This window comes from Polypterus senegalus, chromosome 6 (genome assembly GCF_016835505.1).
Source record: "Polypterus senegalus isolate Bchr_013 chromosome 6, ASM1683550v1, whole genome shotgun sequence".
NCBI classification, from domain to species: Eukaryota; Metazoa; Chordata; class Cladistia; order Polypteriformes; family Polypteridae; genus Polypterus; species Polypterus senegalus.
Window position 1 is genome coordinate 114,458,683 of NC_053159.1, and position 72,089 is coordinate 114,530,771.

Genomic DNA, 72,089 nt, shown 5'->3' on the forward strand with positions numbered 1-72,089 from the left:
TTCTTGCTCTTGTAATGACAAACGGAGATGGTGAACTGGATGTGGTGTACGTAATGCCTTTTGTTGCTTTCCCTGTTTGCTGTTTCAAAGTGTCAATACCAGAGTGTTGTGGACAATGACGGGGAGAACATGACCTGAAACATCTTTCTGAAAAATGCAAGCAGCATCAAAGTAGATGCAGTCATCTGGACCAAGTTTTTATCAACCAGTGTGCCTCAGCAAAGTGGCGTGCCATGAGAGATATGTAGGTGTGCCATGGAAATAATAGTGTAGTGGACTTGGGTTTGAACCTGAGAGGGACAAGCTCCGCAAGTGGTCGAGATCTGTCTTAAGAGGACAGGACTACCTGGAGAAGCTGGCACAAAAGCAGCTCCACGATCACTGTGCTAGAGCACTTTGGACATGTCTCCAGGCTGCAAGAGTGCAAGAGTGGTTGCCAGCAAGCATCACAGGACCAGTAGAGAGTGGGCATTTGAGTTGCCTCTGAAGCAGAGTGGGGCTGCCAAAGGGGCAAAGCAGCTTGGAGATGCTAACAAAGTGTTCACTAAGTCTGCAATCGCTAATCTCGGAGCTGTTTTTTTTACCAGCTACTGCAGTAGTTCCATCCCTTTGGGCAGTTGAGCATGTGTATGAGATATACTGTATATGTGGTGTGCCTTGGGATGATTTGGGTTAGAAGCAGTGTGCCACTATAGAAAAAAATGGTTGGGAAACACTGCTCTACATAATAGCATGAGGCTAAATTTTTTTGGCAGGCTTAGTGAAATGATTCAATTTAGGCAGAAAGAAAAGGAAAGTAGGGCAAAACGTATGTTCAAGGAAATCAACTGTAGCTATCCTGACCAAAAAGAAAGAATAAGATTAATGATGCAGTTGTCCTGTGGGTGTCGTACAAGACAGGTTGGGAGGCAAGTTATGTTTTAAGATGGGGGTTGTGTGGGGGTCTGTGGATCTTACCATATGAATTACTGCACAGGTGAGGTAAGCCTGGCAAACTTACACAGGACTGAGAAGCCTGGCAGCAAGTGTACAATTAAATTAGGGTGGGAATGAATTTGTGTGTTTGCTAAATGATAAACTGGGATGCAAGACTTCAGAAAAATCAGAGGACTAGTGATTGTATGATGTGGAGTTATGGAATAAAGTGGAAACGGCCAAGGACTGGGAACTCTATTAGCAGAGGCAGAATAAGATTTGGATTGGATTTATGCTATGGATGTGTTATAGGACAGATGGAAGTCCATTTTACTGGAAGTTAATGAAGGTGTGGGTACAGACATTATGGTGTGGATTTTAGCATTATTGGGAACTGTGCAAGTCGGCAGAGGATTGGGCAGTTTAGAGACAGGTATAGTATAAAATTTGAGTGGCAGGTGCACCTGTTCCTTTCTGCATCTATAAGGCCACTTATGTGAAGAATAAGGGGACTGTGGATGTCATGGACTGAAGTTTTCGAGCATAGTAGAAATGGGAAAGTAGGCATCTGAATGGGCAGTGTGGTGGAAAAGGTACAATACATTTTAGCCTGGGTTTGTCCCAAGTGTCCGATACTGGACAGGTCAAGATATGCAATGACACTATGATCAGGACTACAAAAGCATGTGGAATGACCAGATAGATAGTGTGGAAGATCAGCCTTGACACAGACACGTTTATTATTTTCTTCAGAGCACACGAAGTGCACAGACCCACAATGCTCAGTTCTTTCCCTTTTCTTTCTTCTCTCTTGCTACCGCCTCCACTCCTCTCTCGCAAGCTCTGTAGTCTGCCTCCCGACTCCGGCTCCCCGAATGGAGTGAGGTGGCCCCTTTTATAATGCACCTGGATATGCCCCAGGTGCTCCCTGACGCTCTTCCTGCAGCACATCCTGGTATGGCGGAAGTGCTGCAGACCAAGGCTCCAGGATTGTTCAAGCACCCCCTGGCGGTGGCCACAGTTGCCAACAGGACCTGATGCAAACCAGGAGGGCTGCCTTCTCATGTCCCGGGGAAGGTATCGTCTCTCTCCCAGTCCTTCCACTCTCCAGGTGTCCCAGTGGCGCAAGGTCCCTGGTCGTCTGCCACAATAGATATGAAAGGCACTATATTATAGACTTGAAAGTTCTATATAATAGATATACCATGTAATAGATAAGTGCCGCTTCATTTTGCCCCACCAGAAACTGTGACCCCATCCAAATGTTTTTCACCAGCCACCACAGCCTCCAAGTCAACCAAAGCTTGGCTGAGAAATATGTCCTGGAGTGGCCTTCAGTCCCCAAATTTAAATCCCATTGAAAATCTTTGGTGGTATTTGAAGACAGTAGTTGCAGGAAGCCATTAAACTTCAATGAGCCAGAGACTTTTGCACATGAAAAACAGGCAAAGATTTCAACAAGTAGCAAGGCGTGCAAGAAGCTTGTCAGCACATATCAAAATGGTTATTAGAAGTTGGATGCTCCACATAGTACTGACGTTGGGGGATGAATAATAGTGCACATGTACATTTATGAAAGGACTTCAACTCTCAAGTCAATTTATGTTCTCAAAATAACACTAAAATGTCTCAATAATTTGTTAAATGAAGCCTTTTCTCATATTTTCATTAACCTCGATTCATATCACTATAAAGTATTTGAAATGAAAGGGTTTAATATTTCTAACATATATATATATATATATATTAGTCACACATGTGTGCATAGGAGACGGTTTACAGCAAACAGTGCTATTTCTCAGTCGGACCAGTGGTTGGCGCAGTCCCTGATCCTTTCTCCTTTTGTCCCTTGGCAGATCAGCAAAGAACCTGCCTCCCAATGACATCATCATCATTTCAACCTCTGTTGAAGCCACTTTGAGCACCCTTTGCTGACATATTCGGAACCCAGAACCGCTCTTCCTGCCACATCAGTTCCTGTTCTGGCTTTCCCGACTTCACCTCTTCCTCCATTCAACCATATTTATAGAACGGCTTATAAATGTTTCTGTTTTGGACACCAAACTGTAAAGATGTGCATATTTCTTTTGCCAAATTTTCCAAGTATATGCCAAATTTTCAAGTATACGGGGTGACCATCCCCAAACCCTTTTTTGACTCCAGTCGTCCTTATTACTAGTATTACATACATTGTATATATAAAATATACATGCATATACAGACCATCCACATTTATTAGCACCCTGGGGAAAGATCAAAATTGATTACAAAGTTTCTTTTTGGAGAATCTCCACCTGATCAAAAATTTAAAATCCAACCTTCAAGTGAAACCAGTTTATTCTGAGGAATAAAATTCCTCATCAAGAAATTATTCTCAGCAATGTTACAATTATTGGTGTGCATTTGCATTTAATACTTTCTACAACCTCCCTTTGTCAATAAAACAGTACAGAAGGTTGGGGAAAATAGAGCAGGGAATCCAAGATTGTTCTTTGCAGAATCTCTTAAGATCATCCAAGGTCTTATCTTGTGAGGTCTCATCTTCAGCTTAACCCACAGGTTTTCAATGGGGTTTAGGTCTGGGGAGCCAGCTGACAAAGACAGAAGGTTGATTCTGTATTCCTTTTTACAATTTTGGTGTACACTTGATCATATGTTTTGAATCATCCTGCTGGAAGATCCAACGATGACAGTTTTAATTTCTTGGAAGAGGCAGCCAAGATTTAAACTTGAAATCTCCTGTTATTTCATGATGCCATATACCCAAACAAAGTTACCAGGGACTTTGGAGGATTAACAGCCACACAGTATCACAGAACGGTCACCGTAATTGACAGTGGGATCAGATGCCCATCATTGAAGCCATCCTACGCTTTACACCAAGCCCACTGTTGAATATTTGTTGTCATAAAAATCAACTTTAATATTGTCTGACCATAAAACGATCAAGAGCTTCAGTAGCATTTAGCTAACTCCAGGTGCTGATATATTTGTGGAAAAAATAAAAGGAAAGGCTTTTTCTATTGTGCATTCCAAATAATCTGTTGGCATGGAGGGGACACTTAATGAGAGTTTTGGAGACCCTTCTGACCCAACAGTTCCAGTTGGAACTTTTTAAATATTGTGCTAACTGTAGAAATGGCCATTTTCAGACAAGTAGCAATTTTTTTTTACAGCCATTCAATTAGGAAAGTCAACAAACTTTTCTCATTTCCATGTTGACGAATGAGTAAGGGAATTTGGCCTTTGTGCCACCCTATATTTATATCCCATGGAAACGGCTAGTTACAATTACTGCTCAAATCTTCCTACACACCAACTTAAAAATTAAGTAAAATGTAACTGGAAAAAATGCTTAGGTTACACTTTGTTAATAAGAACTTCCAGGGGTGTGGTTTTGTTAAAAAAGATTTTTTGATGAGGGATTATTTTGTTCTCTGATCAAATGTGCTTCAATTAAAGGTTGGATTTCTCATTCTTGTCGGTGTGATGTTAATTCACTAAAGGGTTAATTTTGCAATAACCCTTTCAACGGTGCCAATAATTATAGAAATATTTTAGAATACCAGGTTCAAATTTTTGGGCTCCCAAAGCACTCTTGTCTTCTCCACACGGTCCTAGAGAGCAACTAGGCAAAATCTGGTCCAGATCTGGTTAAGGATCTAGGATTGTATAGGGAACATACAGGAACCACTTTCCTGGTAAAATTGGGAGCAAGGCAGACCAGGAGAGGATATCAGCACATAACAGGGCCTGCCCACCCGCCCGTCCACAGAAACACAAACACAAGACCAATTTAGAGTCAGCAGAAACACAAACACAAGACCAATTTAGAGTTATCAGTTAAGCTAACCCCGTCCATCTTTAGAGATGTAGAAAAACCTCTGCAGATTTCACATGAGTAGACAATGACTGGATGTGGGATTTGAACCCAGTAGCACTCATGCTGCAGCACTGTTATGTCTGCTTTACAAAGTTATTCACATCGATTACAAATGCATTCTGATATAGCAGTTTCATAACCTTTGATTTTCAAGCATCACTTTATTTGTCAGGTTGAATAGTAAATGTTACTGCCAAGATATCTGGTCTTAGAAACATCTAAAGAAGATACTTCAACTGTCACCCATATTATGGCTCCAAGCTCAACATATGACCATGGAAATTAAATTAATTGTAAATACAAGCTCAGCTGTACAAATGTAAGAAAATAAATGAGAACTATAGTAAGTAGAATTGTAAACTTTTATTATATTCAATTCAAACATACAGCAAGTAGAACTGTACATTAATCAAATATCCATTACAATATATGCATGTCATTTGATACACTGTTGAGGGTTTTGCATTTTATTTGAAAGTTGCAGTAGTCTAACATGCAATCAATTAGTTAAAAAAAACAAGAGTTTCATCAGTAGAATGATATAGAACAAAACTCTGTCACATCAATACTTTAAAAATTTTTTAAAGCAGATAGCATTTAGCAGTACATGTTCAACTTTAAAGGAATTACCTCAAGATAGGTTTCTCTCTAATGTGGGAATAGAGAATGCTCCCTACAAAACATCAGAAGTGTGGATGTAATGATAATTTCACAGCGTAAAATTTAAAATTTCAATAACAACCTTAGGAACAATTGTATTGTCACTCTCTCAACACACCACTTTAATTTTAATTTGAGAACAGTAAAGAAACAGGTAATAAGTTTAATATTAGCAATAAGTTACACATCACTTAGACTCCTTCCTTATTCCAAACAAGTCAAACGCTCAATGACTGTTCGGGCAGCACCCGTTCTTTATGAATTATCAATAGCTCGTTACTAACTGGCATGTTCCTAATGCACTGAAAAAGTCAAACACACCTATAATAAAAAATATTAAATATATATCAGCTAGCCACACACATGCTTAATAAAAAAAAAAATCAGCTACCATACACATGCTTAACAAAAAATTAATCTCAAATTTACCTTATCTTTCTAAAATACTTCAAAACAGATCTGGCCACACACACTCTTGATAATTAGAGACCTATTTCAAATAATCTTTTCTATCCAAAATGCTTTAAAAATGGTTGCAATACAGCTTCATCCTCACCTTACACATCAGTTTATTTCAGAAATTCCAATGCAGAAATGGTGCTACCTGCACAATTCACAGTAAAGAAATGGTGCTAACCTCAAACCCATAAATGAAATTCTAAACTATCAAGTCTACAGTAATTACATTGTGATTTGAAGTGCAGTCTTTGACACCTTGACCCTCCTTTTTGTGACATAGGCTGAAACATTACAGGACTACTATCCATGTGTGTTTTACTTTATATTTATCAAATCAGTTTCAGCATGTACAGAAATGTGCCGACAGTACTCCATCATTGTGTTCAGAATTACATTTCTCCAATGGTGTCCTTAAATTGTTTCCAACAAGTTGAAGGAATAGATGAATGACAACTATGTCTTTAAATTTACTGGGTGGAGGGATGCAGACTGCAAAAATATTAGTCACTTTTCAACTCAGTTGGCCTAATCGTTAGTTTTGCAGAATCAGCATGGGACTTGGGCATTATCTTTCACCACCAGTCTGCTCTGAGAAAGTAAGAACTGATTACTGCAATGCAGGCTGTTTAAACTGCTCTGCATGCAGCTTTCAGTTAATTCAAAATGCTGCTGCAGAAATCTTTACAAAAACTAGAAAGCGCAAACACATAACTCTGGTTCTTAAGTCTTTATATTGGCTTCCTTTTTAAACAGCGCCGATTTTAAAATCCCCCTCCATGAGCAAGGACCTGCTTACTTATGTGAACTTATCAATACAGGGTGGTCCAGATCTAATTATGCAGATCCAGATCGTCTGGATGACTTTGATTTATGCGGAGACGATTCCAGTTCGGCGCAAAGATGATTCTTCATGTCGTCAGTTCACACACTTCTCGATGGTCTGGTATTTTTCGGGTGATTTTCTATGTAATAAACTTAATAAGTTATAGCGTAATGAAAATTGCATAATTAGATCTGGACCACCCTATACTAACAAACCAGAGTGAACATCAAAATCAAAATATCGGCTTTGCTATATGACTGGAGATTTATTTTCTCCAGAGATGGAACTGACTGGGGTTCAATGATGAAATTCATGGGCTCAAAGTGTTAGGAAATGAACCCATGTCTATTGTGTTTAAACTAATCTATGTATAACAAGTATTTTTTACAGTAAAGTGTGTAATTTCCAAGTGTGTTTCCAAGTTCCAAACACACAAAGGCTCGTCTTAGGTTTAGCGACTGGCGGCTGCACAGAACTTTTTCCTGTTTTGTGCTTGATGCTGCCAGGATTAGACTCTGGAACTCTAACCTTAAAGTTAAAGGGATAGAAGATTATATGTTGAATATAATATATGTTTTATTACACCGTGTGGCAAATTTAAAATACAAATCCATGACCTTTTAAATGCAGATTATATATCCTGCTTAAATATGTAAAGTCAAGGCAGGTTAATTGATTTATTCTTGATCATAAGGGTAAGCTTTGATACTGCACACCCTTTTCAACAATGTACTAAGTGGCATGGTTTATAATTGAATTACTTCTGTTTTTAATCTAATTAAAGGGCACAGTGGGAGAGAAACTATTCCAGCAGCACAGTGCAAGGCAATAACCAACCCCAGAATGGGTGCCCACACATATTAGTGCCCACTCATAGCCAAACCTACACTAACACAGGACCAGTTTAATATCAGCAGTTCATATGGCAGAACATTAGAGTACCAGAAGACAATACACACAGATGCAGGGAGAATACGACTCAGCAATTCTAACTATTTTGCCACCCTGTGCCACCAATAATATAATAACTAGTGGTATACCGAGGCCACAGTATCAAACAGTAAACCAGTGATGCCTGCGCATGAGCACAAGTCACCAATATGGTGCTGCCATGAGATCACAATTAGTATCAATATTTTAACATGGAAAACATCATGCAAAACCAGTTTTCATTTAAGTGAACCATACTGTAATGTAAAAATATGCTGTGCAATTTGTAGACCAAGTCCAGAACTTTTAAGGTGACGCTGATACTGCAATACACCTGCAGTGAACAAACATGCTGCTGAAGCAGATATATCTGAACGGGCATCAGCTGCCTCATAACTGGCTATATTTTTATATGTACTGGATGAGTGGCTCTTCAAAGTCCAGAGAGGGATGTTACTAACTGGAGCAGGCTGTACTTGAACAATCTGTCAAGGCAGTCCAAAGCTGCCACATTGGAAATGCCGAGTACCTTCTTGAGCGATTAACTGGCAAAAGTCAACAGTTCACACAAGGCTTTGATTTGAGTGGCATTACATGTGTCAACATTATGAAAATAAACCCGTCGTTAAGAGCCTCATCTCCTGACACAACACACACAACTTTCCATGCATTGCCAAGAAACAGAAGTGAAAATCCTCCTCAAAAATATATTGTACACCTTATGTTTTGCAACTATAAATTCCTCCTCTGGCACTTTTGAATTGTTATGTTGGCTGCTGGCATTATTGTCTTTATGTTGTAATGTATTTGGAAGGAGCTTTTTATATAATGACAGAAGGCCCCAAAATCACACAGTAAGACTATCTCTGCATATTGATATGAAAACTTACAAAAATCAGCCAATTTACAAACATGACCATATTGGTGGGGCATACTGAAGCAAAAATAATCTGATCAAGGCAGAAGTTTTAAACAGAGCAGATGCAGACTGGGGTTCAACCCTGATGTCAGTGTGCAATGTGCGCTATTTTTTCATTTACTATATGTATTCCAAACTAAACCTGAACTTAAAATGTGTAATGTGTTTAGATGTTACTCTGTAACAGCACGTTAAGGTGAGATAAAGCTTTACAACTTGGAAGACAATAAAGCATAACATAAAGATAAAAAATACACACACCAAACAACTTATATGGACACAATCTATGCAAACAACTTCAAACAACAGATACAAATATGGACACAATCAATGCATAAATGTGTTCATTTTTTCATTTGCTATTATGCAATTTAAACCTGAACTTCCGCATATCTTTTAAAATAGAGGTTTACTCTGTAACAGCAGAAAAAGTGTGATAAAGAAAGCATTGAAACAAAAGGAGAAAAGGTAAAAACAAAAAGTAACAAATATAATCCATTCAACCAAATTCAAGCAACTGATAAGACATTTCAGTTATTTATCTTTGGTATTTTGGTATTTTACAAACAGAACCAATGCAATCATAGAATAATGAGTATATATAGGTGTCTTTATGACACCAGTCGAGACATTTCAGTCATTTACCTTTGGTATTTTATAAGCAAAACCAATACAATCATAGAATAATTAGTATATATAGGTTTCTTTATTACACTAGCCGAGAACATCACACCACACACACAACTCCTTTCTTGAATCATATTAAAAAAATCAAATCTCAAGCAACGCCTAACTTGTACTTGTGGCCTAAAAAGATCATCCCAACAGATGCGGAGACAATTCTGATTGGGTAGGTGTTCTGTCAATCAAGTAAATTAGGCCACTTATATTTGGATAAAATATGCAGGTTTATACTGGAGTGTCTATCTACATATCCATATTACTACTCAGTGGAGATTCAGAAGGGACTACTACTGGCATTAAAGTCATGGTTTGCAACTTGGAGAGGGTCCTTGCTGCAGGACACAAGATGGGGCAGGGGCAAATGTAGGCAAGGATAGCGTGACCATACAATCGGTGATGGAAATGAGATGGGACGGAGTCAAATACAGGCGGAGATAGCGTGAGCATACAAGACTAGGAGTTCGCTGAAGGGCAAGAGATGGGGTAGGGAGAGATGGCGGACCGTTAACAAGACCTACTCTTTGCCTGCATTCTGGTATAAACTCGTATTTAAAAAATAAGCAATATCACTAGCAAATTGAATTATGAAAACTGGTGAAATGAATAAATAACTAACATCTCACATTCTTTCCATACAGGACTGTGCAAACCTGACAATGCATGGAAAAACTCATGGCTCTTTATCATTTAACATCCCTGAAAACAAGACTAAGTATTTATTTCCCTGTGGAGGTCTTCAGCCAAGAGTTGCATTTCCACTGTAGCAAGGATATAAAAATGTTTTGAAAAAAACTATAGCAAAATATATACTTAGTATTTAAAAATTATCTTTTTTGAAAACTCACACAAAAGTTGTTATTATTAAAAAAAAAATTGACTGGGAAAAACATGCTCATTAAGAAGTCATCCATCTGGTCAGTCATAAAAACAAAAAAACTTTCAGCAAACAGATACTTATCAAATTTAAATATTTGTAAAATATATTTGCCAAAGGGAATCCTTAGTGAAATCTAATAGTCAGTCCCAGTGTGGAGATGCTAGAAAGCAGCAGGAGTGCAATTCCAGGTGATAAAGAGCTGCAGCCGGACCAGTAAACCTTTCTGTCATTTAGAGCCTGAAGGGGTCGAAAGTTCTTCACTAGAGCAGCACCAGATTTAGTTTTAAGGGTACCTGGAAACTTTCCAATCTGAAAGATTTCAAAAGGAAAAAGACTTGTTAACTTCACATTTTGTATGATAACTAATGAGTTAAGTTATTAAGCTTGCTGGTAAAGGTGACTATGAAAGGCACTGTATATATTAAAGGCTGACTCACTAATGTCTTTTTTAAAGGTTTTTAAATTAGTGCCCCGTACCTTCAGTTCTCAGGAGTCACCATGGATTTTTACTGCCATTTATTGTATCATCTCACTATACTGAGCATGTTCATTTGTTCAGAAGAATAGGTTTAGTATTTTCACTTTTAATGATTTTAAATGTTTTTTATCAAGTATTTGTTGACACCAGTCATTTATAATCTGAAAACAAAGGGCTGAGCTATTTAATAAATTAAGCAATTACAGTACATCGACAGCCTGTGTTCAGATATGGCCCTCACTGCAGCCTGACCGTCAGGGTGCATCACATCCATAGGCTGCAGTGAGGTGTACTTGTATGTGTAAGTGCTGTGGTTCACTCAGCCTGTCATGTGTGTTGTTCACACATTTCTTACAATATCCTGGGCATCATGGCTCCCAAACATATTTGTCGAAAGAGTCAAAGAAAAGCCAAAAGGTTATTTGAATGTGAAACTAGAAGTGATATAAAGTCTAAGTGCTTTATTTGATATAAAATCTGGAATAGCCTGCCAATAGGAATTCGCCAGGCTAGTACAGTAGAGCACTTTAAAACACTGCTGAAAACACATTACTTTAACATGGCCTTTTTATACTGTAACTTCAAGCCAGAAAAGCCAGAAGTCTGTGTGACCATCATCATCAAGTCCTTCCATGAGAACCCTAAATAAAAAGAGTGTTTCATTTATGTTAGGTAGATTGCCCAGAGGGGACTGGACGGTCTCTTGGTCTGGAATCCCTGCAGATTTTATTTTTTTTCTCCAGCCTCTGGAGTTTTTTTTTTTTTCTGTCCACCCTGGCCATTGGACCTTACTCTTATTCTATGTTAATTAATGTTGACTTATTTTTATTTTTTATTGTGTCTTCTATTTTTCTATTCTTCATTTTGTAAAGCAATTGGAGCTATTTTTTTTTTGTATGAAAATGTGCTATATAAATAAATGTTGTTGTTGTTGTTGTATTAGGGTTTGTTTTAATGACTGATATTAATAAACTCAATTTTTCATGTAGTACAGTGTAATTTGAACAAAAAAAGAGGTACTTTTGGGGCCAGGAAACACTTAAAAATGTTTTCAATTTAAATATATTGTAATTAGGTGTTCAAGGTATGAAAATTCACTTTATGAAGGGATTTTCCGAAATGAATTAGCTTCTTAAATGCAGGGAAGTCTATACACCTCTCCCATTACAGCCCAACCCAATGAATCAAGATACAATTATCAAGATGTCCGCTCGTGTCGAATGTCACTGCTTTAAGTTTCAGTTATTACACTCATAATTCAATGATTGTGATACAAATGACATGCAAGAAGAGAGCCTAACTAATCTATTTCAAGTTTGTGAGAACTTGTTTTGTTGACTACATATAAAACAAGGACTTTATATCACTTCTAGTTTCACATTCAAACAAGGGGCGGGCACAGTGGTAGCATGGCTGTCTTATTCAAGCCATGGGTGTTCCCTGCATGGAAACTACATGTTCTCTCTGTCTTGTGTGTTTCCTCATGGCGCATTAGAATGGTGTTCCTACATTGGCCCTAGTGTTGTTTGTTTGTGTGTTCACTCTGCAATGGGCTAGCGCCCTGTCCAGGAGTTGTTCCTGCATTGTGTCTAATGCTTGCTGGGAAAAGCTCCAACTTTCCCATGACCCTGTTCCAGATAAGTGAGTTTTTGAAATTGGATGGATACATTGAAACCTATTTAATGGAGTAATTTGCTCATGGGCAAATTTTACCTGAGTAATTTTTCAGAGAAGGAACCTCTGCTTTTGCTCATGTATGACTATTGAGGACTTTGTGGACAAGACCATGCAAACCTTTGAAAGTATTAAGCAGATATTTTCTATTGTATGTGCCACAAATTGGTAACCAATGTAACCGATTAAGAACAGGAGTGATTGGTGTAATTAAGAACTCTTGCAAAAAGAGTTGGCATCTACCTGGAGTCAGAACAGAGTGAGGTGGAGTGTGCGAGTGAACAAAGGAACGAAGCAGCGAGGAGACAGTGTTGCCACAAAACACCAGAGTGGCATGGTGGAAGAGGCCACTGAAGAGAGCACTTTGAACACATCTCCCATCTGCTAAAGTCCAACAGCCCCCTTAAGTGTGGCCAACGTAAAAAATTTTGGAATTGGACTCTGGCATGAAGAGCTAACAGTCCTTTTTAGGACCACTCACTAGCATAGTGGCTCAAGTACATTCCTTCAACTCTTGCAAACCCAGCTTGTTACATTATTTTTTGAAAAGCTGGAAGAAGATGATGATTGTTTCTATTTAAGCAAAAAATTGGGGGTGGGTAACGTTAGTGAACAAGAGGGAATCGGTGACAGAAGATTGATGCATGAAGTAGTAGAATCTGGAGGAGATATTAATGTATCACAGAAGTCAAAGAATTTCATGAACCTTGCAAAGATAGAAAATCTTTTCAATGGTCAAAGTTCACATTTCAAGTTTGATTTTGAATGGTCATACTTAAATTCTACATCAGAGTTGTAGCCTATATTACACCCTTGAATTCTCCAGTAGACAATGACAAGTGCAACCCACAGCCAGCACCACAGAAGCCTAAACAAGCAAGCCCTACACTGTCAGACACAACTAACATATCGAGAGGAAAGAAAGGCAGGGGGATCTCACCCTCAAGGCAGGTGTAGGCAGATAGACTGGAGTAGTGCAGCAGTAGGACCCTCCAGCACCAAATGCAAACTTCAGTGCCCAATATGAAGTAAAACAATATCCATCCATCCATTATCCAACCCGCTATATCCTAACTACAGGGTCAGAGGGGTCTGCTGGAGCCAATCCCAGAAAACACAGGGCGCAAGGCAGGAAACAAACCCCGGGCAGGGTGCCAACCCACCACAGGTAAAAAAATATATGAACAGCAAGTCCAACAAAAGCAGGACCGTCCAGCAGATGAATGGATAAACATACTTATGTATCACAGTGCTGCTGCATGGTGGCTACCACTGATGGCTCTCAGTTCAAGAGTTCAGTGACTCAATTTCAGCTCTTGGGCACTGTCTTTACAGAGTTCTTGAGGACTCTTAAATTGGCCCTGGATGATTTGAGTGTATATGTATGCATATGAGAGAATGTTCTCAGTGGCGGGCTGAGGATTATTTCTACATTTTTTCATCAATATTGCTGGGATAAGCTGTAGCCGAAGCAACTCCTTACCTGATTATATATGTTTGTTTTTAATAGTGATTGAAGGACTCTAGCTTGTGTGCCCAGTACTAAAGTGACATATCATCCTTTCCGATCCTTCTAAATAATCTGAATTCCAGTCTTGTAAGTTAATTCTGTTCTAAAGAGGACTACACAAGATGATAAATGGCCAAATTAACATGAGCATCTGAGCTAGCTTTTCTCCACATAATATAAAGAAAAGTCACTCGGTGTATATCTTTGACCTTGCGTTGCTCTCTTCATTTTCCACTTAAGACAGTCTTTGACAGCATACCTGGGTTGCCGACAGTTTAATTTTGGTTTCAAACAGAGTCCACACAACAGCTTCATCACAGTTAGGAGTGGTGAGAGATCCATCATAACGGTAATATTTGGTTAAATCTCCAGTGCTTGGAATAAAATCTGACAACTTTATCTTTATTTGTACATTTCCAGTAGCTGAAAAAGAAATGATACATTATTAAAAAGTTCTACAGTTGTATATTAGATGGGATTGTTAAGTTGCTGACCAGCTGCAATTGTTGTAAAAGGAAATTATTTGGATATACAGTGTTTCACAATGCTGGGAAGCCAGTAGATGCTGGGGAGCAACAGATCTCTGTCTTGTTACACTGGTGTTAAATTGCTGAAGGCTGTGGTTGCTGCCACTGCAGGAATACTGCATGGATGATAGGGAGGCTAACATGACTACAATCCAAGAAATTCTACCTTGTTTTTAAAGAACTTAAAATTCTAATTGCTACTGTGAAGATGTGGCCTTTGAGTGACACTGACACATTACAGAGGTTTCTGCTCCCAGTCAGGTTATACCCACAACCTATGACAGACTTAAAAGTACAGTTGTGCTTGAAAGTTTGTGAACCCTTTAGAATTTTCTATATTTCTGCATAAATATGACCTAAAACATCATCAGATTTTCACTCAAGTCCTAAAAGTAGATAAAGAGAAACCAGTTAAACAAATGGGACAAAAATATTATACTTGGTCATTTATTTATTGAGGAAAATGATCGAATATTACATATTTGGGGCGGCACGATGGCGCAGTGGTAGCACTGCTGCCTCACAGTTAGGAGACCCGGGTTTGCTTCCCGGGTCCTCCCTGCGTGGAGTTTGCATGTTCTCCCCGTGTCTGCGTGGGTTTCCTCCGGGCGCTCCGGTTTCCTCCCACAATCCAAAGACATGCAGGTTAGGTGGATTGGCGATTCTAAATTGGCCGTAGTGTGTGCTTGGTGTGTGGGTGTGTTTGTGTGTGTCCTGTGGTGGGTTGACACCCTGACCAGGATTGGTTCCTGCCTTGTGCCCTGAGTTGGCTGGGATTGGCTCCAGCAGACCCCCCGTGACCCTGTGTTCGGATTCAGTTGGTTGGAAGATGGATGGATGGATGGATTACATATTTCTGAGTGGCAAAAGTATGTGAACCTCTAGGATTAGCAGTTAGTTTGAAGGTGAAATTAGAGTCAGGTGTTTCCAATCAATGGGATGACAATCAGGTGTGAGTGGGCACCCTGTGTTATTTAAAGAACAGAGATCTATCAAAGTGTGCTCTTCACAACACGTTTGTGGAAGTGTATCATGGCCACCATCAAGAGAACACTGAACAACAATGGTGTGCATGGCAGGGTTGCAAGGAGAAAGCCACTGCTCTCCAAAAAAAACATTGCTGTTCATCTGCAGTTTGGAAAAGATCACGTGGACAAACCAGAAGGCTGTTGGAAGAATGTTTTGTGGACGGATGAGACCAAAATAGAACTTTTTGGTTTAAATGAAAAGCGTTATGTTTGGAGAAAGGAAAACCCTGCATTCCAGCATAAGAACCTTATCCCATCTGTGAAACATGGTGGTGGTAGTATTATGTTTTGGGCCTGTTTTGCTGCATCTGGGCCAGGACGGCTTGCCTTAACTGATGGAACAATGAATTCTGAATTCTATCAGAGAATTCTAAAGGAAAATGTCAGGACATCTGTCCATGAATTGAATCTCAAGAGAAGGTGGGTCATGCAGCAAGACAACGACCCTAAGCACACAAGTCGTTCTACCAAAGAACGGTTAAAGAAGAATAAAGTTAATGTTTTGGAATGGCCAAGTCAAAGTCCTGACCTTAATCCAATCAAAATGTTGTGGAAGGACCTGAAGTGAGCAGTTAATGTGGGGAAACCCACCAACATCCCAGAGTTGAAGCTGTTCTGTACGGAGGAATGGGGTAAAATTCCTTCAGGCCAGTGTGCAGGAATGATCAAAAGTTACCGGAAACGTTTAGTTGCAGTTATTGCTGCAAAGGGGGGTCACACCAGATACTGAAAGCGAAGGTTCACATACTTTTGCCACTCACAAATATGTAATATTCGATCATTTTCCTTAATAAATAAATGACCAAGTATAACATTTTTGTCTCATTTGTTTAACTGGTTTCTCTTTATCTACTTTTAGGACTTGAGTGAAAATCTGATGATGTTTTAGGTCATATTTATGCAGAAATATAGAAAATTCTAAAGGGTTCACAAACTTTCAAGCACAACTGTATATACTTTCTGACAATCAGATGAATGCATTTGAAGCTCACATTTTGAATCTAACTTCCCAAACATGCACTGGCTCCTCAAATGCCTGCACACCTACCACTGTATTGCAAAACATGAATAGATGTATGGTATTTTATTTAAAAATTAAAAGATACAGCAACAACAGTTCAAACAAGATCATTAGTCTTATTTGATTAAATTAACTTTTAATATGCAGAAAATATTTTTACTTTAAAATGCCTCTGAAAGTGTGATCAATACTGTTCTTTAATAGCATTAGCCAATAATAACTATACAGTTCATCATACAGGTATATTACTGCATATTCAAACCTGTGCGTTCCCAACTACAGATTAAAAGATGGCTGTCTGTCTTCCTAAACAGCACAGACTTCAGCTTGAAAGACAGAGTCAGAAAGTCCATCCACTGTTTGCGTTAGTTCCTCAAGAATACTATTATACACTGTGTACTACTATGTAATTATTACTTTGCTATACATTAATGCAAAAAAGCTGTAGCTATAATACATTATTGCATATCCCTCCATAGAACATTTCTTCACACTGGTCATTTAATCTTCTCTACAATATTAAAAGATCTGCAAACCTTCATCCTATCTTTACAGCACAGCACCAAAAAGTTGTACATACCCCTTTCTGCCCCAAAAATGGATCCACCACCTTGGCGATCTGTGGATGCAAAAGAACAAAATGAGTTGGAGCAGAACTGTGAAGCACACAGTGTTGTTACTGCGATTTGGGCATTTGGTTGCTCAATACTTGAATTGTCAATCCATTAAACATTTCACTTCCTTAATGGGCTACACGGCCTATAATCTAAACTCTAAACTAGCTACGAAAGCGAGATGGTTAAGTCTCAACTACTTATAGCAACCTGACCGCTGCTGCTGCTGTTTAGTGAGGTATTAACGGTATATTAACAGAGAGTTGTCATTTGAAGCAGTGCCAGCCAGACACAGCAAGGTAAGATCGCTAGAAAATGCGTTTAAAGCAAAATGTTTAAAGCAATATGGCAAAGACTTGTAGGGACAAATGAAATTAGGTACTATATCTAACAGACACTTTGCTGTCACCTATAGCTATTGAAGTCATAAACCAAACCAGTGTTATAAAGTTAATTTATTCTCACTCATTCAAAATAAAGGAGACATTTTCATGCATCTTGCTGTATCCTTATTCTGTGCCTTTTTTGCTTAATCCTTGCTCATTTAGCACCACCTTTCTCCTTTCTTTTACCTTTGCCTTCCATTGTAAAATGGTTAAATGTAGTGAGCGGATGGAGAGGTTCAATGTCACGAGTGCAGGGTTGGACTATTACTCCTTTTCCCCCAACAGCAGGGGTTTCCAAACATTTGAAAACGTTGCATCCCTTTCCAGTTCCACAGATTCTCCATGTACCACCTCAACAATGCCTTGTGTACACATCTCTATTGTATAAAAAAATCTTGGGTAGAGACGTGATTTTCTCGGAGACACTTTTAACATCCCGCGAGACAAGGAAGACAACTGCTGTACAGGCTTTCAAATGTTCAAAAGTGCCGCACAATATGCAGCACAAGCAGCAGCAAGCCACTTGACTGAGCATAGAGGAGGTAAAAAAAATGTATTTGTTTCCCATTGTATCACCGTTTAAGAGGGGGTTTCGGAGGAGCGACCACTTCTCCTTAGCGTGCGTTCAGAACTCGAGAGGCAGATACGCCAAGTGGTTGGTGAGCAGCGTGTTCCTTGGGGTGGGGGATGGGGGATTGGAGGTGGGCAAGCTAAGCAAGCAGGGGGCAAAGCCCCCTAGTAATACAGATAACTGACATCCCGTGTATAGACATTCCACAATTTAACACCTTAGTTTTCAATTTATTCTACTTTTTCTATTTATTCTACCGTTCAACCATTAATGTGATCTGAGAGCTTACATCCTCAAACACTTTCTGTAGATTTGATGAAATACATTAGTTTTAGGCTTAAGCAGTTCAAATGAAAGTACGTCTGTATTTTGATTTTAGAGGTGGGAGTGCAGATAAAATGGCTCTAGTAGAAGCAGGAACCTCATAGCCATGTTTGAAAGCTCTGGATATTCAGTATGTAGCAGAAAGACTTATATTCTTTGCAAGAACCTTGCTACCATATCTTAACAGAAAATACAGTAATTGATATTTTTAATGATAATCGATACCAAATAAGTAGTTTGAGCATCGAAGCATCTATTAATGTGGTATTGATATGCCCACCACTACCAGTCAACCTTATAGTCACAGCTGGAAAACGCCTGAACGTGCTGCTGTACACCACACATTGCTGTTGAGGTGAGTTGCTGACACAGAAAAAATACGTAAACCTCGGCTCAATGTATTTTACTATTTTCCATTATATCAACTCCTTGTAACCACAGGCTGTTTTTTGCCAGATCGCGCATTTGATGAGAAATGTCGACAAAACCCGATGGAAACCTCTTCAGTCTGAAGCAAACTGCTGACAGCAGCTGCAGAGTCAGACTTGTAGGCAAGGATTTAGACGACTTTAACCACATACACTCTTTTTGCAGATAAACTAGATTAGCTTTAGAGATCACTTAACATGATTGGCCTGTCGAATATTCATGAATACAAAACAGATAAGCGGCCGAGCTTTTGCGTAATTGTAGTTTACGTTGTAAGCTACACACCCTGGATGTGGTACACACGGTGCAGCTGAGTGCAATACTTTAAAAACAGAATGAACAGAGATTAGATGAAACCATGTGAAACTGGGCATTAAATTTTCAATTTTCAGGGTAACTCTTGAAGTCTTTACATACCCCTGGGGGTATCCGGACCACACTTTGGGAAGCACAGTGCCACACTTTGGGAAACAATGTTCTAATAGATACATGCACATGAAGCAGGCTATACCCCTTTACTAAATTTGCTGTTTTAAATGATCATCCCATCTATCATATGTGTTAGTACAGTTATCTACTATACTATGCACAATGTGTAATTATTAATTTGCATGAATGCATGATGCCTGTAGCTATAATGTATTATTGAATATCCTTCCATAGATTATTTATTTCATATCCTGTGGTCATATTAATACTTCACACTGGTCATATAATCTTCTGTAATATTAAAAACACACATCTGCAAACCTCCATCCTCTCATTACACCACAGCACCACAAAGTTGTACATACCTCCAGCCGCTTCTGATGCTGTTGATGAAAAAGAACAAAATGAGTTACAGCAGAACTGTGAAGCACATGCATTGATTTGTCATTTGGTTGCTCAATTCTTGCATTGTAAATTCAGTAAACATTCTCCTTTCCTCAACAGACTACAGAGCCTGAATTCTAAAGCCTAAAACTAGCTACGAAAGTGAATTAGTAAACAAACTACATAAAGCAAGGTGGTCGATGTTTCATTTAGTGAGGCAACATTAACAAAGCTGTCATGTGAAGCAGTGCCTATCAAAGCCAGCCAGACACACAGCATGATAAGAGGGCTAGAAAATGCGTTTAAACCAATATAACAGACTATAGGGACAAATGAAGTTAGGTATAGCTAGCAGATACTTTGCTGTCATCCAGTGCTAAGTCGTGAACCAAATAGAGTACTGTATTGTAAAGTTAACTTTCCTCGCATGTTCTTTGTACAATTGTTAAATGCAGAGAGCGAATGGAGAGTTTTAAAGTCACTCGTGCAGGGTTGGAGCATTTGGGAGGGGGCAGATCCTTTTCCCCTTCAGCAGGGGTTCCTAGACCTTTGAAGACTTTATACCTCTTTTCACCTCCACAGACTCTCCGCGTACCCCCTTAACGATGCCTGTGTACGCATAGTACAGATAATTGGCATTCCGTATATACAGACATTACATGATAGCACTTTAGTTTTCAAATTATTCTATTTTTTGTATTAATTCTACTACACCATTAATGTGATCTATGTATTTGGGTCCTCAAACGGTTTCTGCAGATTTGATGAAATGCATGAGTTCTAGTCTTAAACAGTTCTCAATTGAATGCCTGTACTTTGATTGTAGTGCTCCGATTGCAGATAAAATGGCACTAGCAAAAATTCAAGAGGCTGGGAATGGCAGCAGCATGGCGTTTGAAAGCTTTGGATATTCAGTATGTAAACTTCACACCAAACGTTTGCTAGCGGTTTCAGTTGATATTCACTTCAAATCTCCATTTGTGGCAATTTAAGTCTCCTGCTGACTTAGTGAGGGATAAGGAGTGTTGGCGCTGCTGCAACAATCGAAAGAACAGCGCTTCGAAAAGATCGCTCCGACAATGGCAGGAAAGAACAATGCTTACTGCACAGCCAGATGTTTCAGATGTTTAACATGTTCATATTTCATTTGACAGTCTGTCAGGTCAAGTTCGTTGCAGACAAGAATCCTGAACCCGCGTATGTTCCTCTTTTGGACATCGTCAACAATAATGTATTTCATAAAAATTGGCTGATTTCTTTAATACATGTGAAACAATCATTTCACAAAAGTACTTAAACTGCTTCCCTTGGAACACTTATTAATCGAGTGTAAGATTTTTTTCATTTTTAGCTTTACTTTTAGTTAAAGTTTCAAATTTATATTTAGAAAAAGTAACATTGACATCCTTACATTTAATCCTTTTTTGCCTCTGCGGGTACAAGGCAGGAACAATACCTGGACGGGGTGGCAGCCCATCAGAAGGTGAACACACACATCAAGGGCCAATTTAACATTGTCAGACCACCTAACCAGCGTATCTTTGGACGGCGGGAAAACAGTTTTAACAATACAAAATTACGTATAAAATGATATTTCATTACACTAGACGTTGGTACAAATGCAATTAAAATACTTTTAAATCCACTTAAGTTGCAAAATAATATTTTTATTTACATTTATTCGTACACTTATTTTTAAGAAAAAGTAATAGTTTCCGTGGATTTCATCTTCAAATTACGCATAGCGGCTAAGTATTTTGCATAGTGTAACACAAACATTTTGTTAATCTGTCAACTGTATTTCAGTTAGAAGAAGAAAAAAAAAGAAAACACAGGCAGAACCAATGACAACAGGAACTAAAAAGTCTTCTGTAAAACGTTTTTGGTAAATCAGTCTAAAATAAACCAAGATAGCAGCAAAGTTGCCTGCACAGCGTCTCGTGCCACTTTGAAAACTCTTATAACTATAACGCCCCCTGGCATTGCAGCTAAATCACTGTGTTTCAGATATGCAACATTGTGATGTTTTACCACGTCTTTCTGTTGGTCATCATGCCTATGTGTTGAATCAGACTTATGGTTCCGGCATTATGCTGTTCTTTCTTCTTATAAATATTGCATCAGGTTGCATTTTTACATCTGCGAAAAGTAGTATACAATGCTAGGTTTCCGGTCAGCCATTGTCGCACAGTCTTCGCTTGTGTAAACGGAGCGGCTTAATGGCATTCATGCTTCTCAGTGTGACTGGTCATTTCAGTACGTTTGAGCAGAGAAAAGTGTTAGTACATTCTACGTCTTTGCAAGAACCTTCCGACCGATCTTACAGAAAATGTAGTAATCAATATTTTTAATTCTAAAAATAAGTGCAGTTTGACCATCGAAACATTGATTAATGTGTTATCGATGTCCCCGCCATGCCATTCGGCGTTACAGTTACTGTTGGAAAACGCCTCAACGGGTCGTACACCACACACTACTGTTCAGGTGAGTCGCTGACACGGGTATAGATGAAGTCCGACTCGTTTTTTTTTTACTATTTTCCATTATACGCGTATTTACGCCACGTAATCAGGCTGTATGTCGCTAGATTGTGCATTTGTTGTGAAATGCCGGCACAACCCGATGGACAGCTCCTCAGCCAAGCCAACCGAGGGCATCAGCAGCAGTGTCGGCCTTGCTGCAGGTAAAGATTTACAGTGTAGCTTTAGCCGACCTTAACAACATCAGTTTTTTAGATGATTTAGCACAACTAGTCTGCCAATTTGATGTGAATACAAACTGTAAGCAGTTCTTCCCCTCACTGCACCGACTGAAATAAGACCATGGTTTTACCTAATTGTACTCGTAGTTTACGATGTTCTCTCTACACACACTGCGCGGCTCAGCGCAACACATTTAAAGAATAGATGCTATTATATAAAATTCGAAATTTAAATTGTAATTTTCCGCGTACCTCCTTAGGAGTCTTTACGTACCCGTCGGGAGGGTATCCGGATCACACTTTGGGAAGCACTGCCCTAACAGATACATGCACATGAAGCTGTCTATGCCCCATTACTAAATTTGCTGTTTATTTAATGGGATTAGTCAATAATAAGTATACAATTATCAGTGTATGTACTGCACATTCAAGCCCGCGTGCTCCCAAATATGGATTAAGACGGCCGTGTGTCTAACCAAACACCACAGACACAAGTCATGATTTCAGCATGAAAGCAGAAAGGCCATCCATTGTACGTGTTAGTTCCTCAGTCACACCATGCACTGTACTATGTACCATGTGTAATTATTAATTTGCATTAATGCATGATTCCTGTAGCTATAATATATATTATTGCATATCCTTCCATAGATAATTTTTCACATCCTGTGGTCATATTAATACTTCACAGTGGTCATATAATCTTCTGTAATAAAAAAAAACACATCAGCAAACCTCCATCCTCTCATTACACCACAGCTCCAAAAAGTTGTACATACCTGCAGTTGTGACTGCTTCTCCTGTTGATGAAAAAGAACAAAATGAGTTACAACAGAACTGTGAAGAACACGCAGCGATTTGCTATTGCGATTTGGGCATTTGGTTACTTAATAGTACAATTGCGTTGTAAATTCAGTAAACATTCTCCCTTCCTCAATAGGCTACAGAGCCTGAATTCTAAAGCCTAAAACTAGCTACGAAAGTGAGGTAGTAAGTCAACTACATAAAGCAAGGTGGTCGCCGTTTCATTTAGTGCGGTAACATTAACAGAGCTGTCATGTGAAGCAGTGCCTATCAAAGCCAGCCAAACACACAGCATGAGAAGATGGCTAGAAAATGCGTTTAAACCAATATAACAGACTACAGGAACAAATGAAATTAGGTACTATAGCTAGCAGACACTTTGCTGTCACCCAGTGCCAGGTCGTGAACCAAAAGGAGTTCTGTATTGTCAAGTTAACTTTGCTCACCTGTTCTTTGTAAAGGTTAAATGCTGAGAGCGAATGGAGAGTTCCCTTTTCAGCTCCAGACTCTCCGCGTACCCCCTTACAAATGCCTGTGTACGCACAGTACAGATGATTGGCATTCCGTATATACAGACATTACATGATAGCACTTTAGTTTTCATATTATTCTATTTTTTGTATTCTACTTCACCATAAATGTGATCGATGGGCTTATGACCTCAAACGGTTTCTGCAAATTTGATGAAATGCATGAAAGTTCTAGTCTTAAACTATTCTCAATTGAAAGTCGTCTGTAATTTGATTTTAGTGCAGCGAGTGCAGATAAAACGGCACTAGCAGAAATACCAGAGGTTGGGAATGGCAGCAGGAACCTCACAGCCATGTTTGACAGCTTTGGATATTCAGTATATAAACTTCACATCAAACGTTTGCTAGCGGTTTCTGTTGATATTCACTTCGAGTCTTCATTTGTGGCAATCTATTGGAAGTCTCCTGCTGACTTAGTGAGGGATAAGGAGTGTCGCTGCTGCAACAATCGAAAGAACTATACGTTTCGAAAAGATCGTACCGACAATCGCAGGAAAGTGCAGTCGGTACTGCACAGTCAGATGTTTCAGATGTTTGACATGTTCACTATTATCTCGTTAATCGCAGTCCGCCAGGTCAAGTTTGTAGCAGACAAGAATCCATTCCAGGATGGAAAACCTGCGTACGTTCGTCTTCTTGACATCGTCCATCAATAATGTATTAACTTTTTACGTTTCCATAAAAAATGACTGATTTCTTCAATACATGTGAAACAATCTTTTCACAAAAGTACTTAAACTGATTCCCTTACAACACTTGTAAACGAGAAACATTTTTTCATTGTTGGTCTTACTTTTATTATAGTTAAGTTTCAAATTTATATTTAGAAAAAGTAACATTGACATCTTTACATTTAATCCTATTTTGCTTCTGCGGGTGCGAGGCAGGAACAAATACCTGGACAGGGCGGCAGCCCATCAGAAGGTGAACACACACATCAGGGGCCAGTTTAACATTGTCAGACCACCTAACCAGCTTATCTTTGGACGGCGGGAAAACAGTTTCAACAATACAAAATTACGTATAAAATGATATTTCATTACACTAGACGTTGGTATACATGCAATTAAAATACTTTTAAATCCACTTAAGTTGCAAAATAATATTTACATTTACTCGGACACTTTTAAGAAAATGTACTAATTTCCGTGGTTTTCATCTTCAAATTATGCATAGCTACTAAGTATTTTAGATTTTGTTAAACATTTCATGGATATTGATAATAAACTGTCAACTGTATTTTGAATACAAGAAAAAAAAAAGAAAACACAGGCAGAACCAATGACAAAGTAACTAAAAAGCCTTCGGTAAAAAAGTTTTGGGTAAACCCCGCAGTCTACATAACCATGATAGCAGCAAAGTTGCCTGGACAGCATCTCGGGCCTCTTTTTGAAAACTCTTGCAATTGTAAAGTCCCCCTGGCATTGCAACTAAAAATCACCGTGTTCCCACGTCTTTTGGTCAGCATGTGTGTTTTAAATGTTGAAAAAAGACTCATGGTTTCGCTATTATGCAGCTCCTTCTTCTCATAAATATTGCATCAGGTTGTATTTTTACATCTGTGAAAAGTGGTAGTATTCAATGCTAGGTTTCCGGTCAGCCATTGTCTCAGTGTTCGCTTGTGTAAGGGGAGCGACTTTATGGCATTCTTGCGTTTCAGCGTGCCTGGTCGTTTCAGTACGTGTGAGCATAAAGTGTTCAGTGTATTCTACAGAGTCTTTGAAGAACCGTACCGTATCTTACAGAAAATAAGGTAATCGATATTTTAATGATAATCGATCCCAAATAACTACACTTTGAACATCGAAGCGTTGATTAATGTGCTATTGATGTGCCCACCAGACCAGTCAGCGTAACAGTTACTGTTGGAAAACGCCTGAACATGTAGTGCACCACAAACTGCTGTTCAGGTGAGTCTGTGTCCGACTCGATATTTTTTACTATTTGCCACTATACGCCTATTTACGCCTCGTAACCAAAGTATGTTTTTCACTAGATTGTGATTTTGTTGTGAAATGCCGCCAAAACCCGATGGAAAGCTCAAGTCAAGCGAACCGAGGGCATCATACAGTGTCGGCTGTGCCGCAGGTAAAGATTTAGCTTTATCCGACCATAAAAACATCAATTTTTAGATAAAAAAAAATAGATTCGTTTTAGGGATGATTTTAACACAAGTCTACCGAATTATTTGTTATGAATACAAACAGTAAGCAGTTTGTCCCTCACTGGAATGATTGAAATCATGGTTTTACGTAATTGTACTCATAGTTTAGGCCTATGTTGTACGCTACACACACTGTGCAGCGCGGCACAACACATTTACAAATAAAGACTGAATAATGAATAGATGCTGTTACATAAAACTCGCCATTAAATTTTTTATTTTCCGCGTACTTCGGAATCTTAACCTACCCCTTGGGATCATACTTTAGGAAGCACTGCTCTATTGGACACCTGCATATGAAGTCGGGCTATACCCCTTTACTAAATTTGCTGTATGGGTCAATAATAAGTATACAGTGTGGAATATGGCGCTATATAGGCGTCGACCCGACACGGGTAAAATTAACAAAAGATTTATTTTTCTTCAGCCGTGGACTGGTCCTACACAGTCCCCAAAAACACACACAAAAAAACACCACAAGAACTACTGGTCTTCCTCCTCCACTCCTCCTATAAGCAATTTTTGTCCTAGGCCCGACTCTGGCGCTTCAAGTAGTGGCTGCAGCAGGCCCGGTCGTAGGTATTATGGGGCCCTAGGCGAAAGGGGGGTCCAGGAGCCCCCCTGGAAGCTCGGCGAAATGCGTGAAAATTAGACCAAGGAGACATTTTCTTGTACAAGGTCATCACCCTGCGTCCCTTTTTCGCCCGTTCGACCCATAGAGATCTTGACTCAAACCGCTCCGCTTTTATAGACAGCCGCCCACGCGGACATGCCCCCGCTGGCCCACGTGATTTAAACATGCGAGCGGAGGGGTGGGCCGGGTGCCTGGCCGCCGTCGATCTGGGGCCCTCCAGACTCCGGGGCCCTAGGCGGTCGCCTACTTCGCCTATGCCTAAGGCCGGGCCTGGCTGCAGACTCCTTTTATAGCCCACCCAGAAGCGCTTCAGGTGATAATTGACCTAATTAAGGCTTCACTTCTGGGTGCGGCTGCGTTATAGCCCACATGGGCTCAAGAAGCAGTGCAGCTCCCCCTAGCGGTGGCCATGGAGCCCAACAGGGATGAGTTCCGGTAACGCAATTGTGGCCGGGATGAAACCCAGGTGGGAGGCCACCAAATGTTCCAGGGGATATAATGTGCATCCCATGGCTACTACCCCGGATCCAGTGGCCAAAGGGGCATCCATCCACCACAACAGTTATCAGTGTATGTACTGCACATTCAAGCTTGCGTGCTCCCAAATATGGATTAAGACGGCCGTGTGTCTAACCAAACACCACAGACACAAGTCAGGACTTCAGTATAAGAGCAGAAAGGCCATCCATTGTACGTGTTATTTCCTCAGTCACACCATTCTGTACTGTACTACGTACCATGTGTAATTATTAATTTGCATTAATGCATGATGCCTGTAGCTATATTATTGCATATCCTTCCATAGATATTTTTTTCATATCCTGTGGTCATATTAATACTTCACACTGGTCATATAATATTTACCAATATTAAAAAAACACATCTGCAAACCTCTATCCTCCCATTACACCACAGCACCACAAAGTTGTACATACCTGTGCTTGCACCTCCTGCTCCTGTTGATGAAAAAGAACAAAATGAGTTGCAGCAGAACTGTAAAGAACACGCAGCGTTTGTTATTGCAATTTGGGCTTTTGGTTGTTTAATACTTGCTTTGTAAATTCAGTAAACATTCTCCCTTCCTCAATAGACTACAGAGCCTGAATTTTAAAGCCTAAAACTATAGCTACGAAAGCGAGTTAGTAAGTTAACTACGTAAAGCAAGGTGGCCGCCGTTTTATTTAGTGAGGTAACATTAACAAAGCTGTCATGTGAAGCAGTGCCTATCAAAGCCAGCCAGACACACAGCATGCTAAGAGGGCTAGAAAATGCGTTTAAACCAATATAACAGACTATAGGGACAAATGAAGTTAGGTATAGCTAGCAGATACTTTGCTGTCATCCAGTGCTAAGTCGTGAACCAAATGGAGTACTGTATTGTAAAGTTAACTTTCTTTACCTGTTCTTTGTAAAATGGTTGAATGCAGAGAACGAATGGAGAGTTTTAAAGTCACTAGTGCAGGGTTGGATCATTTGGGCGGGGGCAACTCCTTTTCACCTTCAGCAGGGGTTCCCAGACCTTTGAAGACTTTATATCCCTTGTCAGCTCCAGACTCTCCGCGTACCCCCTTAACAATGCCTGTGTACGCACAGTACAGATAATTCGCATTCCGTATATACAGACATTACACGATAGCACTTTAGTTTTCAATTTATTCTATTTTTTGTATGTATTCTACTTCACCATAAATGTGAACGATGGGCTTAGACGGTTTCGGCAAATTTGATTAAATGCAGGAGAGTTTTAGTCTTAAAACAGTTCTTAATTTGAAAGTCTTGTCGTTACTTTGATTTTAGTACTGCGAATGCAGATTAAACGGGTCTAGCAGAAATACAAGAGGTTGGGAATGGCAGCAGGAACCTCACAGCCATGTTTGAAAGCTTTGGATAACGTACGTAAACTTCACACCAAACAGTTTGGTAGCAGTTTGTGTTGATATTCACGTCAAGTCTTAATTTGTGACAATCTATTGAAGTCTCCTGCTGACTTAGTGAGAGATGAGGAGTGTTGGCGCTGCTGCAACAATCAAAGGAGCAACGCTTCGAAATGATCGCACCGACTATCGCAGGAAAGTACAATCGTTACTGCACAGCCAGATGTGCCAGATGTTTCACATGTTCATTATTATCTCGTTTTAGTTTGATAAAAGTCCGCCAGGTCAAATTCGTTGCAGACAAGAATCCATTCCGGGAAGGAAAGACCTGCGTATGTTCGTGTTATTATCATTGAGATCAAAAACGCATTTAACTTTTAGGTTTTGATAAAAAAAATCGGTCATTTTTAATACAAGTAAACAGAATCATTTCATAAAAATGCTTACACTGATTCCCTTTAAATACTAACTTTTAATCGAGAAATGAGCTTGTCATATTAGCTTTACTTTTAGTTAAGTTTCAAATTTCTATTTAGAAAAAGTAATATTAACATTTACATGCACTTGATCCCAATTTGCCTTTGGAGGTGCGAGACAGAGCAATCCCTAGATGGGGTGACAGCCCATCACAAGGTGAAAACACACACACGATACACACACACATCAGGGGCCAGGTTAAGATTGTCAGACCACCTAACCAGCGTATCTTTTGGACTGCGGGAAGAAGACAACTTTAACAGTATACAAAATTACGTAAAATATGATATTTAATTTCTCTAGATGTTGTTACAAATGCAATTAAAATACTTTTAAATCCACCAATGTTGCAAAATAAGTAAGTACTCGGGTACCATACATTTCGGAAAGAACTAATTCCTGTAAAGTTTTCATCTTCAAATTTGTACTTTTGCATAGTGTTAAGACCTAACATTGATATTTATGGATATTGGTTCAACTTTCCACTGTACAGGTATTTCAATTAGAAGGAAAAAAAAGGGACAGGACCAATAACAAAAGGAACGAAACAGTCTTCTGTAAAGCTCTTTGGTAAACCCCAGTCTACATAGCCCTGCTAGCAGCACAGTTGCCTAGATACCGTTTCGGGACTCTTTGAAAACTTTTCTAATTGTGACGTCCCCCTGGTACTGATTGCAGCTAAACCACCGTGTTTCAGAATTGCATCGTTTTGATGTTTTTCCGCGTCGTTTCTATTGGTTAGGGTGTGTGCTTTTTAAATGTTGAAACATACTCAATTGTTTTGCCATTATGCTGCTGTTGTCACAAATACCGCATCAGGTTGTCTCGTATATTTTACATCAGTGAAAAGTAGCAGCTTACTATGCTAAGCTTCCGGTCAGCCATTGTCTTTAGAGTCTTCACTTAGTGTAAGCGGAGCGGCTTTATGACATTCTTTCGTCTCAGCGTCACTGGTTATTTCAGTACGTGTGAGCAGAAAGCGTTAGTGCATTCTACAGAGTCTTTGCAAGAACCGTGCCGTGTCTTACAGAAAGAAATTGTACAGTTTAATCATCGAAGCACTGGTTAAAGTGGTATTCATGAGACCATCACTACCAGTCAGCATTACATTTATTGTTGAAAAACGCCTAGGCGTGCACCACATACTGCTGTTGAGGTGAGTCGCTGAATGAAGCCCGACTCGATTTTATTATTTGCCATTATATTTACACCTCGTAACCAAAGGCTGGCTTGTTGTGAAATGTCGACATAAGCCGATGTAAAGCTCCTCAGTCAAGCGAACTGCTGGCATCGGCAGCGGACTTTAACCACATCCATTCTTTTTAGATAAACTAAAACTAAAAGTTTTAGAGAGGGTTTAACGAATGTTTCTAGTGGATGCAAACAATACTGTAATCGGCAAAGCTCCTTTCCTTCATTGGAACATTTGAAAGAAGACCATGGTTTTGGGTAATTGTAGTTTCCGTTGTATATACGCTACACACACTAGAGGTGATACGTACGTCGAAGCTCAGGGCAAGGCATGAAAAATAGACCCACTGAACAGAATTGATGCTATCATGTAAATTTGGCCATTAAATTACTAATTTTCGTTTACGTCTTCGAGCCTTTTATGTGCTCTTGGGGATATCCCGACCACACTTTGGGTATCACTGCCCCAATGGATACAATGTACATAGATACAATGAAGCGGGATATACCCTTCAACTAAAGATTTACTAAACTTAATAAATGAAACACAGGTGAATTTATGTATGAGCAACTGAAAAGCTATATGCATGGCAGTTGGTCCGACCTGCAAAAGATTTTCATTCATGTGAACTAATAATTTAAGTGGGCGATTATGAGCTGTGTGGTTGGGTGATTATAAAGTTTCTAGGAGTCCCGAATCAAATGGTTCTTTGCCCAAAATAAGACACTGGCTATTTGCAGTCATGGTCACTTGCCTTCTTTAAAGTCTGCTTACCTGTAGGGGTGGCGACTTGACTTAGTACATCAATTAGTGGAGCATACTTGGAATTGTCATCTTTTGAGACCTATAAGAACAATTAGATTTTTTTTGTCAGTTTGGAAGTGTGTGTGTAAGACGTGGTTGATTATCAAAAATCTATGCTGTTTCACTACAAAGATCAGTAAAAACAATTGCTTTCTTTCTACACTTAAAATACATACAGGGCAACTGGAAACAGACTGATGCATGAATTGAGTGTACCTGGCAATTAAGCAGCAGCATACGAAATATTTCTTTAATGGAACTTAATGATTTTTTATTGGGTTTTGTGGTTCCTTGTAGAACTATTGCTTGACAATCAGTTTTATTCTGGGATAGGTTCTTTATATATCAAGTTGGTTTTATCTGAAAAGTTTTGTAATATGTAGAAAACAAATCTTTATTAACGTAGGATAGGCTACCTAGCAGACCGCTAACAGATTAAGAACTTTAAGTATGCAGCATTAGTCCTTTTACAATTGTGGCCATTGGTATTTTACAAACCTGTTACCATCTATTAAGGGTTATTTACTGTATGAGGCCTATTTCAGATCTAAATTAAAAGCTTCTTTCTGGAATCTGCATGTGGCTAGATTATTTAGTGCCCAAAAATAGTTCCCCCTAAGACGCTGCAGTGAAAACGATTGCATTTAGAACAAGTTCCTCCTGGAATAGAAGAAGTGGATTCAGAAAATGGGGAAACAAAAAGTTCAAAAGAAAGGAAAGCATTGCCAGAAATTGCTGTCTTGTTCATCAGCAACCCTGTTAGCTACCAAGTGGCAAGTCCAGTGTTATACTTGTTGCCATTGAAAAGAACACCTCTAAAGAAGCAACACCCCTATGCTAACAGCAAGACATTGTGACAAGAAATGGATCTAAGAACACTGTACATTGCACAGCAAGCAATGAAGAATACCTCCCTAATCCTGTTTAACTTTCATCTGTAGTGAGGTATTCTAGATGGGGTTTATATAATAATAACTACAGGTACAGTAAAAACTAAGTAACAGAAAGAAATTCTCTGGTGTGTATAGTAGAAGCTAATGTCATGTTTTTCACAATGCCGTATGGGGGAACAAAACTTACCTCATAAAAAAATCCCAGAACTGCTACACCATCCTTTTCTTTTAGAGCATCTGCTATAGATGTAAAGGTGTCTTTCATGTGGACAATGTGCAGCTTTAAAATGAAGCCAGAGAGATTTAATCAGGTGTGCCAGCAGAACAGTATAAAATAAAATTGTATTAAATAAGAACATTTAGATTCTTTGAAAATACAACATTGTATTCTTATTAATGGCAGGGAGCCTAATGCCTTGGAAAGAAAGTTTTGACCCAGACCAGACATTGTATCTTTGAAATTTGCCATATTTCCTTTTCCTACATGGATTCTTCTATGGATTCTGTAGTTCTCTATGTGCAATTAGGGTAATTGCCAAAAATAAACTGGCCAAACATGAGTGTGGGTTTTCAAGTGACCTTTGCCTTGAGATTGCTTTCAGGGCTGGGTTCTTCCTTGTATCTCATGCTGCATGGATGAGTCTTGGCACTCCACACCACTGAACAAGACTGAAAAGGTTTGTAAATGGATGGAAGACCGGCTGTGTACTTGCAAGAACTCCCCCATAAGAAGTTATCTGCTATAAAAGTTAATATTAAACAGGGTAGCTTTTCTCCTTTTCTGTCGTCTTGAGCTGATCTAGAAACTTTAGTTTTTTTCAGTTTCTCTCTAATTAAATGGATTCTCATTTGTGGTGCACAGGTCTCATGGCAAAAAAATTCTGACTTGCTTATTTATTTCTCAGTCACTATATTTCTGTGGCTTTAATATTAAACAAGCATTAAAAATGTTATGTTCCATCCTTAAATAATTGGGTTCCAGCTAGCAAGAAATCCAGACATGACATGCCTAATTCTCCTTGTGTTTTTGTCATTAATTAAGACTGGCAGTTTTAGGCTGCTTGGGCTTGCAATTCTAGCTTATTTTATGGCTCAGAGTGTCAGGGCCATCATAACAGCATTATAGGCCCCAGGGCAAAGCCCTGCACTGGAGTCCCTATCTACACAACCACTCAGAAAGTTACAACATACATAGATTAGTGTGGGTGTCCAGCATGCCCATGCGTTTAAGACGGCCCTGCGGAGCGATATGATACAGCACAACTCGGTGGTTACTGATGTATCCTTATAGGTGCAGACATCAGTTTTTAAAATGCTACATACGTAATTGTGCATAGTATGCTCAATCTTGTTGTGTCCCTGTGGTTCTCCAGGCACTCAGGTTTCCTATCAAATGCTGATTACGCTAATGTATGAATATAAATTCATCTGGTATGTTTATGATTGTGCCATGGACACATGTTCTGCATAGAGCTGACCTTGGGGTGCTGTGTTGGAAAGGATGAACCCTTGTTATCAATTGTGTTGATGCAAATTAAATTTGAAGTGTAATTGCTTATAGGATGCAAAGAAATCTATATACAATTCTCCAAGTGTTTTAATCTTGTATGTTTTCCAAACAATAAATACTGTGTAGGTTTAAGATAGTGTAAGAAAAAGGGGGTAATCATGTAGAAGCGCAACAGAGAAAAGCTTCTATCTTGAAGTGCTTCCTACTTTGGTTCCGTATTCTGAGTGAAGGAAGGACAATTGGATTACTACTATATTGACAAATACGTACAATTTCTGGGGCAAAAAGGAATATAAAAGAGTACTGCAGGATTTTATTTCTATTGCAGACCAGGCTTCAGTATGTTCGTCAATTTGTGCCAATGTCCAGGTCTTTATAGCTTGTATATTTGCCATCCAGTAATAAAACTGAAGGTTTGGTAGTGCCATGATACCTTCTACTTTAGGTCGTTTTAGGGTCAACGCTTTGGATGTGTGGGTGTTTTCAATTCCAAATAAATGAGGTTATGTTTGATTCAAATTTCTTCCATTTTTTTTCCTGCTCTCCAAAAGTTTTAAATAAATATACACAATCTTTAGCCTTTTGAGGGAAGTTAAGTAATGAAATCTTCCTGTCTTCAGTCTTAAAACAATTTGTTTATTCTGGCCCAAGTGTAATTGTTTTAATGTGAGATTTTGCATATAACTTGATACATGTTTTTCATGTCTTTATTTGTAATTTAGGCAAAGCAATGTAATTTAGTGTTACTTTGGTGAGAAGCATTTGTGTTTGCCCCCTCGTTTACGACAGGATTTGGGGGATGTGTCTTAAACCAGTTTGATGAGCATTTCTCTGCTAAAGTCTTTCAAAACCCGCAAGGAAGCCAGGTTATCTTAACATATGGTCTTTTGTTGGTAAGTGGTAGGTGTTAAGATGTTCTATTTCCCCCATTGGTCTGAGGTATGGCTATTTGGAATTGGCTTGTCTCAGAGGCCTTTAAGTACTATGATGTCCTATTGGTTGTAGGGGTTGGACAGAAAACCCATAAATTTGCTTGCTCAACCACATTCTCTCTCACTAACCGGCATATAATGAAGAAGCATCTCTTTCTAACCTGTGATGATGTAGAAGTATCTTTCTCTTACTAACAGCTGAAGAAGACCATCACACCATGAACTGACAAGAACAGCATAATGAAGAGCACAGCTCAGCAGACATATTGAACAGGCTTGAGGCCTGTTCTGAAGAAAGCTGAGCACCAATGATGCCTTAACTAGAGACATTTTAAGTAACTACAAGTCTGTGTGCCACCTGAGTTACATATCACCATTTAATCAGGTTGTATGGGTGCCAATATTCAAACGTACTTTGCATTTTGTGATTATGTATGAATATTATCAATACATTATTTTATGTGTAACTTAACTCCTTCTTGTCTTTTTACTACATCTAATTGCCTGAGGTTACAGATATAGAAGGGAAGGTGGGGATAAGTTATATAGAATAATACCTTATAAACAGTGGTATGTCTGTGAGATTAGGCATTCTAAGGCTACACATTAATACAACAGGGGAAAGTAGAGAAAAATAGATTACTCTACCAAGATAAAACAGTAATTTTCAATATTTTACTCTTTTCTATCAGTTTTGTGTGCATTCCATTAGTAGTTCTTCTCTATGTGTGTGCTGAATCCCTATTGTACTTGTTATATAACAACTGCATTGACCCAAGTGTCATCAAAACTGTGTCCTAGTACATCAGCCACGTGACAACACACATTCATTAGCATTAATTATGATCATATTGTCCCCAAATGAGATGTGCTTGTTGCCAGAATGTATGATCTTTACACCTGCTTACCTCCGCTGGAAACTGTTTAGCGTCTATTTGGTGTTCAGACCCATTTTCACCGGCCTTTCCCCAGTGTAGATGAAACTGCAGAGCCTTGTATTTCCCATTAAGTTTTCCACCACTAATTTTTGCACCAGACTGTGCAAGGTTTACTTCAACTGTAAGGTGATAGAAAGCAGCAAGTCAGCACTTTTGATTATTTCAAAAAAGGGTATTTCACATAATAAGAGTACTAAGGAAATGTACAATTTCAGAGTCGCAGGTATCACTATAATTTGCCTGTTGTGGTTTGGTCTTGGCTAGCATACAAGTTCTGAAACAACACCACCCAATACAATTTTGCACCCACTACCCTTAATTGACTTGCTATCGCCATCTCAGCAAGAGTACATACTTCCCTTTATTTTTAAGTATTTACAGGTTATATTTGTGAGATGTAGAAGCTCATTCCACATGCACTGCTTTATTTATGTGTTATAATACAACAGGGTATGTTATGTCTTGATGATCCTTTTAAAGATCTGTATTTAGCAAGACAACATTTCATCTGATGTAGTTATGGTCATAGCAGCAATGTATGTAAAGAAGCAAATTATAATTTTTGGAAAATTTTCTGAAAACCTCTCACTCCTCAATTGATGGAACATCAACCTTCGCACATTTTTAGCAGGCATATTGTTCCATTCCTACATAAATGCATTATAAAAGTACTCATGAGTATGAGATTACATCCTCAACACATACAGTATTTTACTAGGACAAGTTGTGTGAATGGTGCTGAAGAGAGATTAAATGAAAATCTTCTGTTAGAAATAGTAAATAGAGGATTGGAACAGGGCATTTGGAGCAAGGGATACCAAATTTGTTTTCATTTGGTTCAAAGTTTTTTTTTTTTTTAATAAGACCATTTTCTTCATTGTGTCTCAATTAACCAGATCAAATATAAAAGAAACTAGATCTTTAAAAAACGCTTGGCAGGAAAAAAGTTTTCTTGAACTGACACTACAGTTTGAGACATATGACTGTGAAAGTGGTACTGTGTGGATTAGACCTTCCAAAATCCTGCTAATCACTTCTAGAAAATGCATTCTGGGTGCTCAGCAAATATTTTGGCCAGATCCTCGCACCTAGACTGACTTTTTCACCTTATTTATTTATTTATACATACTCACTCACTCACTCACTCCCCCCGCTGGTGTACCTCCGTTTATATATACATACACCTCTGCCTCCGTGGGCACAGCGTCTTAATTACACACCACAGGAAGCCAATGAGGCAAACAAGAACGACCGCACCCACACGTGCAGGTGCCACTCGCTCCAATCACCTCATTAACTCCCCGCGGTCGGACAATCGCGCCCACGGAGAACTACAAGGCTATATGGATTTAAAAACCCGAACTTTTTTTTTCGGAAGCCGCAGACCCGCTACATCACAGTAATCACTTGGTAGTTTTTTTCCCACTTCATGCTGGAATGACCCCTGAAAGTCTGCCGACACCGACTCACCCTTTTGTGTTCCTCTTTACCCCTCAAAAAATTGATTAACCGGCAACGTTTGTTGCCTCAAAGGCAGGCTGGCTGTGTATTCTTTTACTCTTTGCTCTTGCTTGCACCAAACCAAGACAATGGATGGATCAACCTGACCGTACATATTTCTGTATAAACCATTTAAACAACTTCCTGTCTTCTGTATAATTAGAAAGCATCTTTCTAAACTTTCAATTATAATGTTTCGGCTATTTTAAATGAATAATAAAAAAATAGACCAAAATACTTTTTGGGAGAAAAAACTAGCAAATACTTGATCGTAGGTTGTTTCTACCTCTAATAACATTATAAACAAGGAAGAAGGCAATCTCAGCTTAATGTAAGGTAAAAAAACATATACTTCAAGTAATATGATAAACATGAAGAGTAGTTATGCCATAAAACAAATGTAACATATTAAAAAGGTGATTCACTAAATACCTTACAGAAACTGTCTGGAGGTAGGTAAATCTTAAATTCATAAATGGATTTATCACGTCTAAATCTATAACAGAAATATCTATTACAGCTCATTCTAACACAGGATTGTTGGGATTCAGTATAGCGACCCTGAAGTACAGTGCTCATAAACAAATTAAATCCTAAAACGAATCATAAAACACAAAAATAAATTTGAAATGTAATAAATCAGAAAACACAAAAGCCAAAACAAAAAATTGATTATGCAAAAAAAATGCATCAGTATACACAAATAAATGGATGACTATAAAAACAAGACAGAAAACACAAAAAAGAAATTTAAAATGCAAAAACAAGCCAGAAAATGTCACTGAAAAGCTGTGATTCATCTGGGATGTACTTCAGCTCTCGCTTTATTTTTCACTTTGGATTGGCTGGTGCATTGATCTCTTCATTTGCATGCTTCCCAATTTTTTGCATAGTTTTTTGTATGTTGCTCCTTTTGCATTTGTTGCTTCTGATTCGTATTTGCACTTTCAATTTGTTTCTGTGTTTTCAATTTGTTTTTGTGTATCTGAATTTGTTTTCTATTTGTGTTCTCCGACTTGTTTTAGCAGTTTATTTCTTTTTGCATTTTCCACTGGTTTTTGCGGTTTGATTTGTTTTGACATTCAATATATGGTTGTGCATTATTCATTTGTTTTGTTTTCTATTCATTTCTCCATATACAGTATGCTTTCAAGTTTCCAATTTGTTTTTGTGATTTCCGATTTGTTTTTACACCATATAATTTGTTTTTGCATATAGAGATCTTTAATTTGTTTAAGCACAATGCACCTCAGTTCAAAGTTTAAGTCAACTATATCTAACTTGCTGTTATCTAACAGCTAAGATAGGATGCCAGCCCATTGCACAGGGTACACTCGTTTAAATGCCCACTTTCACACTCAGTCTTAGTGGGCCAATTTACAATCCTCGATCAATGTAATCTACGCATCTTTGGAATATGGGAGAAACTGGAAAACCTGGGGAAAAAAACATTGCAAATCTGAGGTAAATCTGAGGGGTCTTAGACCCTGGGGGTGTGAGTCAAATGCACCACAGTGGCACAGTGATGTGATCAGTATTTCAAATGCTATTGACATTTGAAGTTCACTTTTAATCTAAGGAACATGCACATGTTCAACTTATTGCTTGACTGGTCTGCATGAACATGAAGTAAAACGAGTTTTTATATTATGTAAGAGTTCACAGACTTACCAGTATAACCATTGTTCACCACACCCACAGTGATGTCTTTGTCATATTCTTCAAATACGAATTTTTTCAGACTATAGTCCAGTACAGCTGCCTTTCTGGCAATATTTACAGGTGACTGAGATTTTCCTCCACAGACAGAATTTGCTAGTGTGTTCCAAGCAGAGGGTTCTAAGAAATAAAAGGATGAGAAAAATTGCTTGTATTACGGTAAACTGTTTTGAAAATCTCTGTCAGTGGTGTTTCTGTTACATGGAAAAGGCAGGCATAGTATTAAAATGAAATGATTATTTGAATTATATTACCTTTTTATGTTTTCTATAAAGTAGTGCCACTTATTCTGCACTTGGGAGTTTTAATTTTAAAATGTCTCCAAAATTTGTGTGACCATGACCTCCTTAAAGTTCCTAATAGCCTCAATAAGTGCAGATTATTGGTAATGGAGGCTTTCCACTATTACCCTTAGTATGAATTTATTTTATTCTCGGAGTCTGAAGTAAACTCTGAAGCCATGTCATGACACAGGTAAACAGTCAAGTCTGGTTTAAAAAATGATAAAGCCCTTAAAAATATCTCATTCGTAGTGTACAGCAAGGTATCTGTACGTCTCAGGACATATTTCCAGTCTTCCGTTAATGACAAGGTTGTCAGTATACTACGCTGAAATTGACTGGTGTTATTACATACCTGTATTTCATAAAATTATCCAAGTGGAGGAAAATGCCTTGCATCTGTTTAGTGAAAGGAAGGATTTAGCAAATACCATCCTAATGTGACTAAATAGTGTTTGAAAAACGTTCAGCAAAGATCTTTTTATTGGGTATTTGGATATTTTGGAGAAATTGTCTTTTCTCATGACCATTACTACCGACAAAAGTATAGGGATTACTTCAGTACACATGTTTTTAACAATAGAAGAATTTTGTAGAAGCAAACGATAAAAATGAGTTACTGTCCCATGATAAAAAGTCAATTCAAGATTCTGCTTGATAACATAAGGGAAGTTATCTTCACACAGGAGACCAAATATTAAAAATTTATATTTACTGCATGTGAAATCTATACATTAGGGCAAATTGTAACTATCAACGGTCATTTTCCTGAGGCCAATAAGAATATCCTTGGACTTAAGAAAGAAAATCTAATGAATAACGCCTGGAAAGAGGTGCATTTGTAAACTACTGACCTTTGTTTATGGTGAATGCTTTCATTGCAAATAATAATCAAAGTGAGTTAATTGTGTTTATGTGGCTTATACTCTTTCAGAGCTCTTCAAATGAATGTGCTGTTTTCTTCTCTTCATAGTAGTGTAAATGTTGTGAATCCTGGTCAATGCTAATCTGTAATCTTGAACACAACTCTCACAAGAATTTGCTTATATTGATATCCAGGGCTGGGCTACTGCAGAAAATGAGCAGAGGATCTCCATGCCAGATAGTAAGGTACCACTGACATCATCTTTACTAATCTTATATCCTAGCCAGACATTCAGTAGTGTTCTACAGTAATGATATCTGATCTTAATAATCTGTAATAAAAATGTCTTTGCAGTCTTGCCCTATTGGAAAACTGTAGAACAATATTCTTTATGGAAAAATCATGTGAGCCCGCTTATGCCAACCAAACTCAAGGGAAGATTTCCACTGCTGCATACACAAGAGACCACCAAGCTGAAAATAAGCCTGTATTATTTAATAATAGATATACAACTGAGAACTAAATTAAATAAGCAAGAACTAGGAAAGAAGATGCAAGACACTGCAGTTTTTAAAAGGTACGACTTCTTTTTGAATGCATCATTGTTTCAAAAAATAGCACCAGCCTGGGTCCATATTTCCAGTTTAATTTAGAAACAGAAAAACATTTAAAAATGTATTTTTTTGTTCTTTATTTGCCTTATACAATTTCTTGTATTAGTAATTAATTTGTTAGTCTTCGCATACCCCTTGGGGTCAGAGCTCAGGGTCAGCCATTGTACAGTGCACCTGGAGCAATTGTCCATTAAAGGCCTTGCTCAATGACCCAGCGGAGAAGGATCCCTTTTGACAGTAACAGTGATTCAAACCGGCAACCTTCCGGATACCAGTGCAGATCTTTGGCCTCAGAGCCACCACATTAACTATAAAAAAAATCACCACTATGTAAAAAATATACATTAACTATATAAAAAGCATATATACATTACAACTGCAACAATTGTTAATGACATAAAACATTGAGGTAGAAACAAGAATAAAGGAAAGCAAAAACTTGAGGCAGTATTTGTGAATTAAATCAAAAACCATCGCTGGACCTTTCAGCACCTTGGACATTTCCCCAGCACAAAGTAGCTCACATGAAGAACGTGTTTCATCCAGAAACATTAAAAGAAAAAATTTTAAAAGAAAAACTATGCAATGTCTAAATGAACGTCTTAGTTATCTTTTAGTTGTAATAATCTGTAGACATTACCTTTACAGGACCCAGCCGTATCCGCAACATAACACCAATCTACAAAAAATACCAAACAATAAAAATGTTATAACACAACAAAAGTAGTAATAACTGTTTATAAATAAAAAGTAGTAATAACTGTTTTCTGGCTCACACACTTCTAGAAAGCTACAGTTCAAACATTTTCCTCAGGCCTACATAATGCTAAATGGGAAAGCATGTTTATCCTATTGCCAGATTTGCCTTCATTTTGCCCATTAAGTCAAACTGACAAGAGACAAGCATTTGGTTTTTTTTTTTTTTTTTTAGTTGTTTTGTTAATTTAAGCCACAATAGAATATAAGAATATCTGCGTAGTATTTTTCCCTGCAGACATCCTCCGTGAGCATTACTGTTGGAAAACGCCTAGTCGCTGACCCAGACATAGATGAAGCCTGACTCGATGTATTTTACTATTTGCCATTATATTTACACCTCTTAACCAAAGGCAGTTTTTCGCTAAATAGTGCATTTGCTGTGAAATGTCGACACGAGCCGATGAAAAGCTTTTCAGTCCCAAGCGAACTGCTGGTTTCAGATGCAGTGTCGGACTTGCCGCAGGTAAAGATTAGGCTTTAGTCGACTTTAACCACATTATTTCTTTTTTTAGATAAACTAGATTCGTTTCAAAGATGGTTTAACACGATTCGTCTACCGAATATTTCTTATGAATACAAAAAGGAAGCGGTCGGCTGACTAACCCCACGCGGGGACGGTTATGTCAAATGCTGTTGCCGGTATGTCTGGACTGTACAAACATGCGTGCGAATTTAATAAAAATAATGTTAACGACTTTCCTATTACAGTATTCAGCTAAATTGTCGCAAGATAGTACGCGGACTTTTTATCCAAATATAACGATATAATCTATTTAAAAAGTGCAATTCATAATTCATGACAACACCACGACAGTGCGAAATGCAAAGCGGTGTCATGCGGAAATTAGCTACTAGAAAAGTAGCCCAATTGTATACCCTGTATACACTGAGTCTCAAAATACAGGATGTCAGTCATAACTCACGTTGATGTCATTTCAGCCGGTTATCAATAGTGATACATGTTTTTGTGCATTAATATTTGGACTATGGAATTTTCTTCATAGACGTAAATGCACGGAATGTAACCTTTAAGAGGGACTTTTAAAAGGGTTCCTCTTAGAAGCATCTCAAATATATATAAACTGGAGAACATAACATTATATATATATATATATATATATATATATATATATATATATATATATATGTGCGTGTATATATATATATATAGATATATATATATGCACATATACATACACTGTATATGCATACATACATACACATCCATATATAAATATTATATATATATATGGAGAATATAGGCGGCACGGTGGCGCAGTTACGTGGAGCTTGCATGTTCTCCCCGTGTATGCGTGGGTTTCCTCCCACAGTCCAAAGACATGCAGGTTAGGTGGATTGGCGATTCTAAATTGGCCCTAGTGTGTGTCTGTGTGTGTCCTACGGTGGGTTGGCACCCTGCCCGGGATTGGTTCCTGCCCTATGTTGGCTGGGATTGGCTCCAGCAATCCAGCACACCCCCGTGACCCTGTGTTCGAATTCCGCGGGTTGGAAAATGGATGGATGGAGAATATAACTTGACAAATCAGCCCGAATGGGACACGCAGACCTCAAAAGCCCCACCTGCCATCCCCAAACGCCTCTTTTGCGTCCGTGTTCCTTCCCCTCACTGGAACGTTTGAAATAAGACCACCCATGTTTTTGTGTAATTGTAAATTTATGTTGTACGCTACACACACTGGAGGTGCGGTATATGCACAGCGCAGCTCAGCTCAACATATTAAAAATAGAGACTGAAAAGAGAATAGACCACACTTTGGGAAGCACTGTCCTAATGGGTACATCCACACGAATTGGGCTATACCCCTTTACTAAATTTACTGTTTTTTCATATAGGATTAGAGAACAATCTTCATCAGTGTATTACTGCATATTTACACCTGCGTGCTCAAAGTATGAATTAAGACGACTCTCTTCCTAAACAGCACAGACTCAAGACGTGACTTCAGTATGAAACCAGAAGTCAGAAAGTATATCTATTTATTGTATGTGTTAGTTCTTCACTATTATGTGTACTACTATTTATCATGTTCAATTATCACTCTGCAAAATATTAATGCATAATGGCTGTATAGCTATAATAACTATTGTATATCCTTCCATCATTTTATCATATCCTGTGGTCATAGTAATTTCTCACTGGTCATACAATCATCTGTATATTAAAAACATCTGCAAACCTTAATCATACCACAGCACCACAAGATTGTACGTACCTGTTCCTGCTGCTGCTAATCTACCAATGGCTCCACGACCTTGGCGACCTGTGGATGCAAAAGAACAATGTATTGGAGCAGAACGGTGAAGTACACGCAGCGATTTGGTGTTGCGATTTAGGCATTTGGCTGTTCAATACTTGCATTGTAAATCCACTACTAAACAATGTAATTTTTTGAGGTGACATTAATTGTGGTGTCATGTGAAATAGTGTCCATCAATGCCGGCTAGAAAGAAAATGAGATCGCTAGAAACTCAGTTTAAAGCAATCTGACAAACAAGGGACAAATGAAATTAGGTACCATATGTGCTACTAAAGTCGTGAGCCAATGCAGAGTTGTAAAGTTAACTTTCCTCCCCTGTTCTAAATAAAGCTGAAATTTTCATGCATCTTGATTTATCCCAAGAGCTCAATCCTTGCTCTTTCAGCACCACTTTTCTCCTCTCTTTTACCTTTGCTCTCCATTGTAAAATGGTTAAATGTAGTGAGCGGATAGAGAGTTTGATTGGACTGTTTGTGAGGGGGCAACTCCTTTTCCTCTACAGCAGGGGTTCCCAGCCCTTTTAAGTCTTGGTTACCCTCCCCCTCCCTTCAGCTCCACAGACCCTATACGTACCACCTTAACCATGAATGCCTCGTGTTCACATGGTATCAATAATTGGTATACCATATATATCACCAGATAACTTTTTCGATATTTTCTTATTTTTGTATTTAATATTATTAATGTGATTGGTGTTCTTATAACCCAAACGGCTTCTGCAAGTTTGATTAAATACATGAGTTTTATTCTTAAGCAGTTCTCAATTGAAAGTCGGACTGTACTTGAAATTTAGCGCCGTGTGTGCAGATAAAACGGCTATAGTAGAAATACCAGAGGTTGAAAATGGCAAAAGGAACCTCACAGCCATGTTGGAAAGCTCTAGATATTCAGTATGTAAACTTCTAAAGTCTGCTAGCGATCTCTGTTAATATTCACTTCAAGTCTTCATTTGTGGCAATTCAAGCCTCCTGCTGACTTAGTTAGAGATGAGGAGTGTTGGCGCTGCCACAACAATCGAAAGAATTGCACTTCTAAAAGATCGCACCTGACAATCGTAGTAAAGTGCAATCGTTACTGCAAGCCAGATGTTTCAGATGTGCGACATGTTCATGGTTATCTCGTTTGACAGTCAGCCCTATCGACCTGGTTGCAGGTAAGAATTAATTCCGGGAAGGAATAACCTGCGTAATGTTCTCATTTTGACATCAGATCAAAAATGCAAGCTTCTTAATCATTGCCTTAGTTTGATCACGTGAATTAAATATATTAGTGCCTGACAGACTGATTAACTTTGAAGTCATTTACATGTCAGAAAGGGGGCCCAATTTCAAGAATCAACTGGCGCCTTGTAAGCAGTTTGAAAGGGGGAATGGATGTTCATAAAGGAATCTTTATGACTTTTTTGTAGGTGTTTCCTTAGTAGCGCAGGTTTCATAGTATGGTAGCGACCTTTGAATGAGCCACACAGGGCACCAGGAAAGCTTTTTGTTGATGCGGAGCATCTTACTTTTAATTATGCAATGCATTTTCTTCCGCGGTTTACCTCTTGTCAGCCCAATGTTAAGGTCGATAGATAGATAGATATAGATAGATAGATAGATAGCTATAGGCGCCTACGGTCTGTTTTCCTACTTTTCCTCACTATTCTGTCACTGCCACCCTCCTGAATTTCCCGCGTTTCTTAGCTACACGTTTTTTTAGCTCCTCCAGGCTCCACCCCTCTGGTTTACCGCTTATTTTGTCAGAGCTGTTTCTGTCTGGCTGCCCTTCAGATGCTCCTTTCCGTTCCTGCTGTAAACAAGCGAGGTGGGAATACCCAGTCAGTAAAGATAGGCGATACTCCTCCTGAAAACGATACTGATACAAAGTATTTTATGTGTTAGCATTCCCGATACCGGCATTGAGTATTTTTAAATAGCACAGGAACTAGTTTTCAAATGATGTTTTAGAATGGCCACTCTGTATCTAAATGAACTAAAATTCCGACACAGCATCAATGTTACCATACCACATTTATTGCAAAAAATATATATTAATAGAATTAACACACCCTGCAATTTTCTAACCGACTTAATCTAGACCTGTGTCGCCGTTTGGGGGCTGGAGAATCCTGAAAACCTGCAAACTCCTCACAGAAAGGCCCTGGGTCACGAAACTTGGACTCGTTACAGAAACAGAAGCACCACTGCTCCATTCCACCGTGCCACCCAGAATGAATATACAAACATGATAAAAAAAAAAGTATGAAATTTTACGTTTTCATAAAGATTGGGTCATTTCTTTAATACATGTAAAACAGATTGTTGCCCAATCATTTCACAAAAGTACTTAAACCGATTCCGTCAAACACTAAATAATATTCCTACATTTGCATTTTCTATTATAATTTGCCTTCTTGTTGTAATTGAGAATGATTTTGTCATATTAGCCTTAAATTTAATTTTAAAATTTGTTTTCAGAAAAACTAACATTGACATTTTTACACCTAATCCTAGTTTGCCTCTACGGGTGCGAGTGAGGGAACAATCCCTGGATGGGGCCGGCAGCTCATCACAAGGTGAACACACACACTGATGATACGCGCACATCAGGGACCAGTTTAACATTGTCAACCAGCGCATCTTTGGACTGTGGGGGGAAACAGGAGCACAAGACAATTTTAACAATGCAGAATTACGTCTGCGGTGGGAGAATGACTGACTGACAAAATTACGTATAAAATGATTTTTTATTATACTATACGCTGCAGCCGGAAAAAGGTGGAGTGCCCTCTCAGGGTTGGGGGTGAGATCCTGCCCCAAGTGGAGGAGTTCAAGTATCTCGGGGTCTTGTTCACGAGTGAGGGAAGAATGGACCGTGAGATTGACAGGCGGATCGGTGCGGCATCTGCAGTGATGCGGGCTCTGCATCGGTCTGTCGTGGTGAAAAAGGAGCTGAGCCGTAAGGCAGAGCTCTCAATTTACCAGTCGATCTACGTTCCTACCCTCACCAATGGTCATGAGCTATGGGTAGTGACCGAAAGAACGAGATCGTGAATACAAGCAGCTGAAATGAGTTTCCTCCGCAGGGTGTCTGGGCTTTCCCTTAAAGATAGGGTGAGAAGCTCAGTCATCCGGGAGGGGCTCAGTGTAGAGCCGCTGCTCCTCCGCATCGAGAGGAGTCAGATGAAGTGGCTCGGGCATCTGATCAGGATGCCTCCTGGACGCCTCCCTGGTGAGGTGTTCCGGGCACGTCCAACCGGGAGGAGGCCCCGGGGAAGACCCAGGACACGCTGGAGGGACTATGTCTCCCGGCTGGCCTGGGAACGCCTTGGGATTCTCCCGGGAAGAGCTGGAAGAAGTGGTCTGGGTAGAGGGAAGTCTGGGCCTCTCTGCTTAAGCTGCTTACCCCGCGACCCGACCTCGGATAAGCGGAACGCTGCTATTATTCAATTAGAATTTTAAATCCACTAAAGCTGTAAAGTATTTACATGTTAAGAGCTAGTTTCAGATACAACTAATTTTCAAAACAGGCCTCGCTATGAAGTATGTATTTTGCATAATCTTAGACTATCATTCTTATTGGTGCTTTACGCTATTCTCTCCTCCATTCTGTTAACAACGGGCTTTACATTTCTTCAAGTATTAATGAGTGGTAAACGGCAAAATGTTAAACTGAACTAAAAAGTCTGCAGTAAACCACAGTCTACACAACCCTGCTAGCAGCAAAGTTACCTGGATAATATCTTGTATCTCTCCCATAACGTCCCTCTGGCAATGGTTGCTGCTAAATCACCGTGTTTCATATTTGCATCGTTTTGATGTTTTTCTACGTCTTTCTGTTGGTCAGCACGTTTGCTCTTTAAAGGTTAGGCTGCTTGTTTTTTCCACTGTGCTGCTTCTCCTTCTCACAAGTACTGAGCTGTATTATCTTGGTAACTTCTATTCCCATCTTTGAAGGTGACTTTCAGTATACCTCCTACACCCTTTACTCAGGACTCCTCTTTCGATGGAATCACCAAAGCCAAACTAACCAATTACTTAAAGAGTTATTAAATTGCAGATTTTTATTCCACTTAAGCCTGCATGTTAAAATGGCTATATTTGTAAAAGTTTTACCCTAAAGTTAATGTTGATCTGAACATTATGCGAAGCTGAATTTAAAATGAATTTAATTTTTGTAAGATTTTTACTGTATACATGATTTTTCAATATCTTTTTCATTCCATGCCACTTTACATCAAATATATTCTAGAAAAAAAAGTTAAAATCACAGCAAATTGTCAGCAACAAATTAAATTAGCATTGTTTATCCTAACCAAGCTTGATAAAGTTATTTTAAATTCAGCCCTTGTATTGTTTTCTGAAGATGTGTTCCTAGTAGAGGCCACGCGTGCGTAACAAAGAAAGAATGTTTCTTCTGCTTCACAGCAACTAAGTCAAAGAGCCCAAGTATTATTAGTGAGTTTGTTTGAAACAGATGATACAGATGAAAAAGCCAATGGCGAAAGACAGTCCTCAGGGAACATAAATGATACTCTGTACTATCCATCCATTATCCAACCCGCTATATCCTAACTACAGGGTCACGTGGGTCTGCTGGAACCAATCCCAGCCAACACAGGGCGCAAGGCAGGAAACAAACCCCGGGCAGGGCACACACAGACCAAAGCACACACTAGGGACAATTTAGAATCGCCAATGCACCTAAACCTGGACTGTGGGAGGAGACCGGAGCGAACCCGGGTCTCCTAACTGCAAGGCGTACATTTATGAGCTGAGGTGAATTAAGTTAACTGCAAGTATCATAATCACCATGTTAATGTGCCGACATGTCATTTACTTGTTTCAGTGAAGAGCAAGTTTTTTTTTTTTGAAAAAAAAAAGCAGAGAAATCAACAGTGTTAGATATACAAGAAATTCAAGTGAATAAAACTACTAGCACAATTAGGCAGGTGAAACAATGCTTCAATGATAAGCATATCTGAATGTGGTCATTAAAGACACTAAAGATCAAACCAATTTAAGCAATCGTTACATTTAGCAGACTTGGATCAAGAATTAAAGGAGAAATACGGGTAATATGTAATTAAAGTAATTTGGAGGTTAATTTTGATGAATTGGGAATGGGATCAATAGTAGACCTCCTTTGTTGACCTTTTTAAAGAAAAGTTCTCTTTGAGAAGTCTATGCTTTCTCTGAAGTCATACATAGACATTGCCCACTGCAGGTTTTTTGCAATCTAAATTAACATTGAACACGGCACAATTGGGCCAAAATTATATTTGGAATGTAGTTTTGTTTTTTTGTTTTTTTAATTATTATGAGCTCCCAAGTTTATAAAGGTGTGCTTCAATATGGACATTCCATCTCTTAATATCATCCAGAGTGCTTTCAATGTGACAAGGTCCCTTTCTTATGATTTACTAGCCATGGTATCTGTCAAAGACAGGTAATAAAATCATTTAAAAATATTTGTTGTCTCGTGCTCTATATGTGTACCTTCTTTGCCTTTCCTCAGTTATGTGTGTGAACATCTTGTCACCGTCACTCCCTTTCTTTTTCAAGCAATGCATTCCCACTAAGCTCAGTTCTCAGACTCATTATTTTCAAGGTGCCCTTTCTCACCTCTGGTCCGGTTTTACACTCACCGTCTTTAAAGGCGTCTCTTTCAGCGTGTGCCTTCACTACTCCTCATGTCTCTCATACTTCCACTTCCTCTTTCATCACCAAAGCCAAACTCACCAGTCAGATTGCTCAGGGAGACTGGACACACAGACCTTACTGTTTTATTATGTAACAAATAATGAGAGTATTATACAAGCCCTACATGATTAAAAGAATTTTGCTGGCTATGTCTTTTTCTCCTGTATAATTCATATTCTTTGCCCCTTTTTGGTGTTTTTAACACAATACCTACCCACTTTTGGCAATTTGTCAGATTGGAGTGATGAGTATGAGTATGATGTGATATCATCTACTGTTAAGTTCTGCTATGTACTTGTAAAATTCTTATTTTTATACTGTATTGAAGATGTGTTTTGTTCTGTGTATTGTGTTGTGTTGACCCCCTTCTTTTTGACACCCACTTACCTGGAAAGGGGTCTCTTTTTGAACTGCCTTTCCCAAGGTTTCTTCCATTTTGTCCCTACAAGGTTTTTTTAGAAGTTTTTGCTTGTCTTCTTAGAGAGTCAAGGCTGGGGGGCTGTCAAGAGGCAGGGCCTGTTAAAGCCCATTGCGGCATTCCTTGTGTGATTTTGGGCTATACAAAAATAAATTGTATTGTAATTGTATGTATATGTCCAACTATATAACCATTTGTGTAACATTTTATTAAAAGCCTGACCAGATGCTCATGGACAGGTATAGTAGTAACTGTCATACACACACATAATGGCCCTGTGTGTTTGTGTGTGTGTTCATTCACTGCTCCTAGACTATGCTCCAGTCTCAATCCATGAACTACATACACTAATAAAGTTTTGTATTGGATGACTAGATTCATACTATGATAAAAAAAAAAAAAACATTTTACTTATATATTGCATTTCTTTGGCAAAGTGTTTGGTATGTGTGTGTAGGAGTATATACCATTACACATTCATGCATGAGACTAAATCAAAAATTGCTTGGGATGCTGAGTTGAGTAGAGCAGTGATTCTCCCCAAGTGCTCAGTTCGAAGGAATACACCAGTAAGCATCTGTTGAAAGTAAAGGGATTTATTAAATTGTATGCTATTTGTACCAAGTCACAATTGCAAGTCTATACAGATGTCTAATTGTACTTTTCATGTTTTATGCATTTGTGTGTACTTAAAAAACTGGAATAACATTTTTTTTAGAAAACAATGTTTGCTGTATGTCTTTTTGTTTAAAATGTTACCTTTTATTATGCAGACTGAACTTATTGCTGGAAATGTGCATGTTTAAATAGTCTGTTCATTAATTATTAGAGGTAACATATGGAGTATTAAGGAAAAAATTAAATAAATACATGTATTGTAAAATGTGACTATGAACAAATATGTTGAAATGTGTCATAATGGACATGCTTTGGTACCCAATTCTACACCATTAAGCAATCAAAACACAGTACTCAGTACAGCCCACCCTCTGAACTTAGCAATCACTAAAATAAACAAGTGAAGAAATAATTAAACACAAATAAAATGAGCAACAAAAGACTCATTTAATTCTGCGGGTAAAGCAGCACAATTTCCTGGCAGCGTTTTTTATCTATAGCACAGGCCAACGACAGTTTTTATTTAACTGAGAGGGTCCTATCTAAGGGGTCTGGTGTGGGATGACCTATACCGTTACAATTAAACCTTTACAATTATTAAACTGCACCCAAACGAACCCCCGAGCTTTTAACTGCAATTCTAAACATGTGCTGATGCTCCTAATGCCACGGGTTCTTCAAGACACTGTGATATTGCTATATTGTAGTACAGTTGGGGACGGTAGTGATCTTATACTGCGATGAATAAATAAATATTACAGGCGAACTGAGTAAATAAATATCATTGCGAACGAATCGAAAAAAGTACAAATGCGTGTGTGTGTGCCTTCCTAACGTGCCAACAATCGGCCATCGCGTAGCTTGCGGAGAATTATTGATTACGGAAGGGGTCTAACATTGGACTCCGCCCACACCACTGCCCGCCCATACCATGTTCCTCGGCGAGGGGCCATTGGTTTAAAAAACATGATTACAGTATGCTGGGTCATTTTACAAGAGATCCCCCCTGTGTACAACTGCATGTGGATGTTACCCATTACAAAGGGAGTTCACCTAATCATATTCGCTAACCAACTAGGCACTAGACTTCATCATTTGAAGGGTACTCTTTGGGTTTAAAAAAATAAACGGCAAGTTTTTATGCGTTGTGCCCTTTATAAAAAACAGCAATAAAAAAATGACCGTCCTAGTCTGTGATATGCAAAACCATAAAACTAACCACCTATTTAAAATATCGCAGATCGTTATGTACAGGGCACCGGTTGTCACAGCGTGCCAGTGGGTTTTACTGGGATATTCGTTTTAGACCTGGCAAAATACATCTCAGTTTAGTAAAAGCTTCTTGTAATGAAACTGAAAATGAAAGCGATCCAAAGAGATTTAACTCCTGAATGTCAAATATCAGTCCACTTGCTTTGATAATGGAACATCCCAATTTGCCAGTTAGTGCGAATGCATGAGGCTAGGCAAAATAAATTTTCAATCAAATCAGTTTATTGAGTATTTATTAATAGCTCTCCTACGTAGTGCGAACAAGACAACGGCTGATTAGTGTACTGCACTTTATAGCGCAGTGATTAGCGATGCGACTTCTCGGATCCGGCGTATTGCGGACTTAAAAGAGTCCTGTGCCAGGTTGTAACTGACAACTTTCAACAATTTTTCTTAAGTGTGACAGTCTTGTTCAGTGAACAGGCCATTATGGATTGGAGCCCCCGATTGCGGCTGCTGCTGGTCTCTGTGTTTCATGCAAATGAGATTTTGTCCGATGTGCACGCGATAGGAGGTACGCAGATTAATGCCCGAAAAAAAAAATACACAATGTTCCCTCGGGGGCTCTACATATGAATCACTCGTTTTAGGATGGCAGAAAGGGAAAATAAAAGATTGTTAACCGTTTAACGTGAATGTGAATTCCACATTTTGCCAGAAATGCCCGTTTTAGAGGAAATAAATGTTTAGGTCAAATAATAACTCAGGACGGGTGTCAAAATTTCCTATTCCCAAAATAGCAAGTGTGCAAGACCCGAATTCTATTGATACTTAATATGAAAATACCTTCGCCTTGAATTTCTACCTTACAAATAAAAGTGAGATGTTTTATACCGTTACACGAAATGTGTACTGATTTGACGAAATGAATATTTTACCGTTTCTTCATTGAAAGAAGCAGAACGTGAGTCAGATTTTAAGCTGCCACAGCAAAAAATGATCCGGGATGTGAATTAAGCTATGTGCCAATCAGCCTGCTCCGTTTACCAAGCTTCTCATCAGTTTCAAGAATTTCAACTACATTTGTGTCATAATTTGATTAGCGATGTGAAGATCAGCCGTTTGTTATATTCGCACCTCTCACAGCCCCTCGCTGCAGTCTTCTACACGGTTACTTGGCTCGTTCTCGCTACTGGCTCGTCTGATTTGGAATCAATCAGGTAAGAAAGGCAACACAGGTGTGAAGCAACGCGAACTAAATCTCCGTTAACGAATACTTTTTAGCGAATTAAGCCCGCTTGGATTGAGAGTTAATGGAAATGGATCATAAATGAATAGGTGCCCGTAGGTCTCAAATCATGTTTTGTAACGGAGTTTTAAATACCGATGGAGCCACTCTTCACATTGTCACACCAGTCTCCGTGCTGACAAATTTAGTATAAATAAAAGGAAGTTAAAAAAAAAACTAAGCGATAACCAAATTACCTTTTTGATTTTATATTTACAATGTACAGTTTGTTATCTCGAATTGATTAAAAATGATACAACAATTGAAACTGTCGGCTAGTGCCAAACAATGTCAGCAAAACGTCAATGGACTTTAGAAAAGAAATAAAACAGCTTACTTGCTGAGGAGTCTGTTGTTTGAACGAGGCAAGGAGTCATAATGAGGAAAAAGGTGACAAGTACTTTGTTCATTGTTTTGTCTCCGGACTGGCAGAGCGGGATGACGGATCTCAAGGACTAATGTGTTGTACCTGGTCGGGCTGACAGAACTCCAGTGTGCATTTACACATCTGCTGTCGGGTTTATATGTCTGGAGACCTCGCGGTAAAGAAATGAAGCTCCTCCCAACCGAATTTTCATTAGTTACTGAATAGCGAGGGGCAAAATGCAGGTATGCGAGAGTTCAAACTACCGTGTGCAAGTGGGAAGTAACTTGGCTGGCTACGTACCGAACAGAAACATCAGAGCAGGATGTATGTGCGCCATCGATCTTCTGAACGCGAATAATCCTCTATGGAGCACAGAGTCGGAAGAAGGGAGCAAAGGTGGATCGGCCACTGGAAGGAATGCAAGCAGATTTGCCATATTGAGAGCAGCTCTGCTTGTTTTAAACTAACAGAGTTGTCCGCGGAAATCCGGCGGAGTCTTAAAAGCCATGGCATTGCCTACCTGACGCTGGCAGGGTTGCTGTGCATTTTAATGTGCTACAATAAAATCAGTTGACTCCATAGAACTGGTAATGTGTATCGAAAGACAGCACACTCCATCCGCCCACTTTCCACACCATCCAGTCATTCATTCAGTCAGCTAACTTGGTTATTCAATTGCAGAGAACCGAATGCCAACCTGGAACCAGCATTAGAAGGAATGCCAGTACACCACAGGGCACTCTATGCCCAAGTTTTCTCACTCACAGAATTTAGATCCACTGGAGCTGTGAAAAATCACTCATTCACGCTGCCCTGGTTTTAACACTTAGACAGCTTGTCATAAATGTGTACATACAGTATTTTGGCATTACTATTACGCTTGTCGTTTTATTATACAAAAACGTCACGGCAGTACCCCCGGCTTAAACAGGTGTTACACTGAACTATAAATTCCCGAGCTGTCTGTATGTCAATACAATTTTAAAGAATTTCGGCATCCTATCCCATAATACCTCTACCCCTATCTATAAACTCATTACTTCCAGGGAAAGGCTGTATCCTAGCAACAGCAAGCACAATGCTCAGATGTTTGGATGAGATGTCAGTCCACCACAGGGCAAACATACCCACATCTATACGCATGGGTAATTTTAGAATGACCAGTTGATCTAATTCCACATCTTAAAAGAGTGGAACAAAATAATATTCACATAAACTCTATAATGCACCCCAAATGGCAACTGATCTGACCCAAGTGTAGTAAGACAGCAGTGTTACCTGCTGCACCACCAGATTGCTCTAAATGGAGCCCAATCAGGTAGTGTGTGTGATGTACAGCCATGTGAAAAAGTAAGTGCACTCCATAATGTTTTTTTTTTTTTTTAACATATGTGGACATCTCAAGATTTGATCTTCATTTAAACAGTTATTTTCAGATTTTTCCGCTTTGTTCTGAACAGGGTCACGAGGGTCTTCTGGAGCCTGCCCAATGCTAGTATAGGACACTAGGCAAGGAACAAACCCTGGATAGGGCTCCAGTCCATCAGAGCGCATCCACACACACACACTCACTCACACCAAGCACAAACTAGGGCCAATTTAGGATTACAAATTCATCTGTCCTGCATGTCTTTGGAATGTGGGAGGAAACCAGAGCACCTCCACTTAGATACGGGGAGAACGTGCAAACTCCACACAGGGAGGATCTGGAACAAAAACCCTTGTCATCACAGTGGTGCTCTATTCATTTAATAAAACAATATGTTTAAATAAAGGTTATGTAATTTAAAAAAAAAAATGAAAATTTGATTTTGTGAGAATTTATTTAATGAAAAATGAGCTGATGTACCATTTCTGTCTTAGGAGATGTAAGTACACCCATGGTGTAGCTGTCTCCAGTCTCTGGTGTCGTCCTCAATGCAGAATTCTTTGAGCTGTGTGATGTTTAGCATGCACAGCCCATTTCAAGTTCTGCCATAGCATCACTATGGAATTCAGATCCAAGATTTGAGCTGACCATTCCAGAACCTTCTATTTGTTTTTTTCAGCCATTCTTTGGAGGATTTCCTGGTAAGTGTAGGGTCTTTGTCATGATGCAAGGTCCACTTTCGGTTGAGATTCAATCTTCTGACAAGTGGTTTCACATTACCCACAAACACCCTTAGTATCATGAAGAATTCATAGTGGTCACTATGATGGTGAGCTGTCCAGGCCCTGATGCCACAAAGCAGGTAAAACCATACCATTTCTACCACCATGGTTTACAGTTGGTATCAGGTGTTTCAGGTCAAATCCTGTCTTTGACTTTCACCAAATATGTCTTCAGGTACTGTGGCCAAATAACTCTATCTTTGCCTCATCTGTCCAGAGCACATTGTTTTAAAAGTAGTAGTCTGCCTAATTGGTGATTGCTCACGGGTAAACTTTAGTCTTGCCCTGATGTTCTTGCTGAACAGCAAATGTTTTCTCCTGGCTTGCCTCCCATGAAGAACTAATTTGTGCAGCCTCTTCCTAATGATAGATAGATAGATAGATAGATAGAGATATCACAGGCGCATACAGTCTGTTTTCCTACTTTTCCTCACTATTCTGTCACTGCCACCCTCCTGAATTTCCAGCGTTTCTTAGCTACACGTTTTTTTAGTTTTTTTGTCCCCAGGAGAAAGTTGGCTTTTTAAGAAAATTCATTAAACAAATTAGTAAATAAACTAATAAATAAATAAATATACACACCTACACTATTGCCTGAATACACACCAGAATTATGTAAAAAGGAAGAAAATAAAAAAAAAAAAAAGAAAGAAAAGTTCTGACTTTGTAGTAAATGTCACAGTGAGGCATTATGCTGATGTATTGTTGTTGGTATAATGGAGCCCCAGTAGCGTTTATTGACACACTTCTGCTGAATGATTCATTGGCTGAAAGTCCTCAGTGTTAGTGTGTCAGAGAGAGTATGTGCAGCATTGTTCATAATGGCACTCAGTTTTGTTTGCATTTTCTCCCTCATTGCTATATTTAGGGGGTCCAGAGTCTATCCCATAACTAAGCCTGTCTTTTTAATTAGCCTGTTGATTCGGTGGGCCTCTCTTGAAGTGATGTTACCAGCTTAGCACACCATAGTATAGAAAAAAAAACACTGACCATCACAGAGTTATTGAAGATGTGAAAGATGTCACTACCCACATTAAAGGAACGCAGTCTCCTAAGAACAAAGAGCCTGCTCTGCCATTTCTTATATAGTTTCTCTGTGTTATGAGACCAGTCCAGCCTGTCATTTATGTGGACCTCCAAGTACTTCACATTGACTCCCTGAATAGTGACCAGGCATATAGTTTCATTGGTGTGGTAAAAGTCAACAACCAAGTCCTTGGTTTTGCTGATGTTAAGCTGCAGGCAAGTCCTTTTGTACCCAGAAACAAACTTCTCTGCCTGACTGCTATACTCTGTCTCACACCTCTTTGTGATACACCCCATAAGTGCAGAATCATCTGAGAATTTCTGACTTGGGCCTTTTGACATCAGTAGTGGCAAGAGCTACTTATAATCCCATGATGAATTCTGGGGTTCTTAGAGACTTCTTTCAACATCTTGTGTTCTGCTCTTAACTGGCTGAGATGGCCTGGTCTGGACAAGTTGTTTTAAATCTTCTCCACTTCCACACAATCTTCTGGACAATGGAATGGTTGATTACCAATTGTTTGGAAATCACTTCTCAGACTTATGGGCATCTATACATTTCTTTCTGAAGGCCTCTTTCGATCTCGGCATGATGTTAACCCACACTTTAACCACAAAGAGCAAACCAAACTAAATGTCTGAAGTTTAAATAAGATGGGTTCCTTCGTTATCCCCACTAGTGATGTTCTACTCATTTACACCTGATCTTGTGCCCCAATACAAAGTATCTGAGGTAGTGATAAATGTAGAGGTGCACTCACTCTACTTTTTCCATCTGTAAAAATTGCATTTATGTTTTTTTTTAATTATTGAATGAACTACAAAATATAATTGTGTCAAGATGTTTGGCATATTTGATCACCTTTATCTATAGATACTGTTTAAATAAAGACTAAATCTTGATATGTCCACATATGTTAAGAAAGCTAGAAAGATTTTATGGGGTGTACTTACTTTTTCACATGACTTTGCATTAGGCAGATGCACAGCATCCACCAATCCATTTTCTTTTTTTGTTTTTTCTGGCCAGGATCTTGGGGCACTATATAAATTGCATATTAATTTGTATTAAATATGTTGCAACAATGAATGCTATGTCCAATATGCAACCAGTAACCGAAAAAAAGCTAAACTTATTTATGGTTTATGCATTGTAAAGTTAAGTTGTCTTTTTAATGAGTATATGCTGTTAAAGTCTTTAGACTTACATAAAACAACATGAGCAGGCCTGGATGTGGGCAAGTGTGGCCATCATGGCTGAAACAGACAGAGCAGGCTTTAAGAGAAGAGTGACTGTTAAACACATTTTGATGGAGCATTAATGTGCAGGACAGTTTTTTTTTAGTTTACAATATAACAATAACAACATGGATTTATGAAAAGAAAGAAATTGAAAAATTGAAGAACAGTTACAATATTTTCTGGTTGGAGACAGAGGCATTGACCAGAAAGCAGGAGACAGAGCTGGAGGTGGCAGAGTTAAAGATGCTAAGATTTGCATTGGGTATGACAAGGATGGACAGGAGTAGAAATTAAACCATTAGAGGGTCCAAGTTGGAAGGTTGGGAGACAAAGTCAGAGAGGCGAGATTGCGTTGGTTTGGATATGTGTGGAGGAGAGATGTTGGGTATATTGGGAGAAGGATGCTAAGGATAGAGCTGCCAGGGAAGAGGAAGGCCTAAGAGAAGGTTTATGGATGTGGTGAGAGAGGACATGCAGGTGATGGGTGTGACAGATGCAGAAGTCAGGAAGATATGGAAGAAGATAATCCACTGTGGCAACCCCTAATGGGAGAAGCCAAAAGAAGAAGAAGATTTAGTACTTTAAGATTAAGAAGAAAAATGTTCACCTTGATAAATAAATCCTATAGTCAGATGGTAAGGGAGGAGATGAAAACTAAAGCAAACTAAAACAAAACAAACCCGTAGGGTCTCAAAAGCCAAAAGACATCCCAGTCCCCTCTGGGAATTAGTGGGTCCATGAATGTGTCACTATTATGAGAATGGTCTTTTGGAGCTCTCTTCATCTTTCCAGCATTGTAGGTGGTTGCTGTGTACTTTGACTAGGTGGCAATTCCAGATAGTGCCACCACCGCATACCAGGAAAAAGAAAAGAAAACACATAATAGTAGTGATTAGAGACCAACCTGTAAAGCAGCAAAAGAGACTGTATTTTATAACAAGAGCTAATTGCCACCTCCCTCCAATGTGAGGTAAACAAATAAATTAAGAAAAAGTCCAATTAAAGAGATGAGTTTTTAGTATTTTATACTTTATTTCAAATTACTCTTACAAAGGTCCACAGAAACCTTGCAGTCTGTCATTAAGAACCTAAGCCCATGCCTGAGGAAGGCAAACTCCCAAGAACTTGGTGTGAAGATGAACCTGAAGGTAGATATAAGGGTTCAGTGGTCACTGGGACCCCACATTTTGTCCTATTAGTAGAGGAGATGAGCCCCATTCCATGGCACCTGTATGACTCTCCATTCCTCTTATATGACTGTACGCTTCCCATGGCCATCTACATGCCCGTCTTTAAACACAGATTCTTCATACAACGTAATAAAGATTACAAAAGGATGGAGGCCATTTAAGACTTGAAGGTAGACCAACAGCAGCCCAAAGATGTTGAGAGAAAGGAGCCATAATGCAGAAAACATATGGTGAGGGTCGCAGAGGTACAGGTTCCAAATTTCTGCAACAGAAGTAAAGTTTTTTCCATTGCAGTGACTGCAATATTTGATGAGAGAGTGTCTATGACTGGCACATTTCTGGCACTAACAAGGTTTACAATCCTTATATGAGGTGCGAGCCAAAAGTTCCCAGAATGTATTTATTAAAAATTGAACACTTACATAATAAATTAACTGACTTCATCTCCTTTGAAGTAGTCTTCTGCTGCGTTGATGCACTGGTCAAAGCACAATTTTAATGCTTGGAAGCACTCACGGAAATCATTTTCTGTCATTTCCATCAGTGTATCCTGCGTTATCCTCTTAATTTCATCTAACGTCTGAAATCTTTTTCCCTTGACTCATAAGACACCTCAGAACATCGCAGTTGAAACAGTTAATTCACCGTCTGCCCTTGTGGATAATCCCTTTGATGTCAAAAAAAGATTGTGTTGCTCTGGGCTTGACATGCCTTTTTCAGTCTTGGTGAATTTGGTGACTTCCACAGAGACAATTGCTGTCTTGTTTCAGGGTCATAACTGTATAGCCATATTTTGTCTCCAGTAATAATCTGAGAAATGAAGTTTGGGTAGTTTTCACATCGCTGTTTAGTGTGTCTCCGCTGCTGTCATTCCCAGTTGGAAAAAAAAATGTACGCAAATTCTTTGTGCCTTCCAGTCAGTCATAACACCAGTCATGAAACAACTTGAACACAACTCCACAAAAATGCACAATGTAAAAAAACAGCTTTCCACAGCAATGATAACTTGTAGAAAAGTTCCTTAGTGATACTGGAGGGGACATCTAGCAGTGTAACAACACAGCCTGCTCTGTTGAGGCGGGACAACATCTTTCTGGGAACTTTTGGCTCACACATTGTAAAGTCAGTACCAGACCTTTGGCAAGATTCATTGTACTTGTGCCGTGAAGAAGCGGCACATTGATATCAAACGGCAATATCATCAGCGACTTATAGGCATTGGGTTCTAAAGTAATTCAGAGTAAAAAATATTACTAATGAAAAAAGAACCCTAATAGGCAGAAGCATATACCACAGAGCTGTTAATCAAATGATCATTAATTTCAACATGGATTATGAAATGAGAGCATAATGTGAAGCATTCCATAAAGAACTCCAAAGGGAAAGATGGGATAAGTCAATGAAAGGCTCGGGCACATTAATGGATAGTTCTGACTCGTGAACGATAAAGATATGTGACGTCCCACTGCTACTGGGACACAGCACTGCTGTGGCAGTGGGCTTGTTTGGCGCTCTTTGAGTGCATTTGTTTTATTCAGAACGATTCAAGGTAGATCAGCTATTCACATTTTTAATTATTTGATATCAGACAGTGCACCGGCCATACCACTTGCACTTCAGAACAGGTCTTTAAGGTTGGGCCTGGTGCTTGGATGGGAGACCATCTAGGAAAAGCTTGGGTTGCTACTGGAAGAGGTGTTATTGAGGCAAACAGGGGGCACTTACCCTGTTGTCTGTGTGTGTGGATCCCAATGCCCCAGGGCAGTGATGGGAAGACTATGCTGTAAATATGGCGCTGTCCATTGGATTAGAAAGTAAAACCCAAGTAAACACTGGGCCCACTGAGAAGTGTTTATCAAATGGATGAGTCTTTCTCTTCTGAACCTCCTGCCTGCACTTTTGTGAGTGGATACGGATTCATCCAAACATGGTAAAGTGTAATACAAAAACTTGGTTTATGACAGAAAGAAAATTGACATCTGAAACAAAGCAGCTAAAACAGACAGAGAAGCACACCAGACTTTAAAGTACCAGATCATGGCACAGGTCAAGCAACTGCTCTGCTTCAAGTGACTACTGATTTACTTATGGCAGCAGACTCTGGAGATCTGAGCAGATTAATTCTGTTGGACCTCCATGCAGCATTTGATATTCTATTGTCCACTCTCCTGTGGTTCAAGTCCTACTTACGTGACAGACAAGTCCAGGTTAGCACTTGTCCCAAAGGGCTCTGTTCTTGACCCTCTGCTTTCACTTTTCACTTCCACTTAAGGACTTTGATTACAGAAAATAGGGAACTGATAGCCATCAAGGAGGAAGGTGGATAGGAACATTCTGATGAAGGTTAAGCCAGGCAAGGCCATAGGGTGGGATGTTCTTCGGGCTGCAGTGTGACAGAGGCTACTGAGACAAGACTTTCATGACCTTGCTTTCATTGGTCTTTTCTTGGCTCTATCCCTGCTTTTATTTAGTCTCTGCTAACTATTCACATTGAAAAAATGCCCAGAGCAGGCTCTTCTTTTTTAGGAGATTCCATGTTTTTAATGCATAGGGAGCTTCTAGCAGTCCATTGTGGTCAGTGTACTATTCTACTCTATGGTCTGCATAAAGGATGGCAAAACCTGAATAAACTGATCAGGAAAGGCAGCAATATTATGGGACTAGCCCTGGACTCACGGAGACAGTGACAGATGATGGGGCAGTGGCAAAATTTGAGGTCATTGTAGCTAATACTGCCTAGTTTCTCCATGACATTGTTCTGCTAATTCACCCACAGTATGCTAAAATACACTACTGAGCCTCTTAATGCCTACTTTGTACCATGTCTATATTTCATCCTGACCAGTTGTAATAAACAAATTGGCAAGGCTCAAATATTTCGTTATATTATTATGTCATTAGTATTATATTGTGTGTCTGTATAGTACTGGGCAGGGCTGGCCTTAGTGTTGGCAGCACCTGGTTCAATGACTTTAGTTATATATGTCCTGAGGAATTTGTTTAGATCACAGCTTTCTTGCTTAACAGTAGTATGTCAAAGCAAACAATGCTGCTACATAAACAGAAAAATATGCTGTGATGGCTTGTGTACTCTTCCTTGTTTCTGTTATCATCCTTAGGAGATGAGACAACTGTTGCTTAGCAGTCAAGTGTGCACATAATATTTTACTAATTGACAAGCCATGTTATAAGTAAACCAAGTGTAAGTAAAAACAAAACTTCTTTCATTGAGTTTAGAAGAAATGGCAACCTGATGCACCAGTGGTTCTCAAGCAAACAGGTGAAGTTGTGATCCAAGAAGCAGAGATACAAACCATACCATCCTTTCATCTTTATAGGAAATGTAAGCTTGCTAGCAAAGAAAATGGAGGAGGTGTCAATACAGGTTAGGATGCATAGGGTTTAGTGGGACCGTAGTAGCATTGTATTTTACGCGTGACATGGCTACGTAAACAAACCCCTTATTCAACATGACCATGAGTGGTGGGCCTCCAGCTGTGCAAGTAGACACATTTCAACAATAGGAAACATGGTGGGATTTCTTTGCTAGTGCATATTAAATATTGTAATTGTAGCTGTATTGCAGAGTAGAAGCAGATCTGCTGACCAAGCACTGAGATGATTCCCTTTAGTATGACCAAGATCCATTATTTAATGTTTTCCAACATTTTGTTTGGTATTTACTGTACATTCATGCCTCTGCTAAAACATTTAACATTTTCTATTTTGGGACACCTAGGTGCCAAACACAACATCTCATTGTCTTTGTTGTGGTTTCTGGAGACATTATCCATGGATCTTCTCTCTCTTTCCCTCTCTCCATCTTTACACATTCATCCAGTTTACTACATGAAATACAAGCGAGGACAGCGCACTGGGTCATTTGTATGATAATTCAAAGTCGTCTATAGTTCTACGACACTTCCACCACTTAGCAGACTCATCTAATAAATAATAATAATAATGCATTTTATTTATAGGGCACATTACATTAGCAGTAAATCTCAAAGTGCTACATAAAAAGTTTAAACAAAGGCAAGGCAAGATAAAAACAGATAAAACAACAATAATTATAACATTCTTGTTAATAAGCTTTCCTGAATAGAAAAGTCTTTAGCTGTTTTTTAAAACAGCCCACAATCTGCTGTGTTCTTAGGCTCTCTGGTAGGGCATTCCAGAGCCGTGGAGCAGCAGCTGCAAAAGCTCAGTCACCCATTGTATGAAGTTTAGTCACGGGGGGTGAAGGCGGTAGGTATTATGCAAAACGGAGGTTTCTTACAGTGGATTGTAGTATAAGAAGTTCCTTCAGATATTGTGGAGCATTTCCATGGGTACACTGGTGAGTAAACAAACAGAGTTTGTATTCGATACGGAGGTAGATAGGGAGCCAATGAAGTGACCAAAGGATTGGTGAAATGTGTTCATATGTCGGCACCCTCATCAGGATTCTTGCAGCACTATTTTGAATTTGTTAGAGCTTTTGAAGGCTCTTGCTGGGGATCCCGATGAGGAGTGCATTACAATAATAATGCACAATCTACAGCTTAGTGTACCTCTTGTCCTATATGTGCCCATTGTACAACACCAACCAGTGGTTAGCAGAACAGTGAGGAAATGGTCAACAGAGGTACAATACATACAATACAGTTTATTTTTGTATAGCCCAAAATCACTCAAGGAGTACCACAATGGGGCCCTGCCTCTTGATAGCCCCCCAGCCTTGACTCTCTAAGAAGACAAGAAAAAAATTACCCACAAAAAAAAAACCCTTGTAGGGGAAAAAAAGGAAGAAATCTCAGGAAAGGCCCCTTTCCAGGTAGATTGGGCGTGCAATGGGTGTGAAAAAAACGGAGTAAATACAATACAATACACAGAACAGGACACAAGTAATCCTCAATGCAATAGTACAATTATAATATTACAAGTATAGAGCAAAATACCAGAGTAGATGATATCACATAAAACAATTCAGATTTGTTCTGAGTCCTGGAGAACTCAGCCATCAAGCTGCCTCCCCACTTACTGGCAATTCCACATCTGAATCAGTGCTGGGCCGGTCAATACGATAAAAGGACCCTTCTACCCGATGATTTCAGTCTTCCTCCATTCTTTAGGCAGGCAGACAACTTAGCAGTAGGGCAGTGGCACCAAGTGCCACATTTGAGTGCCGAAAAGAGAAACAGAATCGATGAGGGTTAGTAACAAATTATAGCTATCATTATTACGTATGTTTCAGTGCTAATGACTAACAGTAGAGCTGCAGTCTGTACAGTTAATCAGCAGCTCTAGTCTGGGTATGCTAAACTGAAGTAGTGAGTCTTCAGCTGGGATTAGAAAGCTGAGATTGAAGGGACACCTCTTATAATAGCAGGCAGACCATTTCACAGTTTAGGGGCCCTGTAACTATAAGCTCGACCTCTCTCTGTTATTTTATTAATGCTTTGAATCATAAGCAGACTGGTATCTTGAGGTCTTAATGTGTGCTCTGATTTGTAAGTAATGATAAGTTCAGATAAGTAAGCCAGACCTTGGCCATATAAGGCTTTATATGTTAAAAGTAGGATTTTTAAATCTGCCCTAAACTTAACTGGGAGCCAGTGTAAATATTTAAGAACTGAAGTTTTGTGTTCATATTTTGCTGTTCTTGTAATAATTCTTGCAGCAGCATTTTGGATTAACTGGAAACTGTTTAAAGAACAATTTGAACAACCGTTCAACACTGCATTGCTGTTGTCAATCCTACTAGAGTTATGCATGAATTAATTTCTCATTATCCCACATATTTAGAAAAAGCCATAAATTCCTAACATTTTTAAGATGGAAGAAACAATATTTTGGACAATTTCGTAATGTGTGTTTAACCACATCATGGTTTGTGGTCATCGTGGTTCAGAGATTATAGACTGGGAGATCTTCTGTGAACCAAGTGGTTATGCATATAGATGGTCTCACAGACTGTGTCACTGATTATATCCATTGTAGTGGACATCGTGAATTTTATAATACGCACAAAGACTGTATGTTGCTTCCCCAACCATAAAACTTTGTCACAAATGATTTAAAGGCTTTTCTTAACCAAAGCAAAAGAGCCTTCTAGTCAGGAAAAAAGTAGGAAGCAAAACATTGTGGCATTGTAGTTAAAGCATTAGACTTCAAATCCTTCGAGTCCCACTACTGACACTGTGTAATCACTTCACCTGTCTTGGCTCCAATTAAAAAACAAATACAAAGACATGTAACCACTTGAATCTCAAATGTTCACCTTGCAAAAAAGGTAGCAATCAAATAAGTAAATGCAAAATGGATACTGAAGAACAGTAAGTAAGGGTCAGGGATGCTATGGACACCTGTAAGAAAAAGGACAAGCAGGGAGACAGGAATGTGCAGGAGGTGTAGAAGGATGTGCAAACTATTACTGGCTATGATCAGTCTACCTACCCATCTCTTTGGGTGCAACATTGACAGAGGTAAAGTGTTTTATCAATTATTTTAACATTCAAAAAAGGGCTTCCTGTGCATCTCTCCTCAAGTTGACCCATCCAAGTCAAACCACACTTCTATCACCACCACCACTCCACCCATAACTGCGACCTTTCCCTCTGCCCCCTCCTTTCAATGCCACCTTATCACTCTGCAATGACCTTCACTGCAAACCAGGTAATGAGAAAACTGAGAAGACTCCAGGCAAGGAAAAGACCCGATCGTTTCATCCTAAGTGTGCTTGAATGTGTGTGCAAAGCAGGTACAGTATAAGAAAAGGGTTCCAGTGGTGTGGAAGCCATTCTGCCTTGTCCTAGTTCTCGCAAAATATATCAATTGTTAATCTTGAATGACTGTTGAATGATGGCTCTGACATCAAACATCTTGAAGATCCTAGAGCAGGGGTGTTCAGCTTATGTCCTGGAGGACAGCGTTAGCGTTTGTTTCTGCCACTTTCTTAATGAGTAATCAATCACTGCTGCTAATGAGACAAATGTCTGTCACCTTTACTAGTATTTTAACTGCCTTGCTTTTCAAGATTCAAAACTCTTTTAATCGTTTCCTTCTTCCTCATTTAGCAGCCAAAGAATAATGCAATATATACTCAGCAAAAAAAGAAACCCCCTCTGACTTTCAACTGTTTTTACTTTCAGTAAACTTAATGTGTAAATATTTGTATGAACACTAAAAGAGTCAACACCATAAGACATAAACTAAAAAGTTTCACAATGTGTCCCTGAATGAAGGGAGGCTCAAAATCAAAAGTACCAGTCAGTATCTGGTGTGGCCACCAGCTGCTTAAAGTACTGCAGTGCATCTCCTCCTCATGGACTGGACCAGTTTTGTCAGTTCTTGCTGTGAGATGTTACCCCACTCTTCCACCAAGGCACCTGCAAGTTCCTGGACATTTCTGGGGGGAATGGCCCTAGCCCTCACCCTGCGATCCAACAGGTCCCAGACGTGCTCAATTCCTTCGACGGTAAACATGAATCCGTCCATCACCCCTGGTGAGGCAAAACCGTGACTCATCAGTGAAGAGCACTTTTTGCCACTCCTGTCTGGTCCAGCGAAGGTGGGTTTGTGCCCATAGGCGGCGTTGTTGCTGGTGATGTCTGGTAAGGACCTGCCTTACAACAGGCCTACAAGCCCTCAGTCCAGCCTCTCTCAGCCTATTGCGGACAGTCTGAGCACTGATGGAGGGATTGTGTGTTCCTGGTGTGACTCGGGCAGTTGTTGTGGCCATCCTGTACCTGTCACACAGGTGTGATATTCAGATGTACCGATCCTGTGCAGGTGGTGTTACACGTGGTCTTCCACTGCGAGGATGATCAGCTGTCCTTCCTGTCTCCCTGTAGCGCTGTCTTAGGCGTCTCACAGTGCGGACATGGCAATTTATTGCCGTAGCCACATCAGCAGTCCTCATGCCTCCCTGCAGCATGCCTAATGCACGTTCACGCAGATGAGCAGGGACCCTGGGCATCTTTCTTTGGGTGTTTTTCACAGTCGGTAGACAAGTCTCTTTAGTGTCCTGCGTTTTTAGAACTGTGACCTTAAATGCCAACTTTCTGTAAGCTGTTAAGGTCTTAACGTCCATTCCACAGGTGCATGTTAATTAATTGATTATGGTTAATTGAACATGCATGGAAAACATTGTTTAAACCCTTTACAATGAAGATCTGTAAAGTTATTTGGATTTTTAAAACATTATTGTTGAAATACACAGTCCTGAAAAAGGGACGTTTCTTTTTTTGCTGAGTATATATATAGGTCCTTTCATCAGATTGGCCGGCCCAGCACTGACTCAGCTGTACGATGGCCAATGGGGGGAGGTGGCTTGTTGGCCGAAGTTTCCAGCATTCTGACTGTGTCTGGCTTGTCTCTGACTCCTTTGCTACAATCTGGCAAAGGTTCTGCAATCAGCTGATGGAGAGATATTGTTGCTTTTCAATTATGTTAATTTATTTCTGCTTTTTGTTGTATTTAAACAAATCCAAATCCTTATATGTGATAGTTCTGTATTTTGTGGGTGGTATAATCTGTTGTCCCATTTGGCCTTGAGACTTGTCATGGCGCTCTGCACCTGCACTTGGTGAGGAACGCTGTGCAAGAACAAAGTAGATTTTACTACTGTATTGTATTTCTGAAGTTGCAATGATAGATTGGCCCTCTGTTACTAATGATGGTGGAGCTGTAAAGGAGATGAGTTCTTACAAGATCCAACAGAATTAACCCAGCACAAGTTCCCCAAATTTATGGTGAGTCAAAGACCATCGGTTACTTTTAGGTATGAGCTCTACCTTGGTCTCATCTGTCCACAAGACGTTCACCCAGAAGTACATTGTGTGGAAGTAGCCTACACACATCCAAAGACAGACCCACTCCACTGATGTCTTCAGACCACATCTGCAGTCTTTGTCTCGCGCCAATTAGCCATCTGTTAATTTGTTTTTTCAAGTCACCGCTGATGCCAATGGCTTACAGTTTCAGACAGTCTGTTAAATGACATGACTATGACATTGGCATTTCCTTTTCATGAGAGTTTCCTCATTAGATGATTAAACAAAAAACATCCAGCTAATTAGATTAATCTGCTGTAAATCAAATAATACATTTTTAAACCATTACACAGTATAGAAAACTTTGTTCTTCATACATTGAAATAAGAGCTGAAATTAATAAATTGACACACCAAGAGTAAAATTAAACTTGTAGTACATATTTTGAAATGAACTCAGATGAGCTGATACTGATTTGTGATAAAGCTGAACATTTTGAACTTGCCCTGCTATGTGTTGATTAGATAGGAATTAAGTTCAAAGAAATTTTGCTTGTAATTGTAATTTATGACTGTAGTAACAATAAAAGTGAACTGCATTAGCATTTGTTGTATTAAAGTCAACTAAAGACCTTTTCACTTTCAGTAAGATTTTTATTACATGGATAGCGATATGACCATTACACAAAGAACTTTGCTTCTCAATGCAAATTGGAGAAGGGTGTGCATTCTACAGAAGCCGATACAAGAAGATATGCTTCATCGTGAGAAAAATAGGAGGTGCTCAGAAGCCGTCCCTGAACCCAGAATGGTGCTAAGGTGACACAAAAGTATAAAGAAAAGATTTTCTGTCGAAGCGGAATGTTAAGCCTGTGTCAGTGTGCACCGTAGACTTAAGAAGCAGACTTTGAAAAGTTATGATAACAAAGGAGGCCAAATTGGTAGATTAACGGGTTAAAGACTATCCCCTCAAGGACAATCAGCTGGCTGACAACAGCCCATTGTATCCATGCCATCCTGGCCCATCCAGCTTTCACATTGTCCTGCAACACATCAGAGGAGTCAGATGGACTTTCTCTTAGGCACGACTCAATGTGCATGTGTGACTCATGGTACTCCTTCCTTGAATGAACTCCAAAGGAAGACCCCAAGGTTCCTCTACTTAATCATAATTGCATTTCCCTACACAAAAGTTGTTTATGGTAAATTTAATGGAACGATAAGTTGTTTTGAAGAATTTTCTAAATTGCTAAGTTATTTTCATAACTGATTATTGGTTCAGTCCTGTGACCTGTCAGGCATGGCCTTGCTTAACCAGCAAGTGCATTTCTTATCAGCTCCTCTCAGGCCAGTGTGACTTCATATGGTATAAAATAGAAAGGACACAAAAATGTTCCAAAATGAAGAATCCCAGGTAATGGCAAGGAAAAACTGAGAATAAAGGAAATCGGATGAGATTGGTCACATACATATGTCACTTACAGATCCAAAAAGATCAGAAATCCTGGTGTCTGCAGTATTAGATGCTTTGAAAACAAGATGGGATGGGTTTATCACAGCTGGGTTTGCAGTGGGTTTGACGTCATCTCATCTGTTGAAGATGAACAGTAAGCTTCTGGTTTGTTGGGTTAAATAGTGATGCCAATACTGTAAAGCAAAAGTCCGGCTAATACCCTGGCTCCCTGTGTTGAGGCAGACAGTTCCTTTAATACAAAACCCGGACGTACTTCCAGTGTCCCGAAACTGTAGTTTGGGAGCGCTTCTGGGTGATGCTGGAGCCTGGCCAATTAGGGCTTACTAGTCTCCTCAGCACCCCCCAACAGCACCCACAGAACCCAACAGAGCTGAGCGAACAAACTACATTTCCCAATGCACCCTGCAGGAGTCCGTAGTGGTGCTGCAACCCTGGGGGGCTCCCATCTAGTGTATCAGTGGAGAGAATGCCTTGAACAACCTGGCTTCCCTTGTCCCTCCATGCCATTAATGTCCCAGCTGGTAAGGATCCCAGTATGGCTCTGACATGGATGCCAGTCCCGGAATGGCATCTCTCACAATAGATAGATAGATCACAACACAGGCAAGCAAAGTGAACTGCTCATTTTCGCACAGTGTTATTAGCAAGATCTGAACCCACATCCACAGGGTCTGAAAACAGGGGTATCATCAGACAAGAGCCACTGGTATAACAGGATCAAAGCAAGTTTTATGTCTTAGTCTAAGTTTGTGTCTCTTCAGCTGGGTCTGTGTGGTTTAGTTTAGAAAAAACATCCAGACAGGTAGGCTTAGTGACTTCCAACTTGGCAAAACTCAGATGTTAAACCATTGAAGTCACAACAGAGAGCAGCAACAGGGTATCATAACTCACCCTTTTTGAGATCTTATTCAACTTTTGTTTAGAATAACTGTACAATAAGTGATAAAACACCATGTACATTTCTCCACTCTTCCTCTTTATACCAGCACATGCTGGCTGTTTCTAGGCCAGTGGTTTTAATCTTACTTTCTGTTTTTACTCTGGACGTTTAGATTTCAAAGATCCTTTGCTCTGCAGCTCCTTTAGTGTCTGTCATGCTCAATACAAAGTAAAATCAGGTAGGAAAGCACATCTGGATGGACATATTCAAAATAGCTACAGGGCCAAAATAGAATCACTAATCTGACTAACATGCACCACTTTGGAGATGTGGGAGGGAGAAAACCCACCCTGGCAGCCAAACTCCATTCAGACAATGTCCAGGCAGAGCACCTGAAGACAGGACACAGCAGCTCTAATCACTGCCACCCTGTGGCATAATTTAATAACATCAATTTACATTTTTATCATTTGATATTATTGTCAGTATTTGATAGTATTTTAGAAAGAGTTTTTTTTTATTTTTAAGAGCATAGACAGATAGAAATATCCATTAGCCAATGTTGTTAACGTGCAGGCGTTCTGCCCCTAAGAGACAATAAGGATTTTTAAGGACAGGGCCAGGACAGAAGACACTAACAATGTCAAGAGTGAAGCATATCTTTTGTCAAAACAGAAAAGGTGAAGCAAAAATCTTAGTCAAAAAGGACAGAAGTAAGAATCTTGGACCAGAAACACACCAAAAAAGACTGCTAGAAAATTTGCAGTTTTATCCAATCTCAGATACCAGGAAATGTGTGGAGCTGATCCTTATGCCTTCTGTGCTTTTATCAGAAAGCTTCTGCTGTACAAAGGCTAAACTCCATGGGGGTAATGATTGGGGACGGGATTCAAATCTAGGATGCTGAAGAGTGAGGGAGCACCAATAACCGCCATACTGGCCATCCATAACTTGTTCATCAAACTAAAGAATGGTATGAACAGATACTGGGGACACGTACTGTAAAAACAGGAAATTAACAGTGGACGAAACAACAAACCTGCAGCCCAAACATGCATCTGTCCCTGCCTGAATTGCCTACCAAAAGTACCAAATACTTCCTTTGCTCATCTTTTAACGTGGTTTTTCTCTGTAGTCTGTTCCTTCTTTCTTTCTCCTAACTGTTGAGCCAATTCCAAAATCACTGGTTCTCCAGCCATACCACCTGCAACTGCTCTTGAAGCTAAGCATGTTCAGGCCTGGCCAGTACTTGGATATGAGACCATCAAGAAAAAGATTAGGTTGTTGCTGGTGAGGTCAGCAGGGGGCACTTACCCTGTTGTCTGTGTGTGAATCTAAATGCCACAGTGCAGTGATGGGGACACTGTGCTGCAAATATGGCACCATCCTTCAGATGAGATGTAAAACTGAGGTCCTAATTCTCTGTGGTCATAAAATATCCCTGGGTATCTTCTGAAAAGTGCAGGGTGTCCCATGCATTCCTGGGTAAATTGCCCATCATGACCTTGTCCATTCTGGTCCCCTAATCACCCCCTGTCTCTAATTGGCTATTGTTCTCATTCTTTCATCATCTAACTACAAATGTGTGGGGAGGGTATTGGTGCAAAGTGGCTGCCGTCGCGTCATTCAGGTGGATGCTGTACATTGGTGGAGGTCAAAGTGGCTCTCCTCTGTCTACGTAAAGCACTTTGAGCAGTGACAAATCCAGAGGGTCTCCCACAGTTCCTAGTGGTTCATATCATATGTGCTTAGGAGTGGTAAATTCAATGTGCTTTGTGATTTTCTTGATTTTAGGACCTGCTGCTCTGTGTTTTGACCGTGTATTTGGACTTGTTGGATTTGCATTGATTTCTTGTTACAGGCAATTCCATTTTGCCTTTGTGCTCCACAGAGCTTCATTGTGATTAGAAAACATTTTTTGTGTAGAATAAATCTTTTATTTTGTAAAGAGGAAATTGATTCAAAGCCCAAGAGATGTGAGGTGGCAGCATTAATCCCTGAAATATCTTGTTTGTGTTGAGCCATTGATGAGCAAAAAAACCTCTAAAAATGAAGCCATGGTTTTACTGATCTTTCTTCATTAGCTAGAACACCGAAGAAAACAACTTATTCTGTACGTCGCAACAAGCCCACCCATGACACCGTTGCTGTGATACAGCTTGAGCAAAATAATTAGTTGAAAGGAGTTCACCAGTGTGTCATGAAGGTATATCCCTTGAGTTCACATTAACTGCACTGATCTCTGGGTACAGTTACAGCGGTACAGTTAATGGAGCTCAAAACAAAATGAAGACAAAGGAACTTTCTAATCTGGGATAAGACCATAAAAAGGCACCAATCAGAGAAGGAGGATAAGAAAATCTCAACAGCACTGAAAATGACACAAAGACCAGTAGAGTACAGTCAAAAAAATGTGAATGCATGTAAAACATAACAGCATCAAAGATAAGGTCTCTATGTAAGAAGGGTACCAGTTAGGGTGCTGACCAATGGCTAAAATGTCCAAAGAGTGCATCTGGAAAAAAATATTCAGGTGCTTTATTGAGTAGTGACAAAATAAGAGCCTTTATTGACAGAAAGCTCATACAAAATGTTGACCATCATGAGAGCACTATAACCACTCTGAAACTTGGTGATGGTAGTGTTTTGTTTCCTGTATTCTGCATCAGTGCTTGGAAAACTTGTGATGACTGTAGGCAAAAAGGATGCAACAAAGTACAGAAAAAATGGAAGAAGCTATGACCCTTGTGGAATGAAAAACATCCATCCAGAGCAAGGAGAATGATTTG

The 72,089-nt window shown here is 39.3% G+C and overlaps 1 protein-coding gene across 1 annotated transcript; it reads right to left on the reverse strand.

Annotated features, from left to right (window-relative positions):
* Positions 1–8,081: 8,081 nt before the first annotated feature.
* On the reverse strand, positions 8,082–52,923 carry ca4a (carbonic anhydrase IV a). Its single transcript, XM_039756825.1, has 13 exons — positions 52,553–52,923; positions 42,951–42,998; positions 40,598–40,636; positions 38,150–38,317; positions 34,949–35,097; positions 31,786–31,878; positions 30,676–30,745; positions 27,294–27,314; positions 23,006–23,026; positions 19,507–19,524; positions 16,969–17,007; positions 14,072–14,235; positions 8,082–10,459 (listed from the first exon to the last, which is right to left on the reverse strand). The coding sequence occupies exons 1-13, from the start codon at positions 52,623–52,625 to the stop codon at positions 10,274–10,276; spliced, it is 1,089 nt and encodes a 362-aa protein (XP_039612759.1). The 5' UTR covers positions 52,626–52,923; the 3' UTR covers positions 8,082–10,273.
* Positions 52,924–72,089: the final 19,166 nt, after the last annotated feature.

What these genes read in the sequence shown, in the direction of transcription:
- ca4a (XM_039756825.1), bottom strand. Translation starts at nt 52,625, where the DNA reads ATGAACAAAGTACTTGTCACCTTTTTCCTCATTATGACTCCTTGCCTC. An exon ending in ATTAGCAGCAGCAGGAACAG is followed by an intron (nt 40,637 to 42,950) that starts GTACGTACAATC and finishes TATTTTTTGTAG; the next exon opens with ATTGGTGTTATGTTGCGGAT. An exon ending in GGTGAACAATGGTTATACTG is followed by an intron (nt 35,098 to 38,149) that starts GTAAGTCTGTGA and finishes ATCACCTTACAG; the next exon opens with TTGAAGTAAACCTTGCACAG.